Raw genomic sequence first — 72,089 nt, forward strand, 5'->3', positions numbered from 1 at the left:
ATGTAATATTTTCTGTTGAATCTATTTTAACTTTTCTCTTACACATTTTAGCTTCTCAGGTTCTTTGGCAGAAAGACACAGCAAACAGGTTATCTTGCTCATATGTCTGCCTTCCATCCTAAAACACACATATAATTGAGTCTGTGTAGGATGCTCTCCATAGGGTTATCTATCATTTCAACCTAGCTCAGTTGCCAGAGGAACATCTGTCAAGAGTGAAAATGGGCATTTCTTCCTCATCTGCACTGAGCCCCAGAGGTGCAATGTCATTGCAGCACTGAAACCATCCCATCTTCATGGCATCTCTGTTGTGCTATTTGACATTTAGGCAACTTGAGCAGCTTAGGCACACCATGGACAACAATAAAATCAAGAAGGGACCTTGTGTTTCCCTGATGATAAGTTTCCCTAGCAGCATCTCACACTAGCAACACGGAACCGTTGTTCAAATCACATCAAAATTTCTACACACAAGGCACATGTTAACCATCTCTATAGCCATGTGACCTTCACATTTTCTCAGCTGCCCTGAGTGGTGCTTATTCCCCTGCCTCAGATTGTAGAACAAGAGGCCTGAAGAGACTTACACATTGTTTAAGGTGACACAACTTTTGAGTAAATGACCAGACCCATCAGCACATCATTCCACACCCTTAAGTATCATGCCCTCTGTCAGTTATGCTCTGGATCAACCCCTGTAATGTGTAGTCTCTCCCTGGCAAAGATCCACTGCCTATTTCTTGCCGTTTGGTGGTGAGTCTGTTTTTCATATCCTGTGATTCTTTCCTTCTCAGTGTAGACTAACATTTTCTCTCTGTGATCCTTTTCTTTCTGTGTTTCTCTTCTGAAGCTGAACATGTCCACCTCATAGAAATTTTCTGTATAGTTCTGGAACTTTTTATCAAAGCAGTGTTATGCTCATGGGAGCTAGCACATCCTGTTGTAGACTTAGGGGTTATGTTTTGGGTTATGACTATGGGCAGCATGCAAATATTTTTTTAAACACAAGCTATGGCAGTTCTGTCATGATTTTCTATATCCATCTGTTTTGGGGCATGTTTCATCATTTAATAAAGAAAATATTTTCTCTGGTATCCAATTTGGTAAAGACACATTTGGCATGAGAACCTACCAAGAAATTTTTAAGCACCAAGTAAAATTTGGGCCCATGGCCTCCTGGGAAATGCTTGTATCTCATGATCCATCTATTTTTCTCTAGGAATCTCATTATCTGGCATGTTCCATGATGTCCTGAAGAATGGGTGACTGAGGTGAAGGCTTTTCTTGTAGCACTGTTTTAAACCATGTCTGTTCATGACTGGTAGAATGGATGAGTAAGCAATGGCATCTCCATGCATGGGAAATATTATAAAAACTGAAAAATATGTGGATGATTCACATGTACTAATAAGAATTGGTTCATCTTGAACTGTATATGCTAAATTAAAAAATGTAAAAGAAAGTGCTACAAATTCCTATCTTCAAGTAAAGCAAGGAGGAACTTTCTATTTGTGTATTTGCATAGGTGGGTTCAAAACTGATTAGCTTTATTCTTTAGACTTGTGTTGTTATGAAATTATGTCAATTTTATTGATATAATTAAAGTATTATTCAAATATTCAAGGCGCCATTCTCATGGATTTTCTTAATTAAACATGACAATGAAATATTTACTCTCAGGAACCTGAAAAAGTTTTAAATAGGTGCAATGCAGAAGAAACACTGGGTTAAGAAGCCTCTGTTACCTTGTTTAACTTCCTGGATTCTCCATGGCTTCTCAACAAAATGAGGGGTTTTCTGTCATATATACAATTCCTAGGAGTTCCTTGAGGTTGATCACCAGGCACTGTAGTGTGTGTGTGTGTGTGTGTGTGTGTGTGTGTGCATGTGTGTGTGTCTGTGTATGTGTGAGTGTGCATGTGTGTGTGCATGTGTATATGTGTGTGTTTGTGTGTGTGTGTATTGGTGGGAAGAAGAACCTGGGCAGGACAGGAATGGTTTGGGTTTTTGAACCTATGAAACCAACACAAGGTACATAGCTCTTCCTCAAGATGCACTTCCTTATTATTCTTTTTTGTATTTTTATTATTTTAATTAAAAAAATTTATTTTAAATCAGAGATAAATGTACAGATTTTTAAAAGCATTTTGACATAACTAATATGAATACTTTTTTGTCAGTACTTAATTCTTTTAGAAGTTTGATAGTATGCATTCAAATCTTATTAGTTACCATAAGCATTAAACACATGTAGAACAGAACAGAACATGGGAGCAGCAGAGTTTTCTAGCTGTATATAGATTAAACATAATGATTCTTAATACAAAAATTGTTACAAGGCTAAACCTTTAGCTCTTGAATTATTAATGTTTTAAGGTCCTGGTATACTGCATCTTAAAGGGTGCTTTACACCAATTTTTTTTCCTAAGAAGGAATGAGGATTTCAATTATGGCCTATGGTTGTTTTTTTTTTTTTCTTTTTTGTTTGTTTGTTGAGATTCATATGGTCTGTGACTTGTTTCTGGGGTATTCAGAACTTTCTGGGCTAGTATCTAATTATTAGTGACTGCATGTTATGTCTGTTCTTTTTTGAACTGGGTTACCTCAGGATAATATTCTCTAGATGAATCCATTTTCCTAGGAGTTTCGTGAAGACATTGTTTCTAATAGCTGAGTGGTATGCCATTGTGTAAATATACCACAACTTTTTATCCATTCATCTAGTGAAGGACAACTGGGTACTTTCTACTTTCTGGCTATTATAAACAGGCTGCTATGAACATGGTGGAGCATGTGTCCTGACTGTATGTTGGAGTGTCTCTGGGATATATGCCCAGTAGTGGAATAACTGGGTCTTCAGGTAGGACTATGACCAATTTTCTGAGGAACCAACAGACTGATTTCCAGACAGGTTGTTTCAGCTTACAACCCCACCAACAGTGGAAGAGTGTTACTCTTTCACCATCATCCTTTCCATTATCTGCTGTCAGGGGTCTCGCCCTACTGTGGGCTGCAGGGGCAAGTCCTTTGTGAGCTCTGCCCAGCCCTCTCAGCACCAAGGTCACTCACAGTGCAATATCGCCAGGCTTATATCCTCTCACTTCTGAATAGAGGCACAGAATATATAGTTGTCATACCAAATTCATAGGACATAGAAGGCCAATATGGTATGGCCTGTAGAAGTCTCACTTGAAATAGTCTGTGAATTTTTCTCATTCATATTTGGTGAATGATGGAGTTTCTGAATATCTTTTAGCAGGTGCCAACTCTGGGGCAGCTGTAAAAGTCAGTACATGAGGGATTTTAGTTCATAAGAGATGGGACATTGAACTTTGTGGATCCCTGTGAGGATGTTGTCCTGAAGTTCACCTTGTGTGTTCCCTTGGATGTTTCAGTCCTGCATTGAGAGTAATAGGATTATCATAGGAGGTGAAGGGAGAGGAGGACCTTGGAAAGAGAGGAGGCAAAGGAAATGAGGAGTTAGAATGAGGTCCTGGAGGAGATGGGAGAAAGGTGTAGAACATCAGAACATCAAAAAATATGTAGCTAGGGAGGGGGAGTGTTGAGGAATTGGAAATAGCCACTGGAGGGCCTCAGACAACAGGAAAATGAGAGGCTCCTAGGACTCAGTGGGAAGGATTTTAGCCGAAATATGCAGAGATGATGGAGATAGGACCTTTAGAGAACTCCTGCAGTAGATAGACATGGCCCCCAATCAAGGGATGGGCCACCCATCTCAAATATTTTAACCCTGAAATATTCCTATCCAAAGAAAGAGTAAGGACAAAAAATGGAGCAGAAACTATAGGAAGGGCCATCCAGGGTCTTTCATACCTGTGAATCCATCCTGTCTGCAGACATTAACGTGATGCTGTTGCCTTTAACTAGAGGTGTTTTCTGACAGTGACTGGTTGGGCTGTTCCTTGGAAGGTCTGGAAAGCAATTTAGATGTAGATGCTTGAAGCTAACCTTCAGACTGAAATCAGGGACACCGGTGGGGAAGCTATCAGTAGGACTAGAGCAGGAAAGGGGATTGCAATGGAAGGAAGAACAACATCAGCTGACCAGATGACCCAGTGCTCCCAGAGACTAATTATACTTAAAAGTATCATGGGAAATGAAGTCCCAAGCTAGCAGAGAAAATGGCCGACATATATTCAACATCTCTAAGCATCTGGTGGCCTTTTTATTCTCCCTGTTCTGTCCTCCAAGATTAAAAAATTGATTTCCTGGACATAAGCTTCAAGTGTATCCCCTCTTATCTTTCCATGCCTCAGTAAACTAGGAAATCTGCCAGTATAAATCTGGCCTGACTTGACTCTGCCTTATAGGGAAACTTTCACAAAAGCAGACAAAATGGCTCCAGAAAAGGCAGGTGGGTCTAATCTCAGAAAAGGCACAAAGCTGCCTTTTGGTACAGCCTTTTGAAGCCACACAGAAATTGGAACCCAAGCCCGGCATGATTGTGAGAATCATGGGTATGAGTCATCCTCTTACTTCCTGAAAATACATTCCTACCCACTAATCCGTGTTCCATCCATCTAGAGGTTTTATGGCACTCTGGATATTGATATTGATGTACTACTTGGTAGAGCTGTTTGAGCTCCGAGATCCAACCATGCTCAAGATCAGGAGAGTAAGCAATAATTTCCTATTTCTCTCTATACAGAGACATATAAAGAGGGATTTCAAATAATCCACCCAAATCTTACAGGCCCAAAATATTCCATATGGTTACTGACCTTATACCACGCATTAGATGCCAAACCCAGTTTCCCCAGGCCAGCAGACAATAGGATAGAAAACCTATAGTCCAGTTCATCATCAGAGAATGTGATCCTTTCACTCATTTTCTGTTCAAACACAGATTAGAGCCAAGCCCCCTCTCAGATGTTTTTCTGAACAAGTGAAGCATTATTTGGGATAAACAACATAAAGAGCCCTGAGCCAAAACTGTGAGTCATACAACTGTTCACAAACTGACAGACACAGGTAATCTCAGGTTCCAGCCTCACATCCATTTCATACTTGAAATATCTTATCAGTACCTACTCTACGTGACTTCCTGTCTTGGGAGTTAGAATATCTGAGGTAAAAGTCTGGTATCCCACCCAGTAAAAGAATTCTAATAACTAGGTTTTAAACCTCAGATGTTTTTGGCAAAGCCTTAATATTAAGCATTATTTGGGAAGCTATAGAGAATCCCCTGGTCAGTGAGCGACATTTGGTAGATAGAGGACCTGTGAGAATTCTTTCCATGCCAAGTCAACAAGGGGAGGAACCATAGCGAAAGCTACCAGTAGCACTGTCCACGTCAATATTCAGAGGCCCACAGACCTTCTCCTTGACAAACATGTCAGCCTTCCAGTCTTGTGCACATATACCTAGGAGAAGAAGCACTCCATCCTTCCAGGTCTCATGTTGCATGATGTTCAAATAATGGGGCTTGTCTTTTCCACCTGCAGCAGCTAAAGAGATATTCACTAAGAGGTACCATGGCTCCAATACAAGCTGAAAACAAACTGCTATTCCCATCTGGATGAGCTGAGCTACAAGGTCGAGCAGCTAGAACTTAAGTGACATGCCCTGGGGAAGAAGGTAGAATGTATCTTTCCCCCAGAATGCTTCATGGCTAGACAACTTGTCTGCACCCAGTGCAGCATCACAAAGACACTGCCTTATGTCTCCCCATCTAGGTTGAGGGAATTTGATGGCCACAGTTCCTCTGTCCTCTCAAAGAGGCTCTGTCAAGTTAATGTCTGGCAGCAGGCTGGCTAGGCCAAAGTTAACAGTACTAGATATGCTGCTATTCCAAAAAAAGTGCCTGATTATTTGAGCATTGTAAATCCATCGCTGTTGCTACAGAGAAAGGCCCACTCAACAAGCAATTACACCCTCTGTAGTGTCAGTGTCATAGGACCAGTCATCCATCTGTCCTATTTCTTGCCTGGTATCTATGGCTTCTCAATCTGAGGTCTATTTTATTATTTCTTTGCTTTTCTCTTTCACACTCATGGTTGTTTTAAACCTTTTGAACAATCTCCAGTTTTCAGGACCTACTTAGATGCTCAAACTGTTTAAACCTTTGAAGATTCATTCCCAAGAGCTGAGGCCAACCTCACAATAAAAGCAACATTTTGAGCCCCCCAAAAATTCTATTTTGATCTGGACAAACATTTTCTGGGGCCTCATAATCCTGGTAAGTATTGGGCATAAATCCAGGTTAAAAACAAGCCTGGGGAATGGTGAAAATACACTCTTTTTTTGCGGCTTCACTCTCTGGTTTAAAACAAGACAAATACCAAAAAGTCATAGTTGGGAAGCAGAACTCACCATGCAGGAGGGAGGAATGTCAGTGTTACCAAGTGGGGCTAAAACCAGGTACAAGTTTTGTTTTTTCCTGAGCGATATGACTATCCAAAGTTAGTAAGACCCCTGAGAAAAAGGGCAACTTTAAGTTAGCTGTGTTCTGGGCAAGTATGAGTGGTCTTGCACAAGAAAGCTACTCTTCAAAAGAGAAAAACTGGTCAGTATAGCTGGTTTAGCCTAGTCATAAGGTTCAAAATCATCAGTGGGGTATCTGACTGCAAAACAAGGACAATCTGTTTCAAACAAGGTCTGGAGATTTTCCTGCTAAAAAGAATCATCATATGCATGCTGTCCAGGAAAACTCCCCATGGGGTATGTCAGGTACTGCACAAGAGTGCCTTGTGGCATTCTTTATAGCCATCTGCAAGAGCTCCAATGATAAACCATATTCACAGTTGGGGAGAGTGTGTGCCCTCAGTCAGAGAAAGTGTGGGAGAGGTGGCGCTGCCACCTGTTGCCAATCTAGTGCTGTGGAAAAGAAATAGACACCCTGCTCAGTCCTTGTACCTCACCACCTATGGCAAGGACAAGACTTGATTCTGGTGTGACTAGAGCAAGAGAGCTGCCCCTGCCACTCACTTCCTACAACACTGGGGAGTTCAGGCCCCGGATCGTGCTCGGGAAGTTCATCAGAGCTAGCCCTGTACATAAAGATTGTGTATGAGCAGCCCCCAAGGGTCTTGCTTCTTGTATACTATGCAATAGTAAAGATGAGGGAGAGACCCCTCTCTGCTCATTCATCCACTGACATCTATGGCAGGCAGGAGAGATGGCCCTGTGGTCACTGTCAAGGAACATCCATGTCCTCCTTAACTGCAATACTTGAAACACTGGGACTGGCACCTCACATAGGCAGTAGGGTAGAGCTCTCCCTCTTTGCAAGGAATACTGCATAGGCACTGCCATTGAAGGGGGCTAGAGCTCACAACATGACAAACTCAGAAAATTCTCATGCACAGATCCAGGCATTTGAATTGTCCCACACCAATATCTAGATCATTGGTGAACTACTGTAGTACATGAAGTGGCCAGTTCTACACGTCCAGAACTCCAGGATTTATATAATATAGATAATCTCCATGACAATAAGATACCAGAGAAGAGTCCCATTGAAATTCCAGTGTTGGCAGTTTAGCTGAAATAGCATACAATGCCAAACAGGCATCATAATGAAAATGTGCAGGCAAAAATGTGTGGAGCAAATGGTGACATACTACAGCTTCCACAGAAAAATACTGAACCTGAGATTGAAGAACGTGGGTGAGGGTGAAGAATGGACCAGGGAGGAATGGAAGTTAGGAGGATTGTGGCATGTGGAGGGACATTCACTCACTCACTCACTCACACACTCACACACATGCAAACACACACACACACACACACACACACACACACACACACAAAGAGAGAGAGACATACACCAAAATATTATAATGTCAACCAGGATAAAGCTCAGACATCTTTGGGATGAGAGCTAGAAAGACTGTAAATGCCACAGTTGTAGTTAACATCAAGGACACCACCAAGTTGTTAGAAGTAGAAACACACAGTGATGGTTACAGCATGCATGAGAGCTAAGCAAGCTCACCAGGAAGAATCTCATGAATAGGGAACTGAGGACTTGGACAAGAAATCCAATTACAAGGTGAGAAATGGCTGGCACTTGACAGGGGATAGGAAAGGGAAAGTCTTTTCTTTGATGCAATCCCTGAGAGGGCAATGATCCCCAACCCAGACTTCATGACTTAGGTTTATTGGGTAATAAAATATGGACCTGAGAGAAAGACAAGAAGAAACATGATGAGGAGGTAAGGAATGAGGAAAGGAGCAGGAGGAGGAACTAACAGGAAGGTGAGGGAGAGGAAGAATATGAATATGAAGAGGAGAAGTATAGGAAAGGGTGCTGAAGAGGAAGACCACACAACTTGTCAGAGTTGAGTGGTATCAGGTATGTGTCTTCTGTATCCTTTGCCTGAGAGATTGAAATATTCTTTTCTGCAGTGAATTAACCTGGAAGGGAAACAATGCCAAATAGCTCCAGGAAGTTCCTGAAACTGACCAGATTCTTTAGATCTCTTCTTTTCAGGATGTAATCAACCCAAAGCCCTCAGAGTCTCTCTCACACACCAAGGAACAAAGACAACTGAAACCAGACCACCTCTTGCCATGCTGCCTGGAAAAAGTTTAAACAAACTGCTACTTGTAACAGGTACTCATCTACCTATTAAGCTACTCTCAGACTGTGAAGTGTGCTCCAAGTTCCCAGCTTTAGTAAGCTTGTAACCCATTCAGGGACTAGCTTTGATGATGATTCTGTCTTTGATTCTCTCTTCCATTGAGTCACCTTCCACTCCATATTCCTTGGAATAATTGTCATTGCATCACAAAGCTAGACTTTGTGGTATCTATACTATGTTCTTTGTTTCCTATATGCAGTGGGTAGATTTATGTTTTGCATATTCACAGGGAATGTTTTGAAGGGAACAACACACAGGAGGAATAGAGAATGCTCACTACAGGAACAGGATTAAACTGAGACCACAAATGCACACTTAAACACGCATGTTTTTCACTGTTGATTTAAAGTGGCTAATTTCTGACTCACTCAGGCAAAGCAGCAAATAATCAATATCTCAGATTTTCAACAGGAAAAGATTACAATGGGTAGAATACACTGGATTGTTGTTACTGGGCATGGCAAATAGGTGAGTTAAAAGCGGATTCTGATTGCTGAAGTTCAATTCTATGATAACTGGACCTGGGTAGGAGCCTCAGAAAGAAGACAGAGTGAAATAAGCTAATGGAATTGGTTGCTAAACTAAAGAATGGAATGTAAGGATTTAACAAGAGAGGAGAAATTAGTAAAGGCACAGCCCACCAGAAACATATTTGTCATGCTGGGACTGGAATTCAAGAACCCCCTCTGGTTATGTCACAAAACAGAGGATGTTGGGTAGGAATGCCAATGCATTTTTGGTAACACTTGGAAGAAGGGGAGATGAATATGTTTGAGACATGCCCTTTGAACTTTTAAATATTAACCAAATTATTGTTTACTAAGAAAACAGAACAATGAATGCTGGTAATGTGGTAGACAACAGGGCCTTAGACACTGGTAATGCTAATGTGAGCTGGTCTAGTGACTGTGTGAATCAGGATGCAGGTTTCTCAGAACACACAGATTGTCAATATGACCTAGCTGTACTACTCTATGGTATATAATGGATGCCAACATAGCACAGAGGTAGGTATTGCATATCATTGCTCACTACACTACGAAGTATGACACCAAACAATTGAAACCAGACACCCATCTCCAGAGCTGTGGACAAATGAAATATAGTACACATACAAGATGGGATTAGCAGAAGTCATTATCTGGACAATGGAAGCAGTCATGGAAAATCACATTAAGTATATCAAACTAGCCACAGTCCTGAATTCTATATGAACATATTAAGTCATCATACATACATAAAGGTGACGTAATCTTGTGTAATATGGAGACAATGGAACCAATGTGATGGGAAGTGGGTGACAAAGGGAGGTGAGTGAGGTAAAAAAGAAATATACTCCACAATATTCACGTGCAAAACCTTTTCTGAACATTTGTGGGCAAAAGAAATGGTTAAGTTTTTAAGAGCTATCATTGTTCTAATAAAATACCTGAGTTTAGCTCCTAACCAAATGTTGACTAAAGATCCAAGTCATGCATCAGGCCATCCATGAACCCTACATTGTAAGAATTTGAGAGACACCTCAAGAGTGAAAAATACTGTCTGCTCATGCCAACGACCTGGGTTGCAGTATCAGCACACAAGTAGTGACTCGCAATCATCAGTGACTCCCGTGTAAAAGAGGAAACTTCCTCAGAACAAGTAAAATGGGACTGCTGGTTGATCCATCAATATGAAGCAGGGATACTCAGTCATACAGGCTCATTGCTGCACTGTTTACTATAGCTCAGAAAAGAAATAAGCTAGGAAGAGCTCCAACACATGAGTGGGAAGAGGAAATCAGAAACTTGCCCTGTACATTTGTCCCTATTAGTATAAAGTACTTTGTTGTGGCTCTAACAAAGCAAGGAAAGATCTGTATGACAAGAACTTCAAGTGTCTGAAGAAAGAAATTGACGAAGATCTCAGAAGAAGAAAAGATCTTCCATGCTCATGGACTGAAAGGATCCACATAATAAAAAGTGCATGATCTTGATACACAAACAGGCAGGAAGATCCGTGGAATAGTGTTGAAGGTCCAGAAATGAATCCACATACATATATTCAGTGGATTTTAGACAAAGGAGTTAAAATCATCCAAAGGAAAGCATTTTCAATAAATGGTGCTGTTTAACTGAAGGTCAGCATGTAGAAGAATGCAACTATCCTCATCCAAATTTCAAGTTCAAGTGGGTAGAAGACTTCCACATAAAGAAGATACACTAAAACTGATAAAAAGGAATTGGGCAAGACCCTGAAACACATGAACATGGGGGAGGATTCCATTAACTGAATACCAATGGCTTATCCTATAAAATCAAGAATTAAGAAATTGGACCTCATAAAATTGCATCACTTCTGTAAGGCAAAGAATGTCAATAAAACAAAACAGCAATCAACAGATTGGGAAAGGGTCTTCACCAATCCTTCACCCAATCGAGGCTAATATCTAATATATACAAAGAACTCAAGAAATTAGATTTCAGGGAACAAAATAATCCTAGTAGAAATGGGATGCAGAGGTAAACAAAAAATTTTCAACTGAGGAATAAAAAATGGCTGAGAAGCACCTAAGGATGATTCAACATTCCTAGTCATCAGGGAAATGCAAATGAAAACAACACTGAGATTCCACTTCACTCCAGTCAGAATAATTAAGATGAAAAAAAAATCAGGTGACAGCAGATGCTAGCAATGATGTGGAGAAAGATGAATACTCCATAATTGCTGGTTAAATTTGAAGCTGCTACAAGCACTCTGGAAATCCCTCTGGTGGTTCCTCAGAAATTTGGCCATAGTACTACATGAGGATCCAACTATACCACTCCTAGAAATATACCCAAAAGATGCAGAAACGTTTAACAAGATTATGATCTCCACTACAATCACAGAAGCCTTATTTATAATAACCAGAAGGTGGAAAGAACCCAGATGTTATTCAACAGGAATAAAGACAGAAAATATGGTACATTTGCACAATGGAATACTACTCAGCTCTTAAAAACTATGACTACATGAAATTCTTAGGAAAATGGATGGAACTAGAAAACATCATCCTGAGTGAGGTACCCCATTCACAAATGAACATCCATGGTATGTACTCACCAATTAATAAATATTAGTTCAAAAGCTTGGGATACCCAAGAAACAATTCCCATACCATATGAAGCTCAAGAAGAAGAAAGACCAAAATGTGGATCCATCAGTCCCTTTCAGAAGAGAGAAGAAATACTCACAGGACGAATGACATTGACCAAAATGGGAGCAGGGCCTGAAAGAAAGGTCACACTGAGACTGCTACATCTCGAGATCTATCCTATATGCAGCCACCAAAATCAGTCACTATTGTTGAAGTCAAGACATGCTTGATGATAGAAGCCTGATAGGTATGTCTCCAGGGATAAGGATGATTGCAGTTAATCATTGAATTGTACAAGGAGACCTAATGGAGGAATTAGAGAAAGGTTAGAGAAAGGACTGAAGTAGCTGAAGCGATTTACAGCCCCATAAAAAAAAAAAAACAAAAAAAAAAACAGTATCAACTAACTAGACCCACCCCCAGAGCTCCCATGTACCAAACAACAAACCAATGAGTACACATGGAGGGATCCATGGATCAAGTGACATATTTAGCATAAGATGGCATTGACTGGCACCAATAGAAGAAGAAGCCCATGGTCCTGTCTGTGAAGGCACCTTTTTGCCAGTGTGGTTGAGGTGGGATTGTGTGATTGGGATTGGGAGCACTTTTACAGAAGCATGTGAGGGGGTTACAATGAGCCTCCAGGGGACAGGATAAGAGAACAGGGAAAGGGGATAACATTTGTACTGTAAAGACATAAAATATCCAATAAAATTGTCTATGAAGAAAATCGGGACCAATGGTTTGAAAATGTGAAATTCTTATGAAAATGGATGCATCTAGAGAACATCATCCTGAATGAGGTAACCCAGTCACAAAAGAAGTAACATAATATGCAGTCACTGATAATTAGATACTAACCCCAGAAAGCTCTGAACACCCCAGAAATAACCCACAGACTATATGAAATTAAAGGAAAAAAAAGAAGAGGAAAAACCTTTATGCTTAATCTTTACACACCGGGAAAACTTTGACTATTTCCAGGTTACATCTGGTTTTACAGGTACTTTATGCTCATTGTAATTACTAAGATTGTAATGCATCCTATCAAATCTTTAAAAAAAATCAAGTACAGAAAAAAATGTATTCTCATACTTTTATGCATAAATGCTTAAAATCTGTACATTTGTCTTTGATTTGTAAAATAAAGTTGTAAAAGAACAGAAAATATGTTCATAATAAAGAAGAGAGTAAGATACAGAAGGAATAAACTCACCATATATACATGTGCATATATTTTCAAAGAAAAAAAAGAAAGAAAACAGGGTTGGGGAAATGACTATGTGGTTAAGAGCTCTCATTGCTCTTGTGGAAGACCTATGATTGGCTCCTTTGAACATATTGTCTTAGTCAGGGTTTATCACCTGCACAAACATCATGACCAAGAAGCAAGTTGGGGAGGAAGGGGGTTTATTCAGCTTACACTTCCATATCACTGTTCATCACCAAAGGAAGTCAGGACTGGCACTAAAGCAGGTCTTGAGGTCAAGAGTTCTACAAGCACTAATTGATCTTTGTTAGATTTTTCTGTAGGTGAGAGGTAATGTGGACAAGAAGGGGAGTACCTAGGAAAAAGCCATAGGACTGACATGTCCTCCTCTTAACCTGTTTGCTTTCTAGTAGTCAATGTTTCTTTTATTCCTGCCCATTAAGGCAGGAACTTATGTTTTTTCTTTACTTTTTAATTTTTTTTTTAATTTTCACTTGGCATCAATGAGTGTTTTCCTTGCCTACATGATGGCAAGCCATTCCAGCCCTTGGTATGTGAGGACAATAGAGGAATGTCTTCATCCACTGGACCTGGAGATTAAAGATGTTGTTAGCCACAATGTAGGGCCTGGAACCACCATGTGAGTCCTGTGAAAGAGCATCCTGTCTTTCAACTGCATTGTCTTGCTAGCACACCCATATCATCTTATAGGAATAAATTGAAATTCAAGATTAACTTATCGGTTATCTCTGTCCATTTTGATTAAATATATTCTTCCTGCATGGACAAATGCTTGTTCAGTGGATGAAATGTAGCCCCTATGAAAGATCCCCGCTTAGCAACAATAACGCCATTTCTTCAAGGCTGTGCACACAGGGCGGGCCAGGTCATGGACCCAGGTGGCCAAACAAGATACTGATGGGCAGCCAGCTTGCAACAGACAGAGAACAGAAAGCCCCCAAATAAGCCCTATAAGGCAACTGCTCTCAGAGAAGCCCAAAGCAGCTATTCTCAGAAAAACTGCAGCCCCAGCTGACACCAGGAGCAGTGTCTTTGGAACCGTGTCCTTAGACTCACTCCTTGACCACATTTAAACTAACCAATTAGAACCCTGTAACTATGCTTCTGCTTCTGTCCCTCACATCTGCCCCACAAGCACTATGAAAAGAAAACTGTCCCTTTGTCCGGCGTGCCTGTCCTCCAAATAGGCTGTCACCCACGGACACCTGTATGGGAGCAATAAACCCTCTTGTGACTTGCATCCAGTGGTCTCAGCTGGTTCTTGGGTCCTGGGGCCTCCTCAGGTAAAGGTCCTCTAGATGAGGGTCTTTTACCTAGTTTGCTCCATAGAATCTCATGGGACAGTGTGATTTCTCACCATGCCACACAGATTGGCATAAAATTAAAAATATATAAAGTGCTTATTTACAGAACTTTACACTAAATGTCTATTCCTTTGTTTCCAAAACATTATATTTAGTTCTCCCTCTCGTTCACTTTCTGACTCTCTCTGGCTGTGTCTATGACTCTTTTTTAAGCTATTCATGAAAGTGCAGGCAAGAATGACAACCAGTGGAGGGCAGTAGGTCATCCTAAAGCTGGAATGACCAGTGATGATTAATCCTGGGACAGGAGATCTGGAAACCAAAATAAGATCATCTCCACTAACAGAAATGATCTTTCCAGGAGCCCTTTCTCTAGATGGTCCTACCCTGCTTCAAGAGAATCTATTGATGAACAGCACTATACTGTGGAGAGAGTTGTGTCAGGAACTTCTTCACAAAAATAACTATTTAGGCTCTGACTACATACTTCGTACATCTTTAGCATGGGAGGCTGGAGAGAGACATTAACAAAAAAAGAGAAAAAAAGAAAGAAAAAAACACTCCCTGAACATTGATGCCCCAAACCAAAGTATTCCACACTCATAAAAGAAACTTTACTGAAGGTCAAAACACACATTGAATCTCACACAATAATACTGGGAGACTTAAATACCTCACTCTCATTAATGTCCAGGACTTTGATACAGAAATTAAACAGAGATACCATGAAACTAAGAGAGGTCATGAACCGAATAGATTTAACAAGTGTCTACAGAACATTTCAACCTAAAACCAAAAGAAATATCTCCCTCTTATCTGGCCATGGTTTCTGTTTAAAAATTGACCATATGATTGGTCACAAAACAAGCCTCAAACAATACAAGTTTATTGAAACAGTCCAGTGCATCCTATGAGATCACCACTGACAAATACTAGATATCAAGAATAATGAAAATACCAGAAAAACCCACATATCTATGGAAACGGAACAACTCTCTACTCTGTGGTAAATTGGCCAGAGAAAAAATAATGAAAGAAATTATAGACTTACTGAAATTTAATGAAACTGATGACCCAGCATACCTACACTTATGGGACATAATGAAAACAGAGCTAAGAGGAAAATTAATAGAAATATGTACCTTGGTAAAGAAATCAGAGAGATCTTAAGCTAGCAATTTAACAGCACATCTGAAAACTCTTGAACAAAAGGAAGCTAACACACACAAGAGTAGTAGATGCCAGGAAATAGTCAAACACAGGGCCAGAACCAACCAAATAGCAACAAAGAGAATGAAACAAAGAATCAACAAAACCAAAAACTGTTTCTTTGAGAACAACAAGAGAGATAAATCCCTAGCCTAACTTAAGGACCCAAAGAAGGTATCCAAATTAACAAAATCAGAAATGAAAAGAGTAACACAAGAAACCCAGAAAATTCAAATACATCATCAGATCCTAAAACAAAAGTCTGTACTAAACAAAATTGGAAAATCTAGATGAAATATATTATTTTCACGACTGCAAGTTCCAAAGTTAAATCAAGAGCAGATAAGCTATATAAACAGTCCCATATCCCCTAAGGAATAGAAGAAGGTATTAAAAACATCCCAACTCAAAAAGCCCAACAGAGATGGCTTTAGAGCAGAATTCTACCAGTCCTACAAGAAAGACCTAACATCAACACTCCATGTGTTCCATAAAAAAGAATTCCAGAAAATAGAATCATTCCTTAAAGTAGAATTAGAAGGAACAATACCTAATTCATTCTATGAAAGCATGATTACTCTGATACCTAAACCACACAAAGACCCAACAAAGGAAGAAAACTTCAGACCAATTCTGATTATGAATGTTGTTCCAATAATACACATTACTATTCTTACAAACTCAATCCAAGAAAACATCTCAAGCACCATTTACCATAATCGATCAATTAGCCCTAATCCTAGGGATGTAAGAGTCATTCAATATATGAAAATATATTAAATTATCCCACTACATACATGAACCAAAGGAAAAAAATTACATGGTTCTCTCCCTAGATGCTGAAAATGCATTTGACAAAATACTGCAGGCATTCATGTTAAAAGTACTAGAAAGACCGAGAATTGAAAGCACAAACTGAAACATAATAAAAGCAACATAGAGCAAAGCAACAGGCCAGATCAAATAACATGGAGAGATACATGAAGCAATCCCAATAAGATGAATGAGAAGTCAACAAGACCCACTCTCCTGTATCTATCCAAAAAGGCCTCAATCTTCTACCTAGAGCAATAAGACAACAAAATGGAATCAAGGGGATACAACTTGTCAGATAAGTAGTCAGGGTATCACTATTTGCCAATGATATGATAGTATAGATAAGCAACTTAGAAAATTCTACCAGAAAACCTCTATATCCCATAAAGAACTTCAGCAACGTGATAAAATTAACTAAAATAAATATGCATCCTTCCTCTCTACAAATGAGAAATTTGTTCAGAGAGAAACTAGGGAAACAACACATTTCACAATAGTCAGAAATATATAAAATATATTGGGGGTAAAATAACCAAATAAGTAAAAGATCCTTAGGACAAGAACTTCAATTTGCTCAAAAAGAAAATCAAAGAAGACCTCAGAAAAATTAGAACTCTCTCATATTCATGGCTTGATATAGTTAACACATAAATATATATACACAGACACACAGAGACAAAGACAGACACAGACACACACAGACACAGGCACAGACACAGACACAGACCCAGACACAGGAACAGGCACAGGCACAGGCACCAAAACAGACACAGACACAGACACAGACACAGGCACAGACACAGACAGACACAGACACAAGAAGGCAAAGAAGTAGAAAGTGGAGCCTCAAGGCAACTCTGCTTCTAAACGCAAAGTTTTCAGGAAGATAAAAAAGCCCTTGGGAAGAAAGCAGCCACTGCTAAAACCAGAGATACAAACAAAGGAGCTTTCTGATCAAGAGGCAACCATTCCTGAGACCAAAGGAAAGAATAAAGGGAAGGAAGCCAATAGAAATGTGGGATAGAAAATCCTCAGGCTGAGGAATGGACTCTGCCATTCTAAAACAAACTCAAACTCAGTGAAGCTCACAGTGAAGAAAGTAATAGTGAGACAGAAAGGGAAATACCCATGGTCATCTATGGCACACACCCATCTTCTCTGATAAAAAGGAGGAGGTCAAGGAGCTGCTGCCTAACACATTCATAAAGCACGATGTCCAGTCTGTACATGGCTACATTACAAAGAAGCCAAAGGAAATCACACTGAAGGGTGTTTCAATGGCAATTTTCGAGTCTTGGTGGCAACCACTGGTACTGCCTAAGGTAGACATGGTGGTTCAGAGCTGTTCATCAAAGAATGTGGAGTCTTGTCGAGGACCAGCGGAGACCCAGAGATACAAGCCTGAGGAGAAGGGGTTCTGACTAGCCAGGGGGCAGAGAAATCTCTGCAGAGAGCACACAGAAAGTGCGCCCCTGCCCTGCCTGATCCAGGGACCAGGAATCCATCATTGGGAAGGAACTCTGGAAGAATATCTAGATGGCAGAGGTAAGCAGGATGGCAGCCATGGTGCTTTCAGGGGACAGCATTGTGGATGCAGGAACTATCAGAAACACAGGCAGGAACAGTGAAGAGGAGGAGGAACTTCAGACAAAGTTCAGAGGAAGAATGGGAGGTTGCAACAAAAGAAACAGATTCCAGAACAAAGGCAAGAAGAAGAGTTTTAGTAAAGTAGTAGAGGCAAGAAGAAACTGTTCCCACTGGGGAGCCCAGGGCCCTTCCTGCTCTGAGTCCCAGTGCTTCCTTCCTGTTTGATCATTGCACTTTGATTGGGCCTCCTTATTTGCAGAGGGAGGCTTCTGAACTGTCCAAGCACTCATCATAAACTGTCTTTATTTTGGAAAGTGATAGGAATAAATAAATTAATCAATAAATATCCTGAAGAGGACTAAACAAGGGCTCTCTTATTGGACCTTCAGTACACCTCCCAGGTGCTGCTCCTCTAACTGGAGGCTCATGAGCCTAAAGAGCTGGAGGGTGCAGAGCTGACCAAAGCTCTCTCTCTGGCTGCAGCTTTAAAACACTTCCCTGGTGCAGCAGATGCCCTCTGCAGCCTGTAACTTCTAAACAAGTAAATATCTGTCTTTTGATCTGCTGAAGAAGATGATAGAGGATAGTCTCATTTTCATGAAAGTGGAAATAACCCTGTGGCTCAGAGTGGAAACAGCCACACTGCAGGATAACCCTATCTCCATGGTGAAGTTCATGCTCTGACCTCACAAAGAACCACTGTGATAGAAGAATGAATGTCCTCAGTATAAGACTGTGGACTAGCCTGTGAGTTTTGTCCAGATAGAGCAGGAAGCTGATTTGGGTGACCTGTGGGACTCGTTCAGAGTTGACTAGATTGTTCATTTTCAGGTTGTATTATCTCACAACCTCTGTGCACCAGAGCACAGGGAACAGCCTCATGGACAGCAATTTAAAAACAGAGACTTTGAGAAGTCAGTATAATGTGGGTTTCTTACTTGGCCAGGGTTCATTTGGCACTGTGAAATTGGCCTGGCACCTGAAAACCAAGGCTCTGGTTGCCATCAAAACGGTACAGATTAGCGAGAAGAACATCAGGTGGATCCAGACAGAAAGAGCAATATTGGAGACACTACAACATCCTTACATCATTCGCCTTTTCCAAGTCTTAGAAACAGCAAGTAACATACATTTTATATTGGAATATGTCCCAGGAGGAAACTTATTTGAAATAGTAAGAGACCAAGGCCAACTGTCGGAGGAGGAGGCAAAAAAAACATTTGGACAGATAGTTTCGGGAATAAAATTCTGCCACCAACGAGATATTGTACACGGAGATATCAAGCCGGATAACATAGTAAGAGATGCTAAAGGTAATATCAAAATAATAGACTTTGGCCTAGCCAGGAGATGCAGACCTGGGAAATTAATGAAAGTGCCACGTGGAGCCAGAATATATTTTGCCCCAGAGCTTATATTAAGGGAGCCCTACGAGGGAAAGAAGGCGGATGTGTGGAGTTTGGGCGTGCTGCTCTTTTTTATTACAGCAGGGTTCTTCCCGTTTAGAGGAGAGACCATCAAAGAGATCAGTAAAAATATTTTAACAGGGACCTATGCTGTTCCACGTTTACTCTCTAGACAACTGGAGAACCTGATCCACCAAGTCCTCACGGTTCCCCCAGAGATGAGGCCTTCCATCGAAGAAATTGAAAACCATCCATGGGTGAGGAAGTGCGAAATAACCATCTCGACCAAGATAGACCCAGACTTCAAAATCATTGATATGCTGTGTGACATGGGATACAATGCCATCCAGATTTTGAATTCCCTGCACAAAAAGAAATACGATGCACCAATGGGTGCATATCTAACATTAAAAGCACATGTAGACCTAGGGCATAAGCATGGATCTCCCTCTTCAGCCAAGGCTGTGGATCCCTGTCCTACACCATCCACATCCCCAACACATACTCTTCCCCTAAAGAGAAGGGCCAGTGAGCCAAACTTTGGCCTCCTCCACATCAGGCCCTCAGAAGAGCAGGGGCCTGTTCCACTGAAACCATCGGGACACAAGTTGGCCAGGAGTGTGTCCCTGCCTCCCATTGCTCTGCATTACCCCTGTAAGCAGAGCAGAGCTTCTAGCAGTGTCCCACATTCAAGAGCAGTGGCTGGCCCATGTGTGTGTAACAACGTATTAGAAATCGAAACACTCCCGACTACTTCACAAGACTCTGAAATTGAAATAAAATCTCCCTGTCAGAAGATTGGGCGACTGAAGAAATTTCGTAGGTGGATACGGAATTGCTTCTCCAACATCTGCTGCTTTCCCTGTGCACGAAGGAAAAAATGACAACATCCATTCTCCAAAAAAATGGCTCCCCTGGAAGAGATAGTGAGAAAAACCCGATGAGAAGGTAAGCAAGTTTGCCAGGTGGGGATGCATCTCAGCTCTGAATTTTATTGTCTCTGTTTTATTCATGTCTTCTTATTAGAAAAAAATCAAAAAGATGTATTTTTTGGAGTCTGTCGGGATGACAAGATTTCTTTCTTTCTCTTTTTTATTTGCAATTGATTTTCAGGTCTTTTAAAAAATAAACAAACTTATTTTAAAAAAAAACAGATAAATATACAGATTTTCAAAGCATTTGTGCATAAAACTATATGAAAATATTTTTTCAGTACTTAATTGATTTTTATAGGTTTGATAGTACTCTAAATTTACTAGCTATGATAAGCATAAAATACATATAAAATAAATGTAATATGGAAATGTCGAAGTTTTCTTGATATGTAAAGATTAAACATAATGATTTTTAAATAACAAGGATTGCCACAAGGCTGCATTCTTAGCTCTTGAATTATTAATGCTTTAGGGTCTAGAGGTTTACCACACTCTTAGGGGGTGCTATAAGCTTATTTTCAGAAATTATTTCTATCCCAGCTGGATTAAACCCTGATACTTAACATCTGAGGAAAAAACCTTTTTGGAGAATGCCTAGGTGGGATCTAAGGCAACTGAACTAGCAGTAACCATCAAGTGTCTGTGGGTACAGCCAGAGTGAAAGGGGGCATGTATACCTGTCGTCTGTGGGGAAAATATCCAGGTAGAGATTATGCTTGGAGACCTAGTGCTTGAAATAGTGACAATGGTTGAGGTACAAGGTGGCCATATCAATGTCTTTCTATAATTCAATTGGAAGGCACAGTGTACTAAGCCCTGTGAATTCTCACATTGCTGCTATGTTTCTTACATTGGGTATCAGATGTGGATTCCCAGTTTTTAGGTGTCTTACATTGCTCAGAGATGAAATGGTTTCAATGTCACCATATTCTCCACTGTGGCATTCAGAGCCTAGGCAGACAGCAGCATTCTAATCTTTCAAACCATCTTGAAACCAGGGCTGAGGAGCTGCCAGAGGATCTTCACAGTCAACAGACTCAAGGCAACAGAACTTCAAACTGACTCTCCCAGCACACTCACCTCTCACATTCTACACTGTCCTTTCCTCCCATCATTTGCCCTGATACCAACAAGAAGAAATGTGCTCCCCATGAGCACAACAAATGCCTGCTCCAGAACACAGAAATGTGAAGCCTCCTGACACAGCAGCATTGTTGCTGGCTTACCTAAGCATTCAGTAAATGTGCTGTCTCAGGCAGCTACTGTGCAGGCCACAGGACACTCAAAGTGTCTCTATTCAGATTCCTACACATGTGCTCACCTAGGATGCACCTTCATGGTTTCTCACAATAACCAGTTGCCTTAGGTATCACTCTAAACCTGCAGCAACATTTGAACTAGCCATCCTCCTGAGAGTCAGCCCCAGAAGGATTGGGACATTGTATGTAGCTGACAGCAGTGCCATTGGCGGACATAGAAAGTGGGCTTCAGGTGTGAGAGAAAGTCCAGGCTTCTGTCTGCCTGACAGTGTTAGGAAACTCGTTGCTGGGCTCAAGAACCGTGCACTGAGGTTTAGAGAACACAGAAAGACAGAGTGCTTCCATCATGGAGACCACTCAGCCTGTGTGACCTGCTTTCCTGTGGGTTTGATGGGAGTAGTTACACAGCACATCTTTTGCACTTTGCCCAGAAAAGCTGTAAATCTTTTGAATGATCCAAAAAGGCTTTTATTCCTAAGAATCTTGAAGATTTGCATCCTAACCACTGCTATCTTTCTAACACTAAGTCTTCTTCCAGCAGCAGCTGTGCTCCAGGTTCCTCCATCTCTGGCACCCCTGACTGCCCTAGCTGAGGCTTTCTGGGGACATAGGCTCCTTGAGATTGAGATACCTCTGGAGGCCAGTCATACCTACAAAGGGGCATGATTATACTGATCTGGCTATTTTTTTCTCCTTCACCTGCTATCCCATATCTCTGTAGAACAATTCATCTGGGACTTTGTTTTGTTTTGTTTTGTTTTTTGAAGACCATACTTCATTGTCTGCTTTTATTTTTCTGTATAAAAACTATACCAGTATGATTCAGGAAGAGAAGAAAACAAATACACTTGACATTTAGTGTAGAAAAAAGGGAGGTACGGGGGGGTAAACCTATAAGGAGAAGTGAGGGATTGTCATTTAAGGGTGAAAATGATCTCTGTAAAAAGTTGGAGGATTCTGCACGGCCTCAGGAGTAGGCAGAGCCTGCCACTTCATCCAGGTCCTCCCACCAAGTGTCTGGAAACTGAGGCAGGCAGCCCCTCTTCTCACTCCAGTCGCTTTCCTCCTTGTGCAGGTCTTGGTGCTGCAGGGATGCCTCGGAAGGCACAGACTTGCTTCTGTGGGTTAAAGGTAAAATTTTCCAGCAGCAGCTGTCCTCCAGATTCCTCCATGTCTGGCACCCCTGACTGTTCTGGACAAGGCTCTCTCGGGGCAAAGGCTCCTTGAGGAAGAGATACCTCTGGAGGCCAGTCTTCTTCTTGAGGATATCAAATAAGTTCAAAGACTTTGCCCAACTGGTCAGCTTCAATTTCCACAGAAGAGAGGCTTCTGTTGAAACATCTCTCTGATGATACAGCCAATGATCCACATGCCTACAGGTGTTGCATAAGTAGACGGCAGAACTTCATGAGCACAGCACCAGAGGGTAACATCCACAGACACGAGGGCCAGCTGGAAGCTGAACATTCTGGCTAGGCCAAAGTCAGCCATCTTGACTGTCCCATTACTTATCACTAGAATGTTCTCTGGCTTCGGTTCCCAGTGAACAATGCAGTTTGCATGAATATAATGGAGGCTACTTAGAAACTGGTGCATCAGATCTAAAGGTCTCAAATGGCAAGCATAGTGGCGTTGCTTTGTGCAGGTATGTCCTCATGTCCTGATATATATGTTCAAATGCGAGGATTAACTTGATGTCCCCATCAGTTCAGGAAGTAGCACAGATATCAATCAGCCATGCAACACTGGGATGTTCAAAGATCTTCATCATCTTTAACAAGGCTGCCTCATGAACGGTGCTGAGAGAAAGGACTTTCCCAGCTGCTGTTTCATTAGGAACTCTCAAATACTTGAAGGCCACACAGTGGCCACTGTGGGGATCTCAGGCTTAGTGTACCATCCCATAAGCACCAACACCAGACATGGGTACATATCAAATGGTCACCATTCATGTAGAAGGGGATCTTAAGCTTGGCCAAGAGCAATGAAGGTGTGCTTTTATCTGGGCCTGGGAGCCAGTACCTGAGGCTTTGTACCCAGCTGAGATTTTTTTTTTAATAATGTAGGAAGCTCCCATGAGACTTCTGTGATAAGACTGCCCTCATATGGAGCTACAATTCAAAAGGTGTTTATCAAAGCCTTTCCCTCTACATTGCTGAAAGAAACAGAGAGAACAGTGGGGTGTGTTTGGCTGTGGGGAAAGGTTTTTAACTTAAAACTCATGCATACAACCATCCTGAGCGAAGTCAAGTATAGTAACTGAAGGTAGAAATTTAGTAACAGAAACAACAATAGAGGCCGTGAAGGGTGCTCTCTATTGGCTTCTTTATGATTTCTGTGTCCTGTTTCCTACTCCCAGCTAAGCTCCAATCCATACTTTCCTAAACACTTACATTCAGTAAATAATGAGGACAATGTACATCAGGTGGAGTCGAGAAAATGAATAGGGCATAATTTAAAATAAACAATGTATGACTTAAATTTGACCAAATTGTCAGAAAAGTATCCAACCCAGAGGGACAGAGGCAGTCCCTTACTGGCATGCATGCAAGACACTTCAGGGTGTAAGCTCCTCCTCACTCTTGGAACAATGAAGAACTTGAACTTGTCTCCTTTCACCTTTTAACTCATGCATCTATTAGGAGGCTCAGCCACTTTCCCTCCCCCAGTCAATTCTATTCTCCATTTGTTTCAGTTCTAGGACTTGTTGCTGCTGTCTTTATCTGCACATGGTGGTCATTAGAGTCATCCTGAACCAAATTCAGACAGGGAATAGAGGGTCTGGACTCTCTATATCCCAGAGTCAGCATGAGACAAAGACCATTGGCACAACTGAACTCTCCTCTCTCCATCCTAAAGTCCCGGGTGTTCCTTTAAGTTTCAGACACACAACATGCTGACATCCAGTAGTCAATGGACTTGACAATTTTTAGTAGTCCCTGGCCGTCTCATGTGCAGTTTTTAGTCATTCTGGAAAAGGTAAAGGGTCCATTGCTTCTCTCATCTCTGAACTTGTCCCAGTTCCCTGTTCTCCTGAGCCCTTTGGCAGTTATCCTAGTTGTAATCTTCCAAGGAAAGTCACATTCAGTAGTATATTCTCAACAGGGATGATCCTGCCACTGTCCAATGTGTCCTGTGTTTAAGTCACCTCACATCCAATGCCTCTCTCTCCTTCAGTGTCTCCTCTGCAGATGATGGTGCTGTGCTACAGAAGCTTGTTCATGTGAGTCCAGGATGGTCATGGATTCCTGACTATGAGGGCTGTGGTTCATTGTTGCTAAGGATCACATCTCAAAATAACAACACTGAACTGGAAATACAAACTGAAATTCTGCTACCTGAGCAAGTTATGCAGAAAATAACGAAGGATGTTTTACACAGGGACAAGTGTCCAAATGGAATCTATAGTGTTGATCTGGTGCCTGGAAGAGGAACAATGATCAAGTCTCTAATGGGCCACCTCAAAGTCTCCCTGCAGTTCAGAGGAACACCAAGGGCCCGAACTCTGTGGTTGTGATACCAGTGTGGAACATCTCCCAAGCCTTGACACCAGCATCTATAGATAAACAAAGGACTGGATTTCTACACTTTTGTTCTGCATGCTAAAACAGTAAAACAACAGGTATGTAAGAAATGACATACAAGAACAGGGCCTCTTTGATAGCTGCCCAAACCATCTGATACACAGTCCTTCAATTCCTGTACCCCAAGAACAAGCAACTCTCATTCTCATAGAACACATAAGCTGGCCCTTGTTTCTCTTCCTTCCCCCATTTGTTCTTTCCATCAAGAGGAAGACATTTCCTTCCTGTGCTGACATGGTATTAGGATATGGTTCCCACAGACAACAGAAGCTCCTGAGAAATCTAATGCTTGTATGAGTGAACCTAGAGATGAAAGTGTGGATGGACATGTTCCCCTTCACTTCAAGCTGCAGTGATGTCACCATCTCACGCAGAAGTCCATGTCTTAGTGGAGTACCCGCTGACAAGGTTTTTCTGCCATTGAAACTCAGGTAATGATTGCTTTGTATCCATAGAGGAGACTTGGCCCTACAATTAGCTCCTGGCACTGAGGAGGCAGAAAGGAGGATATACCTGTGACAGTGGAAGGCTGTATGCAAAAATTAATGTGAGGCCAATCTGGAAGCTACATGGTGCATCCCCTGATCTTTTCTTCAGTTTTTCATTGCAAGCTGGTGTTTTCCTAGTGACAGGACTGTTATCTCCCTGACACTCACCCAGCCCTCCTTCTCAGTCTTTAAAATTTGGACAATAGAGAAGGACCTCTACAGATGAGTCAGTGGGTGAAACCCTGACATCTGTCACTGCATTTCCTAGCAATTCTTTCCTAAGTGTGGGATGTCTGCCAGAGCTAGGCTCTCAGTTCTTGCCTTGCAACCTGTTGAGTCACTTCCTGGACTGTGCCTACTCCAATCTTCCTCTAGCACCATGGAAGCCATTTTCATTTCACAGGTCTGACTTCATTCTTACCCACAAGGAGCAAGGGTGAAGACTGGCTCTGAGATGTGTTCCCAGCTTCTAGACTATTTGAAGTGGTGTTATCTCTTCTTTTGTCAGTTGCCATTCAATAACCAGAGTGAGGTGCAAGGATTTCACTACGTGCTAGATCCCAGGATCATCAGTGTGATACACATGCCTTGTCCGAGGGGCTGACAGACTGACAGAGCCCATTGCATTCAGGAAGATGAAGGTGGTGAGGTAAGTCCATATCAAAAGAGGTAAGAACAGTAATGAAAATGGAGTTAGCATCCCAGTCCTGGTGGTTGGGAAACAGTGTCCCTGAGAAGACAGCTCTGATTGGCTGAGCCTGCAGAGAAAGAAGGCATGAAACTGAGGACATTGAGAGCAACCATGTGGCACTCAGCCATCATGAACATGTGGAACTGAGGAGTGTTTGTGATACTGTGCACACCCTAAAGGGATTTACTGTATTTCATCTCTTGGTGAAATTGTGTTCTCTACACAGATCACGGGCCCTGGGAGAGTTGACTGTCACAACAAGCCAAAAGCATGAACTGTGCACTCCTCTTGTGCTGGTGATGGGAAAGTCAGAAGACGAGGAGGCCATCCTGACAGAGGGAAAATGTAAGGATGCTGTGTTCCTGCATGTGGTTCCGCCTTTTTCACATATTCATGTTGAGCTTCTAAGCAGGTAAGGGTGTAGATAAAAACTGTCACCAGAGGTAAACCTAGACCTTGGCTGTTCATCAGCCTTTGGTTTATTTATTTCCCATGCAGACTCTCAGTCCCCTTGAGCACAACAACTTACTCTCCCTGACTTTATTAACTATGGAAATAAGCGACTGTGTGGTACAGGTAGGTTGAGCTGCCTAAATCACGTATGCTTAGACCTTCTATCAATGCTGTCTTTTCAGACATCTCCAGATAAGATCCTGACATTCAGTACAGCATTCAAAGGTCAAGAGGATCCATGACCAAAGCAACACAGGCTGGAGCCAAATTGCTGATACTCTGCACCAATGTCCTTCCCTGTTTGTTACTGCCAAAGACAGTCTGAACTGAAAGTCTGTACCTGCTCTCTCAGTGAAGTCACAACCACTTGAAATCTGAATTTGAACTGGCTTTATAGCTAATACTGTTGACCCCAAAATCTAGTTCAATGTCTGAAAATATGAGTTTTCCATTTTCCAACCTGGAACATTCTGTCTCAGGGAAGACAGTGTTTACACGTGAAAGGAGAGACCTGGTGAGGAAGGACAGGTGCCATGTGGCTTTCTCACCATGGCTTCATCTTAGCCTACGTCCCAACATTTCTTCATTCCCGGCCCAAGTAAGTAGTATTTCTAGGATGACTAGAGCTCTGAAGTGCTGATAGGTCCTGAGGGATCACTGGGTGTCATGCCCCATGAGGAGACTCTTCAGGATCTTCTGTGAAGGCCTACTTCTCTTCATTCTTCAAACAGCATGTGGGATGAATGCTTCTCTTGAACACTTGATGCTCACTTGTCAGTTTGCAGATCACTTACAAAAAGTTTTCTCACTATGATTGTCTTCTAGATTCCAGCTTACTTTTCCATAGATGATGTTTAGTGTGGTCACACATGAAACTGACTAATGCAGTGCATTGACCAGCAAGACTTCTCTAATGCCTAGAGGCAGTGCATGATGGAGCCACAGGATAGAGTCATTTCTATTTCTCTCAGATTTTATTATCACTCATCTGCACAGAAAGAATATTCTGGGCTTCCATCCACAGTTTTCTAAATCTTTTCTGAATGGCATTAACCTAGAATTGACCTACATGTCTAGAAACATGGGAACATCCTATAATGTTCTTCCATATTCACAAACTCACTGCTGTCCTCTCCTTCTGAGAACTGAACCTCTGTGGTTATTGCTAGAGAACTTCCTTTGGTCTGCATATACTTCTTCTCTCCAGAGACTCAGTACAGTGTCAGGATGTCAGGAAGCAATGGGCAGAATCATGACTAAGGTACTGGGAACTCTGTCCTTCTCATCCCATTGTATTCCATCCTCTCGCTTCTCTTTTGCAGATCATGGGGCTTTCCCACAAGAAGTTGCCGAATGTGGCTACCTGGCAGGCCAACCAATAGCCCCTATCTGCCAGACCGGAAGCCACCATCAATGAGTCAAGAAACCTCATCTGCAACATCCCAAACATCTGTAGCATGAAAGTCTGGTAAATGCAGTATGGCCCTCTCCCTTATCTGGTTGCCACCATCAAGTATCAAGTAGCCATTTATTTCAATGTGTAAACCTTGAACTCCTCTACAGATTGGGGTTTGGAAAAGGGTTCTGTGCAGATGTTATGGTGGTTCATGTCATTGGTTATTTCTTAAATGTGACAAATCTGGGTATCCACCAGTTACTGAGTGCTTTCTTTCCTTGTTCTTCACCCGTGTTTCACAAAATATGTTGCTCACTAATTTTATGTCAGTGAAATGGTGGCACAATGTTTGCCTCTCAATATGATTGGTATTTCCTGGCAGGACATTAGTGGATGGGTTTTAAGCGTCTCTGAAATCTACTCTTTGCTGTAATTCGACATAGAGCACACACAGAAAGACGTTTTTCTGATGCTTGACAGAACTCTTTAAGGGAGAGTCTTAGATTATGAGTGGTAATCAAAAATTGGAGTGAGGCAATATGCACCTGGTCCCACTCCTCATGACTAGGGAGCCACATTTTAATAACTTTGACTGAAATGTGAACCACCAGATGCCTTACACTGTTGTCTGTGGATTGCTTTAGAATCATGGAGACTATCTGAAACAAAACCTTTTAGTGCAATTTCCAGGTGACTTTACATGTCCAGATTTTACTGCATTAACTCAGTGAAACCGAGGCATACATACAAAGGGGCTACCTATGTCATATCCACTGTAAACCGTGGAGAGAGATAAATGCATGCATGTAAACTTGCAGGCTTGTGCTCATCTAAAGCTCTCTGCATTTATGTGTTCTGTACACAAGCCTATGGAAGGCAATGGCAAAGTTGTTTTCTTCCCATATCAATTAAGATAATCAAACAGATCCTCTATAGATATGCTCACAAGAGAACTTCATCTACAGGATTTCTCTGTGAAGATCCCCCCTCCAGGTCACTTCTCCTGCTCTATTGAGAGTTATATGAGCAAAATGTGATCCCAGTGGCAAGTACAGCTCCCAACACTGAGAACTATCAGACTCAACACTAAAGGCATCAGCTTCTGATTTTATCTAGACACAAAGACAACATCTTAAACTGTGAACTCCTTGGCCTGCTCAGTTTCTCCCCACATTACACATATCTCTGTTTTCATTCAGCCAAAAGCTCATCACTGGGATGTCTCTACAATGACCTTGACTAATTCTTTCTATACATAGATTAAGATTTCATATCAAGCTTCTTTGCCTCAAGGTTGATCCGTTTGCTATTTTTTTTTTTCTGCTAGGTCCTTTTCCAATTATGGAGTCCCTCCTTCCACAAAAGGTAACAAAGTGGTCAGCCTTTCATGCCATTTCCTATTAGTCTGTGCCTCTTTGAGTAGAACCAGTTCAGTATTGCTAGGTATGTATGATGCTTACAGAACTTACCCTAATCTGAACAGATTATATGGGCACTGAGAACATCTAACCTTGCTAAGAATTTTAATTGTTTACTTATTTTTCTCACTTAGTTTTCATTGTCTATTCTTTATACTGTGTCTATCTGTCTGTCTGTTTCACTGTTTCTATATCTATCTGTTTTTCAGTTTGGTTTCTATCTCTACATTTGTTTCTAACTCTCTCTTTTTCTCTTCTGTCTCTTAGCTTTTTTTATTCCTTTTGTCTGTGTTTGTCTTTCTTTCTGTATCACTAACAATCTCCATTTAATGTTTCTATTTCTTTCTGAATCTTTTCCTCTCTGTGTGTTTGTGTTTGGTGTGTGACTCTGTGTGTCTCTATGTCTGTGTGAATTGGGGGATAGCTTATTTATTTCCAGGGTGGCCTGTGAAGACAGACAATAACTCTACTGCGGTATTTCTCAAACCCTTTATAGGTCACAGGGATTGAACCTTATTGTGAATTCTTGGAAAAGTTTTTCTAAGGGAAGAAAATGAAGAATCTGTGACTGTGCCATTACATGCTGGGGGAAATAATTGTGGGAGTCTCGGCCTTCACCCACACCTGTGCTGTTCTTCCTTGGAATCCAGTCAGGACAATGGGGTCTATTATTTCCCACATAATTGTCTTGGTTGTTTATTTCGGAATCCTCACACTCTCAGCTTAGTTCTCTAACATTAAGTCTTACTGGATCTTAGCATTCTACTTTATTTTCCCTGTCCTTTCTGCCTATATTTATTTTATCAGAATTTTCTATGGGTAAAACAGTTCATCTGTAACACTTAAAAATGGGAAATCCAACATCAGGGACACAGAGCCCATACACAAGGTGCTCATATTTAACTACTAGAAATCCAAGCCAGTAAACTTAATCTTGACTCAGTGGTGAAAATGAACTTAAAACTTGAACAGCCCTAAAATATTGTAGTTCCTGATGTCAGAGTTCCTAGCTTCACAGTTGAAACTTTTCTATTCCTTTCTAGTTAGTGTCAACAACAACTTCTGCAGAAGCTGGGGATCCAGAAAGCTAGGGGAGGGGGTTTGTGCAGGATGTTGACCCATCATGGGTCATGGTTATGCCTTCCATCTCCACCTTCAACATTAAATATACCTTATCTCCCCAAAGGCCACGCCTGCCTAAGTATCCTGAACTAAGTGAGGAATATGGAGTGAACGTCAAATGAGTGAAGGTCAAGGTCTGGCTGTTATCACAGAATCTAAACTATACTGTGGATGCTCTGAAAAACAGCCCTGTTCTCGATGGGATCTTCATTGGCTGTTAATAAAGAACAACCTCTTAATGGAATAATGTGCCTCTGCCATGATGAAAACCATGTAGACAGTGAGTCTACAGAAGAAAATAGGACTGAAGTCTACCAATTAATAGTTCCAAATCTATCTTCTATGGATCACTAAAAAATAAGCACCATGCTACCTCCCTGAAGATGAGTCAAGATGTTGCAGTTAGCGTGGCTTATGACATGAGGTACTCAGAAGCTCACCACAGATCTCAAATACAAATTTAGATTACCCTTCATATGTGATACCCATAAAAACAGAAGGGAAACTTATTACAGCCTTCATCTGGTAGCTGCAGGTAAGAGGATTACCATAGATAACCTAGATTTCCACGCTCAGACATTGAGACTGCAAACAACTATGAGAGGTAACGGCACAAAGTAGAGCTGAGTCCTGCATCTCATACCACACATAGCTGAAGTTCCGGGGTTCTGTTCTCAGAGGGCATCTTTGGAAAATGTCTATTTCTTGTAAAACTCTCAGGTCTCTGAACCTAGAGCAGAAGCTTTGTTCATACCATATCTTAAAGCAAGTGAGGTTGGAAACATAGATGCACATGACAAGTCCTACCACTCTCACCGAAGCTGCTGTAAGGGATGTTTCTCATACATCTCTATCAAATGCCATCCAGGTATGATTTCTTGCTGGAATAACATCCCAATGATACAAAATTGGCAATATATGGAAAGACAGGATATTTATTGTTTCTTTGTATATGTACCCATCTCTGTACATGACTGAGATCATAAAACTATGTCATTGTGAGAAAAAAGAAAGCCAGGTAGAGTAAGGTCTCTCCTGAGGATAACTGCCTTGACAACACAGAATCTCATCAAGGCTCACAGGAAAGACACACATATGAAGACCTGTTTGTCATGAGACAGACTCAAGATCTATCCCCCCCTTGCTTTCTTTGTTAAACAACTCTCACACTCCAACAAACCTGGCTCAGTATTTCTCACAGACATCACCTTGGCACACCATCTGAATGTCATTCAATTGAAATCTCTCCCTTTGTGTGACATGGAAAGGCCTTAGTCATGTCCAGTGTCATAACAATTCTTGAGTAATCCTGTTTTAATGCACATTTAGACCTGTCAGAGCAGGCTTTGCTCTTGTGTAACCTGGGCAGATGTTGGCCATGTCCACTGTTTCTGCAGCTCTATAATGAGGCAACATCACAATGAGGCCTGTCACAGCAGGCTTTAATGTGAGCCATGTGGGCATCTTTATCACCTCATGTCTCACCCCCAAACTACACAGAGAACTTAATCCATCTCTCAATTCTCTATGGTCTATGTGAAGAGCTGACATTTTCAAGAATTTCAGAGGTGAAGATCTTGCCTTGGTCATCTTCATAGAATTTTAGCTATTCAGACCCACATACAGGGAAACCACGACTGGAAGACTTGTGAGCACCATATCCTCTAGAAACATGAAGCAATGGCATTGGGATTCCTCTAAAGTTTCAGTGACCCACACTCTCATAGCAGAGTGTTGTGTTTTTTAAATCTTAGGGAAGAGATGGTCTCTTTTTCCCACAGATATGAGTTGGTTCACTACTGCTCATACTGGGAGATGAGCATGATCAATCATAAGATATTCTACTTCTTCTTTCCCAACATGGAGCCGTAGATCACCTCTCTGATTCTTTCTGCTCTCTTGAAATCCTAGAATACTCTGAATTTAAGATAGAGAGATCATTGGTTTAGAGGCAGATGCTGTTTATGATGCAGAACTGCATCCACTTAGTGCATATTCTTGCCAGACACCAAAAATGCTCTCTAGATTCACAAAATGCTATAGTGTTTCTAAGATTTCACAGTCTCTAGGGGGAAGTAAATCTGGCTTGTTATTAACAGTTCTTGTGGAGGATGTCACCTGAAGAGCCATGTGCTTTTATTATTGTCATTGTATGCTTTTAGTATTTGTTTGATACATGTGAACAGCCATGAAGATCAACTTAAAACCCTACCGAAAACATGAATTTAGGAAAGTGTCATTGCTGTTTCCCCAAGGTATTATGACCCCAAGCCCTGCTCTATGCTGAGAAATTACCTTATCCCTAAAACTTGCTCTGATTTTTTTGTACTTGCTCACTTGCATCTTGTTCATCTTTCCTGGAGATGTTTCCTTTTGGTTTCTAACAATTTAACTGGTGCATTTATGTGACAGGCTGTCTAATTTTTCTCAGTTGCTTGTTGTGTAGACCGTTTCCCTTGTCTTGTCTGATATAAAGTTAACATCATGAGACAGCTTCAAATGTGTGATGCTGAAGATTTTTCTTGAAGTTTGAAGAACTCACTTGGTACTGGGAAGCCTAGACTTTTCTTAGCAAAAGACTATACTTGTGGCTAGACTTCCAGAGTCCAAAGAATTTCACTTCAGGATTTCAGTTTACAAATGACTAAAAGAAAATTCTAATAGCATCTACAATTCCCACAAATATGATAAAGCAGATGCTACTACAATATGTTATGAATAACAATTTTCTTCTAGCTAACTTATCATCCTTTAGGCATTTAGCTTCCTTTTCTGTCATGCATGTTTGCTGCCTCTTACTCTATACCTTGATCTGTTCTTTGCAGAATCAGCCTTCCGCAACAATCTGGGACATTTCGATTGTATGATGTTGCGATGAGTGGTCTGCTGACATATCCCCAAAATAGAAGCTGAGTAAGTTGTGGGGTTTTCCTTAGTTTAAGGTACCTAAGAAGAGTAAGGCAGAACATGTACACACGATCTGTAAAAAGCGGTCATCATTTATCCATACACTGCTCTAATATGGAAGACAGCACAGAATAAGAACTTGACACTTAGCTTGCTTGCTCCTCATTGAACACTCACATCTTTTCAACTAGCACCATATTGTTTTTTGCTGGTCAAAGGCACAATCTAGTGAATAAGTTTCTCTCTACTTCTTGGTAGATAAGTTAGGAAGCTCAATATATACTGTTTTATCGACCCTGCTGTGTCTCCATTTTAAGCCCTGCTTTTGGTATAACCAGGTCATGTGATCTCTCCAGAGTTCATGCCAATATTTATCATCATAAATGAACATTCCATCAAGCCCTGACCATTCTGGGATTGCAGTGACAACGGTAGGCCCACGTAAGCCAGTTATGGTGGAGGGTAGAGGTCTGTAAGTCTCTGGAGCAATCAGTATCTGCATGTCCATGATGAGTAGATTCCAGAAAACTTTCATCAAGTTGTAGTGAAATGTTCTCCACACTTGCACTATTAAGTAAGTGTTCTGAATGGTTCTTAGACATCCCATTTGCATAAAGGAGGTAAGAAATCTACTTGAAATCTTTTGGGGCATTTAGACCCTCCTTGTGTCTTTAACAACATAGCTGTCTGGAGGACATGTCTGGAGGATGGCATATCTGCAATGTCTCACCATTTCTACATGATGCTTCCCTGACACTAGGAAATGGAAAAAAACACAGTCACATTAAAAGTAAGTATCTGTTGTATCAAGTTTTGTTTGTGCTCAGTACAATGGGAACTCATCAGAAGTAAAATTTGTATGTTTTTGCAGCAATGCAGGAAGAATCTTTGGACATCAACTACACCCCAGGATGTGTTATATTTGGATTCCAGCCTGTTACCTTTTGATTCTCAAAAAAAAAAAAAAAAAAAAAAAACAGTCTTTTGCTGGGTTTTCTGAAGGATCTACATGTAAGTCTCTTTGCTTGTGTTCGGTACACAGGTGATGTTTTATGTAACTGGGCATATTATCCCTAAAGCTATACTTGTGTTTGTCTCTCTCCCTTGAAATAGTCAGGATGTTCACATTCTCTATGGTCCCTTACCCCATTCTTGAAGCTCTCCCACACCTGCTTCCCTGTCATTGTCTGACCACATTAGACTTTTGGTGTGTTCATGACAACACACTCCTGTCTGGATGTTTCCAATCTTAGACCCATGGTAGGGAGGAAAACAAAGGCCTGGAGATTTCATGCTCTTTCCCATTACAGGCTGTGAAGAACAAGAGCATGTAGACAACACCAGAACTTCTGTCACTTTCCGCAGGTCATCTGGGTTGCCTCCTGAGTGGCTTTATGGAAGAAGTCAACTTTTCCCAAAAAAATCCTGACTGACATAGGGGAGACATGACCCACAAGCTCCCATCTCAGTCTCCTTCAGTACTTGTGCATCTCCTTGTCTAACACTTCAGAGATATTCTAATTATTCTGAAATTACAACTAGCTCAGACATTAGCTTAGAGGGAGAAGTATAGATGTGAGTGAGGATTTTCTTATGCACTGGTACAATTCTAGAAAGTCTAGTGGTGCACAAACTTGTGGGAAAGAGCTAGAACATATCTTCTGCAAGAAAATCATTTTTTCCTCAATTTACAGGAGCTTCTTCATTTTGTTCAGCATATCCAGCCTCTTCATACTGAACCCAAAGTAATAGCTGATTTGGCCAAGCTTAGAAGATGAACTACAGCCAAGAAACCTGGTGACCATAAGAACAAAGCATATCTTTGGGAAATATTTTAAAAGCATTTATGCACAGGATAAAATTGCAGGGACAAAAATCTCATCAGGCATGTAGTATAAAAAGGCTGACAGTCTCAGGTCTGAGGACACCTTCAATTCCTATAAGAGGGACAATTCTCCTCTCCACAGAAGAAGCCTCTTGAGGATTCTGTATAAACCAGGCCTCCAACTGTGAAACTTGTGTTTTTTGGATACCACGTTCAGGACTCTTTGTGTGCAGGTATCCACACTCCTGCTCTTATACCTCATTTGATAGTACTTTTCCTGTTCTGACATTGGAAGTGTCTTGTGCTGATGGTATCAAACTTGACACATGAGACAGAAATTCTTTTACCCCTTTAAGGGGCTGGAAATGGGCTGTACACACAGTTGATATTAAAAATGCATTTTGTTCTTTGAGCTTGTTGACACTTTTCACACTTGTTTGACTGGGAACAAGGCTCAGAGTATGATATTTTCAAGATTCACCACAATGAATTTCATAATCTCACACCTAAAATAGGGTAGATACCACATTGGAGTGAATCCAAGGACAAGTTGTCTGACAAGGGAATTTTACAGAATTAATTATAGGCCCTGGATTTAGAAATACTAAACTTACAGAGAATTGTTGGGAGATTCCAAATTTATAAATTAGAGGATACCATTAAAAATGAACCATGTCAGACTTATATAGGCAAATTAATGCCTCTTTAACCTATAGTGCTGTGATTGTCATACTCTCTGTCAACCAAATAAAGTCTCCATCTAGAGAATGACAGTGCATGACAGCAGAGCAGTACATTGAGGGTGCTGCAGTAGGTCCAGGAGATACTGCATCACTCCATCCACCACATCTAGGATGAAATCAATAGGAAAATGGGAAGGATTGTGTGAGGGTGAGATCTGTGTGCCAAATGCAGCCTAGGTGTCATATCCCAAGTTTGGAAGAGCACTTCTGCCCCTGTATAGAGGTTCAGGTCCACAGTGTTACCAAGGACAGTATAGTCAATGGCTGCCCCATGAAGGACCTTTACCTGTCTTCTTGAACTATAACAGAACAAAGAATAGATAGCTTGCCAGCACAGGAAGTGGCACAGGGCTGCCAAAGGGGGATCTCTGGAAGGGGCAGGACTGGTTAAGTGTACAGGAGAGCTGACAGGACAGGAGAAGTGTAGGGCACACATTGAGATCATGTGCCAGGGAGCATGAGCTATGTAGCCACACAGCTGAATAGATGGGCTTTTGCTCAGACTAAACAGAAATGTGGCATGGCAGACTGAGCCTCCATTGGTACCTATGGTTCCAGCTGCATCTCTCACTTGCAATTCACAAGCATTAGGCAGCACTGTGATTGGCTGCCAGCATCACGTTCTTCCCTTTGCAGCCAGGGCATGCAAGAATCTATTCTCCTACCTATGAGCTGGACATAGTGTGTCAGGGGAATATCTTAACCTTGGAGTTTCTGCTCTTGGAAGACAAACCTGTCAGTGCAGCAGTCCTATTAAGGATGATACTCTGGGAGTCAACAGCGCCATGCCTCTTACTCAACCATTCCTCCTGGCTATTACATGATTAGTCACATTTCCTCTGGTGTTGGAGAAGAGCAGGTAGCTAAGCAAGGACCTCAAAGTCATACTAAGTCTACATCCTGATTTCATACCCTGAGAGGTACTCAGATTGACCTGAGACCACCTTGAGAACACACACTTTGGAGTGAGCATGGGGACACACATATAGGAATTACAGAAAAGAGTAAAGCAGTCAAAAAGTTTTGCAACCACATAGAAGAACAAAATCAACCACAGACCCCCTCATAAGCTTTTAGAAACTCAAATACCAAACAATGAGCACATATGCAGGGACTTAAAACTTCAGCCACTTATGCAGCAGACGATGCCCTGTCTGGCAGCCATAGTAGTAGAAGCCTTTGGTCCTGTGTATGCTGATACCCCAGTGTAGGGGAATATTAGGGTGATGAGGTGTGAGTTTGTGGGTGGGAATGGGAACATCTTATAGTGGCAGGAGGACTGGAGAAAAAGAAAGGAGGAATGAGGATGACATATGAAATGTAAATATATAAAATATCCAATAAAAAAAACGTGGGCCCAAATGAGAAGAATTGGACAGACAGCAAATTCCTCTTGTGAAGCCCTGCTGTGGGCTTATGGTTGATGTGGGAATGTGGCATCCTAGAGACTCTTCTCTGGGGACTTGGCAGCCCTATTGCAGTTCAGGAAAGCTGCAGTAATATCTGCTTTTATCTCATAAAATAGAGGAACAGTTAGCACAAGTGGAGCAGAAAGCTAGAATTAAATTTGGACACATAGGTGTTCCTTCCACAACAGAAATCATAAATGTCTCTAGCAAAAATGCCATCAAGCTTTTGGATTCTGTGCCTATCACGGCCACTAGCCATTTCAAGTAGTCAGATTAGAAGCTCATTGAGGAGAAGGGAGCTGTGAGGCCCGGGAGCTGCTCAGGTCCACATATCAGGGACCATATCTGTCAACCTTGCTCCCTGATAAACTCATAAGCATGCTATGTAACCCTGTTCCTGCAGTGCTCCATTGAGATACCCCTGTTAGTGATGCTTGGAAAGAAATTAAGGAGAAGCTACGGAGAGCATTGATGATAAGGGTGATGCGTCTGAAAATAAACTGAGTACCATTGGATGTCTGCACTGAAGCAAGTGCAGAAATACTGGAGACCTGGCATGATCCTAGATATTGTCAGCTCACTGTTATGACTCAGCAGTCAGAGCTGGAAGGACACTCTGAAAGAGATCAAGGTGGCAGTGGTCAGGATGGCACCCATGGTGCTTTCATGGGAGAGCAGGGTAGAAGCAGGAACTTCCAGGAACAGGGTCAGGGACAGTGAGGTAGAGGTAAGAACTTTAGGGGACAGTCACCAGGAGGTTGCATGAAAAGAAGAAATCCCCAAACAATGGCCAGAAGCTGAGTTTTAGTAAACCCTTTGGTCAGTGGGTAGAGGAAAAGGGAAATCTTCCCACAGTGGACTCCATGGCACTTCCTGATGTCAATTCCCACAAGACTTCCCTTCTTTTTGCTAGTTTCCCTTCCCTGCTTCCTCACAGAGAGAGCCTTCTGAACTGTCCAACTCACAATCATAAACCGTCTTCATTTTGGAAAGGAATAAAAAATCATTGTACCATTTTCCAGCATACTTCTATATTTACGAGGAAAACCAACCATAAATCGGCCAAAACAAACAAACAAACAAACAAGCAAACACCAAGTAGAAGGCTATTGTTGCCCATCCACTGTTTTAAAGAACAAGGGCTCTTCTCAGTCTGCTTAGTGAAAAAGAAAATGACTCACATTGAGAGAAATCAAGACTAGTAGATGGTTTTTGTCAACTTGTCACAAAAGAAGAAAGGACAGAAAAAAACTCAACAAATAAATTACCTCTACTCTTTGTCCTTTGGTCATGTCAATGGGCTCTTTTCCTGACTGTTGATGAGGTAGGTCCTTATAGAACATTGTTGGTAGCAGCAACGTTAAGCAGTGGCTCTTGGTCATATAAGAAGGCAAGCTGAATGAAACCACAGAGAAAATGCAGATGAGAAAATTTCTTACATGTTTCTTGCCTTCCTTTCTGCTTGACTTTTTACTCAGTGTAGGGTTTTGTGATGCTTTTAAAACTCAACCAACCATTTCTCCCCTAACATGGTTTTGGCCATGTCATTGATCACAGGCATAGTGTACAAACAAGGAAAACAAACAGCTGAATGGCAGTTTCTCTGTCCATGAATTCTTGCAGGATATTTGATTAGACACTGAAATCAGAGGTTGTAATATTTCCTGGTAAAACATGTTCCTAGTACTGATATGATTCACCTCTAATACATATCTTTAATCCCAAAAGACAAAGGTAATGCTGTAGAAGGTAGCACTAAGCTTGAAAGTTATATATAGCTGAGTAGCAGAAAAAGTGATGATTCAGAGAAGCATTTGACAGAATAGGATATGACACACTCTCATAAGAATAAAGGGAGGACTACTTAATAGAGAGCAGTGAATAGCTAGAAAAGAAATGGAAGGGGTTTTACTGAGAGATTTAGAGAGATCAGAGAGAACGATGAAGGGGTGAGTTTATGACAAAGTAAGTCTCAGAGGTGAAAAATATTCTAGCCCTTGATAAGACCATATGAAGGGTACAACCTTCTCATACAAGGTGTATGTTACCACAAGGAGGCAGTAAGCCTGAGAGACTACATTTACACTAAGAGAATAAGCAAGAGATTTGCAAGAGAGAAACAACTAAACACCCTAGTCCATTGATTGATAAGTCCTGTCTCTGAAGAAGAATATGACCAGAACCAGGGTTGGGGAACAAGATAGAGTGTTTGTTCTATTTTGGTCCCTCAGTCTCCCCCAGGGCTTATGAGCTGGTTTATGTTTGTCTCAAAGACAGAATGATACTGGTTCAGAATGAGATCTGTCCCACAAATGGAGGAGTGTCTCAGAAAGTAAGAGACAGAAATAACTGGAGAACCCCCAATGCAGGACAGAGGCTCAAGCAGTTCTCTAGGAGGTATCCTCATATTCCCTGAAAAACCTACTTAATGGCAATCATCTCACAAGTTTACACGGGAGTTCTAAAACTCCATTCTCCTATCTGAAAGGGGTCAACTCAGTGGTTTTGCAAAACGCCCTGTGGTGAAGATGCAGGACAGGATACTGGAGGGGAGTCCAAGGACACCTCAGTGCTTCTCAGAAGATAAGTATGTTCATCCCAAAGATAATCTAGAAGTCTCATTTCCTTTCTGGCTTTCAAATCTAATGAGGTCCTTTAATGCAAACTAGAAGCAAGACTCTGGACCAGAACAAAGAGTTACTGTAGAGAGGGCCAAGGTCTCCACATTCCAAGGGTTTTCTTACTCCAGATCACAGATTCAGAAGCCTGTGAATGTAGCTTTGACAAAGCTTATTTGTAGACAGACCCTCCGCATACTCTGTACACACATTACCTGACAAGATACAGCTTATGTTCTATTGACTGAGGCAGGAAATAGAAGAAAGAACCACTAGCAAGAGGCAAGAGCACTATGTTGACCCTGAATTCTGAGCAAGTCAGTTTCATCAGACTGAGGACAGGTAACCAAAACTGTGTCAGATATTGACTAGAATAAAGAAGTTATATGAGTTATTAAGTAGTCTGTGAATAAGCAAGTGCTTATAGGATGAACATTTAAGTTATTAAGTCTAAGAGTTGTTATTCTGGAACAATGAGACTGGGTAAAAGCAGTAATCACCAATAGCACTGAATGTGAAACGAGAATCCAGCCATAGGGCTTGAGAACTCTTGGTTAGGAGTCAGTTTCCTAGAAAAGATGCAGGGAACCAGAGACAGGCAGTGGAAAAGGCTGCTCTAAAACAAACAAACAAACATACTAATAAACTGAAGAGGACAAAATAAGGGTTCTTCTACTGGACCCTCAGTGTACCTCCCAAGAGCTGCTCCTCTAACTGGAGGCTCATGAGCCAAAAGAGCTGGAGGGTGCAGAGCTGACCAAAGCTCGCTCTCTGGCTACAGCTTTAATGCAATTCCCTGGTGCAGCAGAGGAGCTGAGCTGCCCATGCCTGACAGAAACCAGCACTTGCCAGTGACAAGAGCCTGCCATGGCCCCTAGAAAAAACAACGCAGTGGCATTCTGAGAGCCTGGTCTACCTTCCCAGACTGGGCAGCAGATGCGGGGCAAAGAGAAGCTCTAGCCCAGAAACCTGCAAGGACAGCCTGCTGGACGAAGCACAAAGATGGAAGATAACTGCCATAGACATGTGCTGGCCCTAGAAGCCTGCAAAGACAGAAAGGAAAATTGAACACTGTCACTGAGATGTGGTGGCACTGATAAGCCCCAACCTGAAAACAATAAAATAGACGAACCTGCTTATAAAAAAATCTTAAAAATAAATAATATAATCATGTCTCCAAGGGAAAGAGAGTATAATGAAATTATTTTTGCATTAAGAAATGGAGAGATCGAGAAGTGCACAGATTACTATCACTGATGGAAGCAGCCTCACTACAGAAGTGGCCCAGCCACCTTTCTTAGCCTAGAGGCATCAGGGACACCCCTGCCCCAGGAGTCACCTCCTTCTGCTCCATTTAGCCTCCCTGCCCTTACCACTGCCTTGTCAGGTTTTCCTGCCTCCTCTTTCCCATTGACCCGGCCCCTTCCGGAAGGCAACCGCCCCCTTCTTCTACAGCTCAGCGCCCCAAAAAATCCTCCTGAAGCAAAGGTGGTTGTGGTGCCTTCTACCTGGTGCCACCCACAGCCTCGGCCTCAGTGCTGGCCCTTCCCAGTGTCTGATGCCATCCAGTATCCAAGGCTGCAGCCCCCAGACCCTGTGCTGCCAGGAGCCTGCGCCGCCCTATGAACGCTGGGATTGGGCCCTGCTGCGCCTGCGCTGTAGGCAGTGGCTGTAGGCAGTGTTCTGGAACCCTGTGGCCAGGCCGCCCCAAGACCCTGCACACACCCACGGGGTCCAGCCTGTGAGAAGTGCATTTGTGGTTGTGTGCTACTGTGCACCTGGTGTGGAGGCTACATATCCTGGGGCAGTCCATGTGCCAGGCTGAGGCCAATGGAGATACCTGGGCCTCCCTGCATGCTCAGGTATCACCACTTTGAGTGAAGGAGCTACAGGAGCAGCTGCAGTCACTGGCCCAGGCCGCCCATGTATGCGAGGTCAGATGGAGGCTGGAGAGGGTCGGTCACCACATTCTGCGACTTCATGAGAGGCCCAGGAACAAGCAACTGATCCAGTGTTACTGCTTATAAATGCTTGACCCTACTGAACATTCTTTCTTTCCTTCACACCACTCAGCACTCTGCGTGCTCACCCTGCTGGCTTTCCAGATGCTCAACCACAGCTGGAGAAGGAACTAAAGGCACACTAGCCTGGCCACATTTCTAGAGGGCCCAGTGGTAGGAAGTGGTCATGTTTCACTTGGGATTGCAGGGATGTACTCTGTGAAGGTCAGATGCATTGGAGGGTAGATGAGGCACAGGTTGACAGTGGCTCCAGAGAGTCCAGTCTGTCTTTGATTTCAAGGGGAACAAAGCAAAGAGTGGCTTTATTTCCTTCTCAAAACCTTGGCAATGCTGGTGGACCTTGAAAATGAAAAAATAAAAAGAACGGTCATTTTTCTTCTCAAGCATATATGAATGAGATGTTTCTATCATCCTTTCTGATACATCTCTTCTTGTCTCCAGCCAGCTCCTTACACAGTGCCTTCACCCCAGAATCTCTTGACACTTGACTCCAGAATCACACCCCAGCTATGGCTTTTGCTGTCTCTCTCTCTAACTTTCCGGGGTCCCTAGTGTCCATCCTTGCCTTTTTCAGTTAATAATAATAATATATTTAATATAATATTTAATATTTTTATAGTTCATTCGTTATCCCCCTTGTTCTGCGCTCTGTCAGTTCCTCATCCTAATTTTCCTCTCCCATCTCCAAAGTGATGTTCTCACCCCTTCCCACACATACAAATCACCAAACCTCTCCACTCCCTGGGGCCTAAAGTCTCTCACTGAGATCAGACGAGACAGTCCTCTGCTGTGTATATGTTACAGGCCTAGAGTATGCTGCCTGGTTGGTGGCTCAGTGTCTGAGAGATCTCAGTGATCAGGGTTTGTTGAGAATCCTGGTATTCCTGTGACGTTGCCCCCTCCTCAACTTCTTCCATCCTTTCCCTAATTCAACCACAGGGGTCCCAACTTCAGGCTACTGGTTGTGTGTAAGTATCAGCTTCTGTACTAGTCAGCTGTTAGTTGTGCCTCTCAGAGGGCAGCCATGCTAAGCTCCTGTCTGTAAGCACACCATAGCGTCAGCACAGTGTCAGGCCTTGAAACTTCCCCTTGAGATGGATCTTAATTTGGGTCAGTGTTGGGCCACCTTTCCCTCAGTCTCTTCTCCATTTTTGTCACTGCAGTTTTTTGTTTGTTTGTTTCTTACCTGTGAGCTACTGTGTATTAATAGTGAGTAATGGAATATACTTTCCTGTCCTAGTCTGTAAACATCCAGAACATTGCTCAGCAGGAGAGCATCATGGAGACAAGTGGAGCCCTGCTTGGCCCTGGAAAATGTATGTCAAGGAGTCATTAACAGGCAATGAGGTGGGGTAGCTGGTAGGGAATGGGAGAATCTTCATGGAAGCAAGGAGAGGGGGGAGGGGAATAGGAGAGAGGAAGGAGATAACATTGGAAATGTAAATACATAGAATATCTAAGTAATTGATTTTAAAAAGAAAGAAAAAGAATAATCTCTACCTGATCAAACCCTGATTATGTCTTCTATCCAGAAATTTCTTTTTTTCTTTAAGCAGCAAGACAACCTTGGGGTCTGAACCTCTTTCAGTTTACAACTTTCCTTCACATATCTAGCTAGTGACCAGCTCTCCTATTTTGCAACTTCCTTTGATCGTCTTTCTCCACTACACATGCACTAGCTTTTTAAAATTCTTTGTGATGTTGTCAGTTAAGTATTCTGACCAATATGGAGCTGAATTTGGAAGACATCAGTCATAATAACTATATTTTTACCACAATTTACCAGTGTGAGCTCATTAGCAACACTTTTTCTTTTCAACTTTTCTCAACATAATGAGGTTATTAATTAAAAAAAGAGGTATAAGTGTTCTTGCTTTCCCTTATTACCATCTGGAGAGAGGGTCGGTCCCTTTGTCACAGTTCCTGATAAATTGCTCTAGGGTGATACATTTAGATCTTTACAAAATGATATTTTCCTTCACTAAAAACTTGTTCTCTTTTAAATATTTTTAGGACCCAATATTGATAACTTTTATGCTGCTGTGCAAAAGCACCACAACCAAAAGTGGCTCATAGAAGAAAAAGTTCATTCTGACTCATCGTTACAGAGGAATAAAAGTCTGTTATGCAAGAAGTCCATGCAAGGGAGACTTGGCAGTAGGCAGGCCTGATGGTCAGAGAAAGAAGCTAAAAGCTCAATGTTCCATTGAAAGCACGAATTAGAGAGAGAAAACTGGAGATCATGTGAGGCCTTGAACTCACAAAGACCACATGTGGTGACAGACTATGGTTAGCAAGGCCACACCTCCTAAGCCTCCCCAAACATTGCTAACAACTGGCAAACAACTGTTTAAGTATTGAGCCGGTGAGCCTCAATCTCATAAAAAGCACTTCAGTTCCCACAATATTAAAGCATTAATGTGGCCACACACAGCCTCAGGAGAAGCAGTAGAGGGTAAATGGTCAGATGCATAGTCCCTTAGAGCACACTTTCGAGGGCTTAATCCTGAGCTTTGCTACCTGTGTATCAGCCTGCATAGGTTTAACCTCTCTCTCTCTCTCTCTCTCTCTCTCTCTCTCTCTCTCTCTCTCTCTCTCTCTCTCTCCCTCCCCCCCTCTCTCTCTGTGTGTGTGTGTGTGTGTGCGTGTGTCTTTCTCTTCCTTACCTGGACAAGTTTATTTATGCATATGAAATACTTATACCAAAATCTTGCACATATTGATCACTTACTATATGTGAACATTTATGTTGATTTACTTTATCCAAATAAAATCTTTTGACTGTACCTGTGAATAAGGCATTTAATGATTCAATTTAAAGTAAATGGAGCAGAATCTATCTATTGACAAAGAGAATAATTTCAAGTGAGGATACCTTCTGTTTATCAGGGGTATCAAGTAGATCCCCATAAACAAAACAGACAATTCAGGTACCATTACTCTTGGTCACCCACAGGAACTTGGTGGTAAGAACTCATTGCTGGAAAGACTATATGCTTTAATCACAGAACAGGAGACATCAAGCTGATAGTAACCTAGAAGCTTCCTCCCTACTGAATAGCTTGCACCATGCCCGAAGTACTATACAGGCTGTTGAAGGAAAGAGAAATGTCATCAAAAGCCCTACCTAGCTGTGAACTCCATGAGATTTAATAACTAGCCTAATAAGATACGCTCATTGATGGCATGAAAGCTATGTGGGTAACCTTCAGTTTGTATTTAAGGCCACTATAGAGAAAGGAACTTATACCTGCTATGGAAATTTTGCCAAGAACCCATGGCTGGGAAGCTCATATACCCTAAAGGAAACCTTACTTCTGTTCTTCAGGTCAATGCAAATTACATCAAACTGCCTTCTAAATACTTAGCCTTGTTTCTATAGGTTAGTGCAGCTTTCACTCCTCAGTAGACATGATCCTTATAACAGAGTACATAGGTTAACACAAAGACTCACAGACAATTCCAGAGAATAAGTGACTGTTGAGTTTCCGGTTCCAAATTGGACATTTATATCACAGTTCCCTAAGGTGAGCATCATGGAAGTGTGGGTGTAAAGATTTTAAGACCAGTTCTGCTATGCAGATATTTCTGGATGTGAACACACAGGAGTTGTGACTGCCTGCTCCAGACATACACAACATCAAGCCAATACCATTACATAATGGGTGGGGGAAGGGAACCATAAGGACCACACCTGGAAGAGAACTGTTGGCACTTGATGATTGCTAAGGGAGTGTGGCCCATGGTTGGTTGTCCATGCTCCAGTGACTGCCCCTATATCCACGTGTGTATGGAGAGCTTTAATTAGACACAATGGTTTATAAGTGGGGTTTTTTTGTATGAAGAGAATATGAGGTTGAATGGGCCATGTGATGTGTATTGAGGGTCTAATAGAAGTTAAAGGAGGTCAATATGATCAAAACACGTTGTGTACGTGTGGCTTTCTATTTTAAATTTTATTTTCTCATTTTTAATTATTAGCATTTGAGTAACCTATGACACAGATTGCCCTGGAGCTGTAGTTGCAGGTGACTGTAACTCGACTGAAAAGGACATCTATTCACCTCCATGTATGACATTTTTTTGTGTGTGTGGGGTACAGCAGAACATTATTGATGTTATTGAAGAGAGTAGGGAGGGTTCTCTAGGCCCGTCCTATTATTATGAAGGTCTGAAATAGAAGTTGTGAGGGAGATGCTCAGTATTGACACAGAGTCAGAATAGGACTACTCAGGAACTGAGGGCCTCTCTCTTGCTCTCAGTGTCCTTGCTGGGGGAAGGGTGGTACAGAATTTATTACTCTTTAGAGGCCATGTAGGCCATGAGGTCCACAACCCTATTGCTGTAGTCATACCAGGAAATGATCTTCACAAAGAAGTCATTGAGAGCAATGCCAACTCCAGCATCAAAGGCAGAAGAGTGGGATTTGCTGTTGAAGTCACAGGAAACAGCCTGGTCTTCAGTGTAGCTCAGGATGCACTTTAGTGGACCCTCAGCTGCCTGCTTCACCATCTTCTTGATGTCATCATACTTGGCAGGCTTCTCCAGGCAGCAACAGATACCTTAGGTCAGGAACACGGAAGGCCATGACAGTGAGCTCTCCATTCAGCTCTGAAATGACCTTGCCCACAGATTTGCAGTCCCAGTGAGTGCAGGGGCATGATGGTGTGGGCTGCCCCATGGCCATCACACCACAGCTTTCCAGAGGGGCCATCTACAGTTTTCTTTGTGGCAGTTATGTCATAAACTGTTGTCATGAACACTTCCACGATGCCAAAATGGTTATGAATGATCTTAGCCTGTAGGGACTAAGCAGATGGTGGTACAAGATGCATTGCTGAGCTGAAAATCTTGATGGAGCTGTCATATTTCTCATAGTTCACACCCATCACAAACAAGAGGGCATTGGCTGAAGTGTCAGAGATGATGAACCTTTTGGCCCGACCCTATGTTGGTGAAGACGCCAGTATACTCCACAACATACTCAGCATCAGCATCAGCCAATTTGATGTAAGCAGGATGTAGCTCCTGGAAGATGGTGAAGGGCTTCCCATTGATGACAAGCTTCCCATTCTCAGCCTTGACTGTGCCATTGAATTTGCCATGGTATAGTTATACTCGAACATGTAGACCATGTAGATGAGGTCAATAAAACAGTCGTTGGTGGCAACAATCTCCACTTTGCCACATCCTGAGCAGAAGGCAACACTGGTAACCAGGTGCCCAACACGGCCAAATCCATTCACAACAAAATTCACCATCTTGTCTAAGGGACACCAGACTAGGGTGGATCGGAGAGAGCAGACTCTGCCACTTAGTCCAGAAGCCACCCCCTTCAAGCAGTTCCCTTTCCAGAGAGTTCACTCCACCCACCCTGTTGCTTCTGTCCCAGGTGGATCAAACCAGCCCTGTGTGTTTCATTCCTCCACCACCCAGCACAGACATGACTGCAAAGCCTGGTAGCTTGTCAAGCAGGTTTATATATTAAATTCTCAATCCACAAACCCTCTACACAATAAATTTACATCCAGTGGACAAGATACAAACTGCCCTTCTATATAAGATTAAAAGGCTTATAAAATTATTTAATAATATTTAAAACTACTTGTTGCCAATTAAGACCTTCTGAATCTAGATTATTCTTCTTTATCCATCTTGATTCCTCCTCAAATCCCTGTTCTTCCCTCCTCTTTTATTTTCCTAGCTTATTATCCTAGCAAATTTACTGCCTATCTCTCCAATATCTAATTATGTATCACCCACATGAGACACATAGGTTTCAATAAAATGTGCTCATCGTATGATTCTGAGAATGTCACCCACCTCTCTGTACCTCAGCTTCATTTTGAAAACAGTGATAAATATTCCATTTCTAAGTTTGATATGAGGACTGATTATGCACTGGATAATACAGAAGCATACAGTAAACACAAATGTACTACACTGCTGGTGTCTGATACCTTCTGTTTGGTTTTGCTTTCTTCTCCAGGCTGAGTTCTCTGAGCTGAACCTGCCTGCATATATTACTGGAGGCTACATGGTGGACATGCAGGTTGTGAAGAATGGCACCAAAACTGTGAGGTAAGAAGACATAAGTTACAAAAGCCATCTTAAAATTGTATGTGAGAAGCCTCAAAGAGATACCTACACATCAGCCAGCTTGGTGCCTGTGGACACTTTCAGGGGGCATGTGTGTATCGCTGTGCCAAATGATTTCCACAGAGCCCTAGGTGCTCCTGTAATAGAAATAATTAATGACATGAGTACACAGGAAGCAAATGTGATGTCCAGAAATAAGGTTTGGGATGAAATTCGTGGGTTCTCATTAGTGTTCGAAATGCATTAGGAGTGGGTATGTATCAGGACGCACTAGCGTGTTCACTTAATCACAGGTTCTGAAGAAAGCTGGAAGAATAAAAGAATGACCCACAGGCAGGTGTTCAAAGAATGATTCCTCCAGCACAGTATATCAACCAGGAGCTCAATATGGTTTAAACAAGATTAGAAAAAAATAATTCTACACCCAGAGGTGACCATGTAACTATAGAAAGAGAAAGAAAATATGGAGAATAGCCAGTTACAAAGGTAATTTCAATAATGGCTTTCATAGAACCATGGTGAGTACACATTAAGAGAAGTGAAGAACTTAGTTCCCAATTCTTCTGTGTTTGGGGAAATAACTTACATGAATGATGGATAAATAAGAACACTGAGAAGATCCTTGCTAAGGGAAAGTCTCGGATATTCAGGATAAAAATAATAATCCCAGAAAAAGCAAAGCTGCATGGAGGAGTGTAAAGTAAAAAGGAGGTGTATGTGGATAAATGTTGCTCTCTTGCTTGCTTGCTTGCCGGCTGGCTTGATTGCTTGTTTGACCTCAGCTAGATTTGCCAACTCATATAGTTATTTAAGGATCCCCTACCAAAAATGATGCTACTCATGAGATCTATGTTTTCCCACATGAATTAACTTAATTAAGACAGTCCATTATAAGCATAACTGCAGACTAACCGACTCTACCTAATCCATTCTTGAAACTCTCTTTCTAGAAAATGTTAGGGTGTGTCAAGGTGACAAACCTAAAACCACAACAAGCAGCCAGAAGCACTTTTTTTCCTGTTGTACTGAGTGATTTGAAAAGTGGAGGAGTCTACCAAGTGGGCTACGTGAAGGCAGAAAACAATTTGTGAAAATAAACATCATCAAGTCTCCATCTAGGTCTGCAGTCTTCCTTCAGAATTTACAAAATTGTTTAAAACAGAGAATGTGTGGAAATGTCCTAGGTGTTTATTAATTCTCTTGTCTCTTGGCGTTTATGAATGGCAGGCTTTTAATGCATTTTTACTGAATTGGGTTTCCTCAAAAACTCTGTATTAAAGTCCTTACCACTCATACCAGAAAATATGTATTTATTTGGAAGCAAAATACTTCCAGACATGATTACTTATACTGGGTTACACTTTAAATGTGTGGATTCACACTCCAATATTACTGGTATTTTTTAAAAATAATAAAAGAAGTTTTGGGAAAACATGCTATGCCTAGCCTCTAATCCCAGTAACTAGAGGCTGAAGCAGGGGGATCCAGTGTTCAATATGCCACTGGGGTGCATAGCAATTTCTAGGTCAACCTTAATTACATTAGACTCTGTATCCAAAGTGGGGACATAGAGATACAAGGAAAATGTATAATTATAAAGGCCAAAGCTGGAGTGATACATCAACAAGTCAAAAAATGCCAAGATTCTCCTGAAATGATGGGGAGCTAAGAGATAGATATTCTTCCCCAGAATGAACCAGAGATGCTGACATTTTTATTTTGTGCATTTGGCCCTTACAACCATGACAGGATGAATTTCTGTCTTGTAAAGCTACCACATTATGTTAACTTTCCTATAGATTTATCAATCATAGAGTCTCTCAAATTGTAGTCCATGTACCAATCATCCTACTATCTTGTTAACACAAATTCCCAACAACTAGGTCTTGAGGAAGGGCCAAGTTATCTAATCCCCTATGTGTTGCTGGTTCTATAAGCTAAAACCGGACACCAATGATTTGGGTAATCTCGGAGATGATGAGGATGGTGATGGTGAAATAAAAAGAAGAAGAATGGGAGGATGGGAGAGGAGACTGAGCAGAAAGAAAAGGGGGATGAGGAAGACTATCCATAACTTGAAGAACCAAAGCTTTGAAGACATTGTCAATAAAACCAAAGACCTGGGTCCAGGGAACCCAAAAGGCTCTCACTTTGTTTCTATTACTTGATTTTCTTGTTGCTATGACAAAATACCTGATAAAAGTAGCTTGTGAAAGGACAGATTTGTTTTATTTCAAGGTTATCAGGTACAGGAGCAAGTGTGTGAGGAGCTTAGTGGCATCATATCCACATTTGTAAATAGAAAATGTAGGAAGTAAAGCTAAAAAATCTCAAGGCTGATACCTAGTGACCCACTTTCTTTATTGAGGTCCCACCTCCTAGTAGGCATGGCAAACCTTTTGATATCAGGATACAACTTTGCCATTTACAAAATTCACAGGAAAGAGCCATATCACTGAGCTACAAACAATGAGCAAACAAACCACACATACAAATATTTCATAATGTTTGTTTTATTTGGGGTTTCTAATGATATAATAAAATACCATGAACAGAAGCAACCTTGGGATGAAAGGATTTTTTTTCACCTTATAGCTTGTAGTCAGTCTCTTATCCAGGGAACTCAAGGCAAGAATCTAGAAGTAGAATCTTAGCAGCAGCCATGCAACAATGATGCTTACTGGCTTGCTCCTTATGCCTTCCTCTGTTTCGTTATACTAATTAGGTGTCCGTGTTTGTGAATGGCTGTGTGTTTTATGAAATACAATAGTACACTAGGGCGCGTGGGAACATCTGAGTGGGCCCATGGCAAGACATGTTCTCCTGAACAGACAAGCCATGTGACAGACCTAATATAAAGAAGATTTATTGGCAGGAAGGGAAGGGGACATGAAGATTGAGGTAGAGAGGCAGAGAAGGACAGAATGAGAGAGGGGAATGGAGGAGAGAAAGAGGGAACAAGGCTGGCTGAGGACACATGGGAAGAGAGGATGTGGGGAGAGAGTAGATGCTGTGTTATGTGTGTAGAGGTAAGGAGAGGTTCCAGTGTCCTCCGTATATACCTGGCTCCTGGCTCATACGTGGTAAGGGTTGTGGGAGATGCAAGCTGCTTCTAAGTAACTGTGGGCAGAGCCTAGAGAAATTGATAACATATGGCACAACCCACAATGATATGGGTCCTCCCACATCAATTAGCTATTAGAAAAATGCCTATCAGGCTTGATATGGGGCAATCTTATGTGGGCATCTCCTCAGTAATGGTTCCTAAATGAAAAAAAGGAGAATAAGAAAAGAAAGGACATTTTTGAACCTATGTATGTTGGGGAAGATTTATTATAAATATGTGGGAGGGCACAGCCAGATACAGGGACACCTGGGAGAGTCCAGAGTGGCCGTGACACTGAGACATATGAGGGGGTGAGGGGAGATTGAGAGGAGAGAAGAGAACAGGGTGCATGAGCAAGAAGGCTAAAAGGTACAAAAAGAATGGCTGACCACAATGGTTAGATTATATAGCAAAAATCTTGGCTGTAGTTTAGGGTAAAAGACAAGTATACCAGACAGGAGGGCCCTGGAAGAGGTCGGGACTAAGGAATTTTGGGAAACCTGGCAGACAGGTTTGATATGATAGGTAGGTACATCAGACTTTTGTTCCAGTTTGAAACCTAATAGTTTCAAATTTGCAGATAGGTCTCTAGCTTATATCAAGTTCACAAAATAAAAAAACCCAACAATAACACCCAGCCAGGCCAGTACTATAAGTAGGTTTATAATTTTATATTGGACCACAACTATAGTTATCCTTAGCCACATATGGCCCTCCAGTTGGACAGGATTGTAAGATTTAAAGTTTTCACAACCTTCCAAAAGAGCATTATTATCTGGGAATAGAGCATTCAAACACACAAACCTGTGCAACAAGAAAGGTCTCAGAGTCTCCTGGAGGCAGCATACTCTAGTAAGCTTGATAAAGTCTTCATATTCAGACTGTCTAGAAAGTATGCAGTCACCAGGAAGCCACAGCTTGATTTACAAAGTGACCTGCAGGTAGAAGGCACTGGTATCTTTATCCATGTGAGACCATGGCAAGCCCTCACTATGCTCTCCCAAATTGGAAGGTTGAGCTGTTCTCTTGACCTGTGGTATCTCATACTTAGGTGTCATAATGGAAAATGCCAACAGGCATTTTGCACCGGAGCCATAGTTCATTGCACATGTGAGCAGAACCTATAGCCAGATGGGTTAAGCATCATCTCTGGGTGTGTCAGCAGGGATCTTGCCGGTAGACAGAGTATAGAAGATGGGATCTCACAAATATGGGCAGGCACTCTATCATCACAGAGTTCAATCTAAGAGCACATGAGGCATAGGTAAGGGTGTCTTCTGGACCGGAGGCATCCATGTTCTCCTGTATTCTTTCATTAAAGCCTCTCGTTGTCAAGGTTTCACATTCTAGGATTTATACCAATGGTTTCTCAATTCTTAGACTGACATTAAGAACACCATAGGCTCACCTGTTTCTCAGGACTCTACACTCACACTGAATCCCAATACTGGTTCTCCAGCTCAAACTTGGCATATTGTGGGAGTGCTCTGTGGTCATATGCATTAGTCTTTGAAAGACATTTCTGTTGCTTCTGTTTCCATGGAGATCTCATATTCCAAAAGTGCAGGATGGTAGCGAGTAAGCCACTGATGGTCATCATCATTCATCTGTTCTGAGGAACAGTACCTAAATGATTTCCCACCACAGTGACCCCCTCTCAACCTCACTGTCTGGGCAGTGTGTGCAGTTGACAATACATGACCAACCTTAGTCTATTGGACTATAAGCTTGAGATTAAAGGTCAGACAACAGGACTTTCTCCAGAGATTTTGGATAACAGACACAGTAACATGATTTCTGCAGGACTCACTGAACTGCAGAAATGTCCAGAGCTGCTGAGCTGGTAGGGTCAATGCCGATGGCTCTCTGTCTCCCTGAATGAATGACCTGCCAAAAATGGAGCCAAAGCACAGAAAATAACAGCCAATAGTGAATGACCTGGCGATGTTACTCAATACTGGGTCCACACTTTTCCCCAGACTTGGGCCAAGAAAATCCCTTATACTTTAAGCCAGCTTGAAAGGCACAAAAAAAATTCATGAATTTTTATTTATTTAAAAAACACTTTTAGAGCATTTCCTATGGGCTAGGTGAGGTTCCAAGCATTTAACATATATTACCACATTTTTTCCCTTCAACAACCACAGAAGGTGTGTGCTATTTAATCCCAGTTTTATAGATTAGAAGGTTGAAAAAAACCATTGAGTTGTGTAATGGAATCAAGGTGTCCATCAGCTAGAGATGAAGCTTGGCCAGTCTGACTCCAGAGACTGTGTGGAGCATCTCTGCCCTTATTGCCCCCCTTTAACAAAAAAGAGAGTGCTCCATTATTAAAGAGGTGTTAAGTTCCCCAGTTTAAGTGGAATGTAAGAAGATAGTTCAACAACAATTTGAAACAAAACATAGGAAGAATCCAAGAATCTGACAGGGTACAGGGAAAAGGTCATTGCCACTGACTGCTGGATACCTGGGCCAAGCTCTTTCTATAAAATGTGATCTTATCTATTCCTACAACCCCATAAGATGGTCCAAAGAAATCAAGGGGGCAGTGGAGGTTTGCAGTTAGAACCCAGACTCTAAAACCGCCTGCCTGGGTAGATAGATCTCCCTCTTCAGCCAAAACAAAGGCAAGTGTGACCATGGGCAGCACATTCTCTGGAACACTCTATTCTAACAAATTATCACAGAGTCCAATGAGAAACACATGAGATGGCATGTGCTAATGCCTCAGCCATGTCTAGACCAAAGTAATCTTTAAATTAAATGCTGGTGATTATTGTCATAACCCATTTTACAGAGGGAGAAACTAAGTTGTGGAAACACAGACTCACTTGGTGGCATGGGATTGCCTGCCTCAACATCGGATTTCTAGAGTCTGGCAGTGCTTAAATCTGGCCCTGGGTTCTGAAGCAATGCCAGATGAAGCCCTGGGAATCTTTAACTCCTTACTAAAGGAACTAGGAATCCAAGATCTGGGTTAGTTGTTTCTGTCACTGTGACAAGATGACTGCGTTTAGTCCATTTAAAAAGAGGCAAGACTCATTTTTGGCTGGAAATTCCAGATGTTTCAGTCTGTGATTGTTTGACCCAGAAGTGTTGGGCATGGTGGTATTAAGCATATCTTTGTGGACGGGTGACACAGAAGATACTGTCACCTCAGGGTTCTTGAGAAACCAAAGAGAGCAAGAGATGAGAAGGAACCAAAATCTTAATGCCCTTTTATGGCATGCCCCAGTGCCCTAAACTCTTTCCACTAGGTCACAACTTTTATGATTCCATCAGCTTCCAATATCATGAAGCACCCTGAGCAAGCTACCAGTGTATGTGACCTTTAGGGTCAACTCAGAGCAAACTCATGCATCTTTTCTGCAGAGGCTGAACAAGGACAGAGCTCATGTGAGTAGAGAGCTGTTGTCACCCAGAAGTCAGAGCTAACCATCTACCTCTGAGCCTCTGCTTCTTCCCTCACAAGGTACTAATGCAGCTTGTGTGGCTTCTGTAAGTGCCACATGAAATAGGATATGAGCAAAGTTTCTTTATTCCACCAATATTTGTGAAGGACTCAATGCCCTGGGCACCGTTTCTGAAACTAGACATTACATCAGGAATTGTATGAGGCAAGGGACAGAATTCACCCCTTCTTGGCTTATTTAAAATACAAGGGCTGTAATAAAAGCTTCGTTTGCAGAGGAATGTGTGGGACTGAAGGGACAAAGTAGGGAAGTACCATTCCAGCTATAGCTTCCCAATCTGAAAGCCCTAACCCTAAAGTTCAAAACTTTTAGAGTACTTTGATGATGCTACAGTTGAAAAATTCCACACGGTGAATATGTGTTTAATGTACAAAATTATGAAAAATATAGTACAGTAACCCAAGGCTATATCATGAGTATATAGAATGCAAATGGATTTTGTGTTTAAATTTGAGTCTCATTTCTGAGATCTGTAAATGTGCAATACACATAAATATACTAAAATCCAAGAACATCTGAACTGTGAAATGGTCCAGAGCACTTGGCATGAAAGACACAAAGGTCTAGTCTAGTAGATGAGTTAAGCAGGAGATGCTGTGCTGAGCTCATGGGTGTAGAGCCTCTTCTAAAGTGCACCCTAGTAATGGAGGGCACTATTGTGATTATACAATGCCAGATATAAATAGACATGTTCATCTCTCAATATTATAATTTATTAACTTTCAACAAATGCTCAGTAAGCAGTAGATTTATTGGCCACAGTTAGCAAACTAGGGTTGATTATGTTGATAGTCAGCTAAGTTAAACATGGGTCCTTACACTCCAATTTCTGTCTAATTTTTTTTTGTTAATCCTCTATCAAACTACTTTGCTGAAAGTGTTTATCAGTTGTAGTAGCAACCTGGTGAATCATTTGGGTTCACTAATATATACTACCTTATCATTCACAAATAATGATACTTTGACTTTTTACTTCCCAATTTGTACCCCCTTGATCTCCCTCAGTCTTCTTGCTCTGACTAAACACTGTCCCCAGTGAACCAAGGAAGATTACTGGAGCTTCAAGTAACCTATTTCAGGTAACAGGAATATCCCTGTCATTTTAATTGGTACATGGACCATTTAAATAATACTTCTAGCTATAATTTATCTTTCTCAGATCTCTGACAATAGACTGACTATAGCTTTAACAAAAGTCATGTTTTATTTCTTCTTTTTTCTTTTATTCATTCATTTGACAGGACTGAGTAGTATTGTCATAGTAACAAGCTCAAGATTTTAAATTTCCTAAGGTTGTCTTCTAAGTACAAACTTAAACATTTTTTCTCCCTGTGCTGAGAAACATTCATTTAATTGAACATTCACTCCCCTGTAAAGAGAGTTAATGCTTTTAACTCTAAATCAGTTTTGGTTTCCCAAGCTCTTTTCTGTGACTTTAAGTCATAACACCTCATCTACAATATAGATTTCAGTACAGATTACAAATGGTGGTAATACTAAAATATCTAAAACTTTTATCTCTCCCTTAAAGCTTAAAAAAGTAAAATCTGGTAAGCTTCAGGGAACTGACCTGGACCCACTGCTCACAGGACAAACTCCAGCCAATTATTTCTTGGCCCCAGTGCCTATTTAACATGTCAAAGCAAACACTAGTCACCAGGTTCTCCTTACACTCCGCCCTGTTCCTGTTCTTTCACTCCCAATTCTGAACTCTCAGCCCCCGTTGACTGTGATACTATTCCTTATATAATCCAACCATTTTGGTTACTCCTCTTTGTTTCTTTGGGCTCCTGACTGCTGCCACTGGCTTTTCTGCTGTCCCCTCCACTCTTCTCTCTCCTCACAGGACACAGCTCAGTTTGGTTATGTCCACTCTGGGCTCTCCCAGATGGCCATGCCCCTGTCTATGCTGTCTCACATGCCTATAATAATAATATAGTCTCACATGTGACTATAGTGGTTCTGCACTCCCTTGAGAGTATTGTGTGGCAGCCCCTTGATTGATGGATGACAAACACCCACATGACTCTTTACCAGAACCTGGTATGAATTGACAGGAAAGCTTTTGCCCCTCCAGCCATCCAATTCCCTGCCACTCTGCTACTGGAGACTGAAGATTCAGACCAGACACATCGATGTGAAGAGATCCTATCAGAAGAAATGGGTAAAAGAAGGGACCTGAAAGACCAGCCATGGCCAGAATGTCCAAATTGGTACACAGATTCCAGCAGCTTCGTGGTTGAAGGTAAGGGGGTGGCAGGGGCAGTGGTAGTGGAGAGAACTAACATCATATGGGCCAGTCATCTGCCGGAAGGACTTCAGCACAAAAAGCTGAACTGATAGCTCTCATCCAAGCACTACAGATGGCCAAGGGCAAAGCTGTAAACATCTATGTGGACAGCAGGTATGCATTTGCCACAGCACATTTCATGGGGTTATATACAGGCCTGGAAAGGACATTAAAAATGAAGAGGAGATACTCAGTTTGCTAGAAGCTGTCTACCTGCCCAAGAACATGGCTATTGTCCACTGCCCAGGTCACCAAAGAGACAAGACAGAATTGGAAAAGGCAATAGGATGGCAGATTCTGTAGCCAAGGAGGCAGCCCAAGGGGCTATGATTATGGCAGGAATCTCCCTGGACCACTTGGCAGCCCTGAAAGGAGACACTGAATATATGGAAGAAGATCATCAACACATGGACATACTAGAAATCCCTCCCTTCCCCCGTCAAAGGACATGAGGAGATACAAGCCAGAAGGCAAACTGGCCCTTCCCCAGGAAAACGGGGGTGACCGTGAGGACCACCTACACTGTCTGACTCTTTTAGGAACTAAGCATCTTGGGAGTCTAATCAAAGCCTCAAATTATTATGTCCCCAAAATTTCAGAGACTGTTGATAGGGTTGTAAAAGCCTGTGTGCCCTGTGCTATGATTAATACTGGACATTCAAAATTCCCCTCTGCAAAAAGGCTCAGAGAGTGCCGGCCAGGTGACCATTGGGAAGGAGATTTCACTGAAGTCAAGCCTGCAAGATAAGGTTACAAATATCTCTTAGTTTTTGTACAAACCTTTTCAGGATTAGTAGAAGCCTATCCCAGCAAAGCAGAGACTGCCACTCTGGTAGCTAAGAAGATTCTCAAAGAAACTTTTCCAAGATTTGGGAAACCCAAGGTAATTGGGTCTGACATTGGACCCTCATTTATTTCCCAGGTATGTCAGGGACTGGCCACACTGCTGGAGATTGATTGGAAATTACATTGTGCATATAGACCCCAGTGTTCAGGACAGGTAGAGAGGATGAATAGAACTCTAAAAGAGACCTTGTGAAAATTGGGCTCAGAGACCCGTGGGAGAGACTGGACTATCCTCCTTCTCTCTGCCCTGTTCCATGTATGGAAAACCCCTGGCACATTTGTCTTAACAGCTTATGCGATTATGTATGGGAGTTCTCCGCCCCTCTTCAAATTATGAGGGGCCCCAAATTTTGTGGTTCTTTTTAAAACCCTATTTGCTCTTTTAATGGCACTAGAAACAACCCAATGTGAGGTCTGGATCCGATTGAAGGGTGCCTATTAAACGGGAAGCTCAAAAACACCTCACCAGTCCCAGGTGGGAGATGTAGTCCTGATTCATTGGTACCTGACTGGGAATTTAGAACCTTGCTGGAATGGGCCTATCTGGTACTGTTGACCACCCCTACCCCTGTCAAGGTAGACAGGATTGCTGCTTGGGCCCATGCCTACCATATAAAGAAAGCTGCAGACATTATTAAAAATGAATGGAAGCTGGAAAAGACTGCTAATCCTCGTAAACTTCACCTTTGTTGCAATTACTCTTAATCCCCATGCACACAAGGAGCTGACGTGGCAGGTGATATTATAAACTGGAGATAACCTGTGGTAAGAAAAAAATGGCCCAACCTTGAACTTGGTGGCCTTACCTCACCCCAGATGTATACCACCTATTGGCAGGGTTAGATACTTGGGACATTCCTGAATATAGTGCAAAAAATGTACCGGTAATTGGAAAAATTGGGGGGGCCTCTAGGGTGTGCTAAGCCCCTCACCTGTTGTGCAATCAGGTCAGCAGACATATATGTATGCCCGAGAGATGGTAGGACATGCCCTGAAGAAGTTAAGTGTGGAGGGCCAAAATTCTATTTTTGTAAATCATGGGGATGTGAAACTACAAGAGAAGCTCATGGTGTCCCACCTCCTCCTGGGATCTCATCATAGTGAAGAAAAACCATACTGATAGACCTACCTGTGCCTCCCTAAATTCTAGAGTATAGCAGGTTAGAAGTGGCCCCTGCAGCAAAACCCCCTTTTGCAATCCTTTAAACATTACCTTTACTGAAAAGCACAAACAGGCCAGAAATAAGGTTAAGTGGTTGAGTTAGGGACTTATAGTTTATGTGTCAGGAACAGACCCAGGCCTAATCCTGAAGTTGAAACTCAAAATAGAGAACACTGGCAGTTTCTAGGTGGGGCCCAATAAACTTTTACCAGAAACAAACCCTAAACCTATCCCAGCACCACCCCAGCCTCAAGTCCCATCTAAAAATCCAAGTGCACCACTATAACGGCCCTGAGTGTCAAGACTGCCACCATAGTACTTCAACCAGAGACAACCAACAGAGACATCTCCATCTTGTACAGGGAGCTTTTCAGGTGTTGAATCAGACAAACCCCAATATTACTAAATCATGTTGATCTGTCTGGGGTCCAGGCCCCCCTATTATGAAAGGATAGCATCCAATAGAACTGTCACCTATAAAGAGTCACACCAGTTTTGTTCATTGGGATCAAGCCACAAGTTAAAACTCACAGAGCTGTCTGGGGCTGGCCTATGTATAGGGAACATTCCTAGCACCTATACTTCCTTTGTAGCTCCACATTGATTGTCAATTCATATGTCAGCACTTATCTGGCCCCTCAAACTGATGCTCACTGGGCCTGTAGTACTGTACTAACTACTTGTGTCTCCACCTCAGTATTTGACCCCACCCAAGATTTTTGCTTTCAACTGGTACCCCCAGTTTATTATCACCCAGAGGGGGATGTAACCAATGCAGAAGACCTAAGACCGACTACAGTTAAAAGAGATCCAGTTACTCTGACTTGAGCAGTACTGCTGCGTGTCAGGCTGGCATGAATTGGGACAGGCACTGCAGCAATGGTCACCTCTCAGCGCTACTTTTCAGACTTGAGAAATGCAATGACTAAGGACTTAGCAGGCTTAGAGCAATCTTTTAACAAGCAGGAAGAGTCACTTCTTTATCTGAAGTAATCTTACAAAATCACAGGGGACTGAAATATGTATGTCTTAAAGAGGGAGGGTTGTGTGCTGTTCTAAGAGAAGAGTGTTGTTTTTATTTTGATCACTCTGGTGTCATCAAGGACTCCATGTCTAAGCTGCGTGAGAGACTGGGTACCAGGAAGAGAGTTGGGGAAGCTAACCAAGGGTGGGTTGAAAGCTGGTTCTCTCACATATCTTGGCTCACCACTTTGATTTCTATGCTACCAGGGCCTATAATTTTTCTATTGCTACTCTTGACATTTGGACCCTGCATCATAAATAAGTTAGTAGCCTTTGTCAGAAAAAGCATTGGTGAGGTACAGGTCTGAATACTTCGATTGAAATATGGTGCATTGAAGGATCTCGAGGGAGCCTAGGAGCAGGGTACCAAGTTCTAAGATTAGAACCAGCCACTAGAAGAAGTGGGGAATAAAAGAGTTAAAATTTTAAGCTAAGCCCCACTGACCCTACCCTTAGAGGAGCCTAAGAGTAACATAAGATGTTTCAAGAAGGGGCCAGATGACAGATACCACTAAACATCTCGTGTTGAAAAGTCTGGCTTTGTAGTCTGGAGAAAAACTAGTAAGAAGGTAAGTGTGCCTGAAAACAGGGTGGTCTAGAGTTGAATCATATCCAAAAGCAGACATAGAATGCCAATTTGAATAAAACAATGAAATTGCTATGTGCTTGTTGTTATCTAACTATGTAATCCTATGTAATTTACCTATAAATATTGCCCCCTAATTTAATTTGGGGTTGACTTCTCTATCTCCTGTGTGAGATAGGAGTCATCCTCAGATCTCTGATTTCCTAAATACACCTCTTGCCTGATTGCAGGAAGACTGGCTCTCTGTGGTTACTTGGGTTTGAGTTCTCTCGGTACTTGAGTGAGGGGCTTCCCCAATTCGGAGTTCTCTCAGATATTGGACAGGAAGGGACTACATATTACAGGGGTTGATCCAGAGCATAACTGACAGAGGGCATGATACTTAGGGGTGTAGATAATGTGCTGATGGGTCTGGTCATTTACTCACAAGTTGTGTCACCTTATACAATGTGTAAGTGTCTTCAGGCGTCTTGTTCTACAATCTGAGGCAGGGGAATAAGCACCACTCAGGGCAGCTGAGAAAATGTGAAGGTCACATGGCTATAGATATGGTTAACATGTGCCTGGTGTGTAGAAATTTTCCATGTGATTTGAACAATGATTCTGTGTTCCTAGTGTGAGATGCTGCTAGGGAAACTTGATCATCAGGGAAACACAAGGTCCCTTCTTGATTTTATTGGGGTCCATGGTGTGCCTAAGATGCTCAAGGTGCCTAAATGTCAAATAGCAGAACAGAGATGCCATGAGGAAGTGATGGTTCCAGTGCTGCATTGACATTGCACCTCTGGTTCTCTCTGCAGATGAGGAGGAAATGCCCATTTTCACTCATGACAGATGTTCCTCTGGCAACTGAGCTAGGTTGAAATAATAGATAACCCTATGGAGAGCATCCTACACAGACTCAAGTATATGTGTGTTTTAGGATGGAAGGCAAAGACATATGGGCAAAATAGCCTGTTTGTTGGGTCCCTCTGCCAAAGAATCAGGGAATTTAAAAAGTGTAAAGGAAAAATTTGAATAGTTTCAACACAAAAAAGTACATCTAGGGATCAAACTCCAGATTAATTCTAATTAAAGCACACCTAATACAAAGAACCTGGATCTGCCCAGCACTTCATTTTTAAGAGAACAGTGAATTGGATGTCTGTCCTAGTGCCTTCTTTGTTGCTGTGCTAAGATACCTGGAGAATAGTCACATAAGAGATGAGGGGTTTGTTTCAACTAACAATTCTAGCTTGAAGTCTATCATTGTGGCAAAGTCTCAGTAGCAAGGCATTGACACATTTGGTGAGGCCTCATCCACAACCATGAACAGATAAATGAATGTGTGTAGGCTCAGTGGCTTCTGTGATTGTTTGTGCTCAGTTCAACTTCTCCACTTACATAGTTCATTACCCTGAGTGTAGAGAATAATTGGCCCTCAGTGGGATGAATCTTCCTACACAATTGATTTAATTAAAACAATTCCCATGAGTCTGTCTTACAGGCAAAACCAATGTAGTCAGTCCCTTACTAATATGCTGCTCTTTTCTGGTGATTCTGGGTTGTGCCCAGGTGACAAGACTAATTACTCACCATGATGACATTATTTCGTAGGTGAATTTGCAAAGCATAGAGAAGTGATGAATTTTAGGCCAAGACTGCAAGGGAGTCTGCATGCTATGAATCTAAACCCTCCTGATCAGGGATTATCAACATTGTTTCCATAATTCTGGTTGTGGTAGATGGAATGAAACTTGCTTCTGTAACCTCTCATGTTTGAATTCTCAATTAACTATCAGTGGGACTATATGGGAAAAATTAGGAAGTGTGGCCTAGATTGAGGCAGGATTACACCTGGACATGTTCTTTTTTGATTCTGAAAGAACATGCCATTCCTAGTTACCTCTGGCTGCCTCCAAATAGTGAATAAGATTTAACCCCTCAGCTACTGCTCCAGCACCATCTCTGCCTGATTTCCTGTTCCATGCTCCCCACCATGAGGGCCATGGACTCTAATCCTCTGGCACTCTATCACCAATAACTCTCCTTCCATATGTTTCCTTAGTTGTTATGTCTCCACAGCATCAGAAAACTGACTAAGATGCAATATCTACCTGCTGATATCCCGGCCTCACACCTATCAGTTTATTTAATTGGATGGAAGAAATTGAGGAATCCATGAATCCTGATTAGAATGTTCAGCCAACAGTAGGATTCTGTCCCTGTTAAAGTGTTTTAATCTTCTGCCCCACAGGCTGGGGTCCTCCCCCATTTGCCTTGCTGGAGCTGCTTCTGGCTGAGACCTGGAGGAAAATTTATTAGACCTTGAGTGTGACATGATCTTCTGAAGCTTCCATACTCCATAGTGACAGAGCATGAACCACTGTCATCTACCTCCTCTGAGGGAGACTGCAAGAACTAAGAAACTTATTTTCCTGGTTGACATGGAAATTTTTTTTGCAGGGTCAGCAGAAATGCTCCACAAAACACATAGGCTAGCAAAAAGGTCCCCCAAGAATCTCCCTCAAACCCTAGACTGAAGCAAGGTATTGTAGTGCCTTGACTCTGTTACTTAACAAATGAAACATACACTCTGAGATTCTTTGCTATCATTCATCTTACGAGGGATCAGAGGGAAAACAGATTGTAACCACCTGTCCAAGTGAAACAGGCATGGGGGTAGATGGAATTGAAAAGTATTTCCTCACTGTCCATATTTAATAGTCTTCAAAGCTCCGTGTTTCTTTATCTCTACAACTGCTAAAGAAGCACAAATTCCTCAGAATCCAGACTATGTGTGTTCTCAATGACATTGTTTTCCACGCTTAGCAATTTGACTCTTTTTAATTATGTGTGACTGTGTGAGCACACATTACTATGTGCATGTTATCGACGACACATGGAGTTCACAGGATAACTCAGATGCTGGTTCATCTTCTCCTTCTACTTTGTTTGACCCAGGTCTCTTTGTTTTCTTCTGGTGTGCAAAGGCTAGTTTCTTTATCTTTTCCTGTCTCTACCGCTCATCCTGCCTTTCCAGAGCGAGAATTACTAGTGTGATGCCAAACTTGATTTTTTACATTAATTCTGAGAATGCAGATCTAAGATCTCACCCTGGTACCATTAATCTATCTCCCTATATTATAATTCATCTTTAATCATTTAGTTCTTTTAAAGAAATATCGAAAAATAAAATCTTCCAATCATCTAAAAATCTTGCTATATATAGAAAACAGAACAGTTCTACCCTTGGTGACGAGCAAAGCCAAGAAAATTCTGAGCTGTTGGGAGAAAGAAACCTGGCTCCATCCACAGCTTGGTAAGTTGCAAGCTATACATATTAAATGTGAAATACTTGTAAGCTCTAAAACTTACAGTAAAAAAGCTTTTTTCTAGAATAATTTGTTATACAAAGAGATAGCTCACTTTTTTTACTCCTGCTAAGAACAGTATATCTGGGCCCTTCTCAATATAAATACAATTTTTAAATGCTAATACTACCACCATCTTTGGGTGTGATATTTTTGGAGTGATGAAGGAATGTACCATGCTTAAAAGATCCGTGTTCTGCACTGTTCACTTGCTGTTGTATGAGGCAATCTTTCCTCCTGAATCCATCAAGGTCTTGGTACAAAGCAACAGAAATGGTTGGGTGACTAATACAAGACAGTGGATGCAGCAGAGATGGGGATTCACAACAGAAAATGGTAGGGTGAGGTACAGGGGTCGCCCAAAGGATGAGCCTTCACATATTGGCAAAAACCATGGGAGCCATGGGTCTGACCACCATGAGTCAGAACTACACAGTCCAGTCTCTATAATGCAACAGCTGTCACTGTCACACAGAGCAACCTCCTGGTCTCATTATCTTTCTTGTGTTACTTTTGCTAGCATTTTGTCCTGAGGACTAGATGTAAATGGTAGATGGGAATACTATGGAGAGTTCTGACCTGGGGAACTGCCAAGACTTTACTCATTGATATTTTACCATGAAGATGCTAAGGTACAGGGACTGGAGATATGGTCCAGTGGTTAAGAGTGTGTCCTGCTCTTGCAGAGGCCTGAGCTCAGTTCCAACACCCAAGTGTGCGGCCTCACAACAGCTTGTAACCCAAGATTTAGGGAACTCCATTCCTCTGGTCTTTGCAGGAACTCAAGTTCATAAGCCTACACACACATAACTAAAAGAAAAATCTCTTTTTAAATATATGTGTAAGTAAAAATAATTGATATTTCAAGAAAGCTATCTTTTAGCTGGTCCTAACTTGGCTGCCATCAAAGGTACAGAATCAAAACATTGGCATCTTTCACCTCACAAGATCTTGTACAACTTACAGGACCAAAGCCAGTGATTTATGAAGTCTACCACATTTTCTCCACATTTAAACACCCTGTCAGATGAGAACAGGAGGAGAAAAGGGATTGCTTGTTCTTGGGGTGACGACTCTTGCAGACCCTTTCATTATGCAGATATGGTAGATGAAGATTAAAATGCTAGGTGGCACTGAGCTCAGTGCATTGCAAAAGAATATCATAAATACCAACTCCTTGATGATATATACTGAACACTGACCACCATACACTGATGTTTCAGTGAAAACCACCAAATCTCCTGCATCTAACCTCTTCCTTTTCTTATTTATCGTGCAATTAAACATGAATACTTGGGCAGTAATTTTCTTGGCTTATCATCTAAAGCTCTGTCCCACTCCTTCGTTCCTTAGAAATGTAAGGTTCATAAAGTCATTGCCTTAATAGCTGAGTAGTAATCCATTGTGTAAAGGTACCACAATTTCTGTATCCATTCCTCTGTTGAAGGACATCTGAGTTCTTTCCAGCCTCAGGCTTTTATAAGTATAACTGCAATAAACATGGTGGTGCAGGTGTCCTTTTTAAATATCAGAGCTATTTTTAGGTATGTTCCAAAGAGTGTCATAACTCGGTACTCAAATAGAAATATGTCCAATTTTCTGAGGAACCACAAAACTAATTTCCAGAGTGGCTTTCCCATCTTCATTCTTCTTCCTCATCCTCCACATTGTTGCCATCCTCTGCCACCAGCCATCTGAGTTTTTGATGCTAGCCATTCTGACAGGTGTGAGGGATAATCTCAGGGTTGTTGTGATTTGCATCTCCCTGATGTCTAAGGATGTTGAGCATTTCTTTGGATGCTTCTAGGACACTTGGTATTCCCTCACAAAATTTTTTGGCAAATTAATGGAACTAGAGAATATTATTTGAGTGAGGTAACACAGTCACAAAAGAACACACATGACATGCAGTCACTGATAATTGAATACTAGACCCAGAAAGCTCTGAGTACCCAAGAAACTATTCACAGACCTTATGAAGCTCAAAAAGAAGAAAGGCCAAAATGTGGAAACTTCATTCCTTCATAGAAGGGAGAACAAAACACTCACAGAAGGAGGTAGAGGATCAAATGGACGACAAAAAAATGATTTTTCAGGGGCTGCCTCACTTGGGGATTCACCCCATGTGCCAACCAAATTCTTCACAGCTCCCATGAACTAGAGCACTAAACACTGACCATGCATTGAGAAGGCCCACAGCTCCAGTTGCAAATTTAGTGGAAAATATCAGTATCAGGCATCAATGTGAGAGGAGGCCATTGGTCCATGAAGAGCACATTTTCCAAATGTAGAAGAAAGCCAAGGCACTGCGTGGAGAGGATGATTAGTAGCTAGTGCACCTTTGTGAAGACAGGTAGGGGGGAAGAGGAACAGGCTGGGCAATTGGGGATAACATATCAGAAGTAAATACAGAGAGTATCTAAGAAAAAGTTAATATAAGTTTATTTAGAATTACGTGTACTGGCAAGAATTCTGCTTCCTTTTATCCCAAACATTTTTTTATTTATTTTGAATACCAGTAGTGTTTTAAATAACTATATTTATAGGTCTAGATAATGAAATTAGTTGTGGATATGGTGGCACATGCCTTTTACATCAGCACTAAACAGACACAAGCAATTGGATCCTTATGAAATTTACTACAGTCTGGTCTACATAAATAATTTAGGCCAGGCAGATCTACATATAGAAACCCTCTCTCTTAAAAAACAAACAAACAACACTAGAAGAAAGAGGAGCTTTGAGGGAGATCTGCCTTGAACTTCTGAGAATTCTATGGCCTAAGGCATAGAAACTAACAAGAGACAGGGACCTGCCAAGTGTCCTCCCTGTCTGTGCTGGTTAAGCTTCTCCATTGCCTTGTTCTTTAATCTGGTTGTCCTTTAACCTTGCTGTCTTAATTTACATCTCAAAAATCTCCTCTGTAGAGAGTCCTGGCATAGTTGTGGCATCCCTTTTGTGGTCTTACTACAACCCCTCTCAGCTTGCAGCAGGCTGATATTATCTTTTGTATGTGTACTTGAATGTAATGAAGTCCTGCACCATCCCCATGCCAGGGTAAGAGCTTAGCTCCTTGTTTCTTCTTGTGCTTGTAGTCCTGTGACATTTGCTGACAGCAGGCTCACTGGTTTCTCAGAAGCTCCTACTAAGGACCAGGGAAGTCAGGTGACTTTCTCTAAGCTGGCTTTCTAGGATACTGAACTGGATTATTGACACACCCAGAGGTACATCTCACACCTCCTGGGATGGAAAAAGATCACCCTTTTGGCAACTTGAGGCCAGTAAGAGCAGAGCATGCTTGTTATAGCAACTTTCCCAGGCTAGAAATGGAAAGCCTACCCATTGAGGAAGGAGGGGCTGGAGGAGCCGGTCTAGGTGTGGGCCCTTTTTGTCCCAGCTTAAGGAACCAGGTTGTCCAGAGGAGACGCTCTCTCATTGGGCAGAGCAGCAACAGTGCTCTGAGGCTGCAGAGCTTCAGCAGATCCTGTAATTGGTGGAGCCAGTCTGAGGTTCATTCAGGACACCAGAGATGGCATGGTCAGTAAGCAACAGCAAAGACAACTAGGTGGGTTTTCATCCATACGCAGCAATCACCATGAATCTGATCAGTTGGTGAGTACTCCCAAGGTGCCAATTCTTCATAAGCTCCCTCTCTTTTATTAGCAGAATGTTGATGCTGCATGGTTGTCGGATGCTGGTGCTCTGTGGGCCTGTTCCCAGGCTGTTCCTTGTCCCTGCAGAGCTCCGGAGTGTCGAGGCTTTCAAAGCTTTGACTTCTAAGTTGTTTAATTCAACATCCAGACCTATCCAGGGAAGTGCTTCCTCTGGGAAGATGAGACCACAGCAGGTGCTGGTGCTCTGCACTGGATCACAGCACCTGCTTCATGCAGGACCCTTGGGACCTATTGTTGCCTTGGCTCTGGGGCTCAGATCTATTGTGTTGCCTTCTACTTCCAGCTATCCAGTGGTGAAGGAAGAAACCTTGAAGGGTTTGTATTCCTGGCCAAACTAGAAACAGAGCCTAACACTGATGAAGCGTCCTGGTTATTTATTCATGACTTAAGGGATGATCTTAGTGGCTTAAATTGAAGCTCCAGAGTACCTGGGGCCTAACAGGGATGATAGGATAGGAGGGATTGCAGTGTGGTGTAGAGCAAACTGAAGAACTGGGTGGGTCATGATGCAGCCTGGAGGCTTGGGAGGTCTCTATTCAATGCAGACAGCAGAAACTGGAGAGTTTGCCAGCCTGAAAACTGGAGGCAGGGGCATCAGCAACAGATGAATTTCAGGTACATTTTCTTAAGTGCAGATAAAAGAAGTAAAGAAGCCAGAATCTCAGCTGATAAATAAACAGCAGATTATGCAGTAGGACCAGGATTTTCAGTGGGACATAAACTGCAACGTGGAAAGGCTAGCGAAAATATGCACACGTCTAGAGATCCATGCAGCCTTACAGGTTTATCCTAGGATGAAGGAGGCTGGGAAAGAATTCTAGTTGGTCCCATGGCCACCCTACTAGATGGGAACTATATGTTGGTAAGCTGTGAAAAGCTGGTTTTCAGACAACATGGCTGCAATGACTCTGGCCACTTAAGGCTTTCTGGTGAGGGCCCTGTAACTCTGGCTTCTGGACATGGATTCATGAAGGGAGATGCTACCATGTGATGCTTGCCTCTAAACATTGTGTCATTGTATTGGTAGCTGTGACCTCTATCTTGTCATCAGGAATAGCCTGAGGGGAGTGGCATAGAGCACCTGTTCTTGCTTTCTGATGCCTGATTCCCATGTGAGACCTTCCTCCTTATCTGGTCTTATCATTCTGTACCAGTGGGTATGGTGGGGTTTGCCATATAGAGCCTGGTATAGCAGCAAAAACAAAGACTCGTGGGAAGTGAGACCAGAAAGTCATTTCATCTGTTTGCCTTATAGACTTTATCAGCCTTGTGATTTCTCTCTATCTCTCTCTCTCTCTCTCTCTCTCTCTCTCTCTCTCTCTCTCTCTCTGTGTGTGTGTGTGTGTGTGTGTGTGTGTGTGTGTGTGTGTATTATGAGATTATTCTGCCTTGTCACAAGCAAGATTCCTCAGTTAAAAGGTCAGATATGCAGTTACTTTAAAATTGTTAATTTTCATCTACCTAGATTTACCTAGGAGTAACATCTCAGTGAGGAATCGATTGGAAGTATATCTGACAGACACTGCATTTATTTACAAGTAGATGAGTGTGAAGACCTAGCTCACAGTGACATTGAGTCCTGGATGGTGTATATGTATGAAGAAGTGAGCTGAAAAGTAGGAATTTTTCTTTCTCTGTCTTACTTGTGACTGTGACTAGTTCCCAGAAGTACATGACATCTGGATGCACCCCAAACTAAGGGCTGTAGCCTGAACCTGTGAACTGAAAGAAACACTTCCTTACCTAAGTTGCTTTGTGATCGTTTATCAGGGCGCTGGGATGAACACAGAAGTGTTGCACTCATTTCTGTGTAGAAGTATCCTTGAGATGTTGCTTTACTGTTGAAGTTAGTACACAGTGGATTGGTAGGACCAGGTGTAGGTTGACACTGGTCCATGATGGATGGTAAACAGGATTCAAGCATTCACTGAGGCTTTAGAAGGCCAGGCTGACAAGCCAATAAGTACAGAATGTTCCCAACAAGAGGTGCAATGAAAGGTGACCCTTCAACGAGTTTTAAAATGTGAACCTAGGCAGTCAATAATCCTGGCTGCTGGACATTAGAATATAATATGTTTCTGGGTCTTGTGGGTTGGACATAGATAGATGTGTTTCCAGAGAGCTTTGATTCTCTGTATCACTGGATGGCTTTGGGAAGAAAATGAGGATGGTTGGACCTCTCTCTTAGAAAGTATCTCTGGCATTTCAATTCCTTCACTGCGTCTGTAAGTAAAGGTTGGGCTTGAGTATTTATTAATGTGAGACACCTTAACTAATAACCCAGACGACAGGAGATTCTACCTAACTGCTTGCAGGGTATGTGTACGTCTCCTAGATGCCCTACAATGTACAAAGTTATTCTCAATTTTAATTAAATAAAACCATTTTATTGTCAATTTGTACTGAACTCAGTGTTTCTCAAACATAACTGAGACTCTATTAAAATAAGATTGACCTCGTATGTCACACCATGACCCTTGGTACACTTCAGGAAATGCTTTTATTGATGAGTCACTCATTAGTTCAACCAATTATGAGAACAGTCAGTTGTTTGGAAGGCTGTTCCAGGGAGGACGATACAGGTCTGTCTGCTAAGGGTGGGAAATGAGTGAGCATTGAGTTCTGTAAAAGAATATACAGAAGGATAGACTGCTGCTTTCTATGGCACATAGAGAGGAAAAGGGTTATTCCTGAGTGATTCTTTGTGTCTTGCAATTCAGTGCAGCCTCCTTGGAAAGACTATCCTGCAGGAAGTGGACACCTTCCTTCCCTTTGCTACTCCATTTACAACATTTTTAAATTTCATTCTCTGCCCCTTGTTTAAAGTCCTCACTACACCACATATGCTAGACCATCAAAGGCAGCTTTGTCCTTGGAGCTTAGCAGTGTTAAGCACATCCTCCTCATCTCATGCATATATGTGTAGATGGTTGGTATGGAGACTGATCTCAGAGATCCATCCATGCTACCACAGAGCCTGCCGCAAGCTATGCCCCTGTCTTAGCACATATATTTTAAGGAATGAAATAAATGTTGGACTTATTTCACAGGATTCTATTTATGATCACAAATTCATAGAGATCCACATGCTTATGTCTCTTGAGGGCTGATTAAAAAGCATGTGTCACCATATCCACCTCTAATGTTATTATCTAAACCTATGAATATAGTTACGTTAAAAACTCTACTGCAGAAGATGTAGATGGAATGGATTGCAAGAGACAAAGATTTCTAAATTGGCTGAATGCCACTGAATATAACTGTATGGGGATTCACTTTCCTGTCCTCTGTTCTCCTCAGGCTCTGGCATTTCTACCTCATTGATATTTTCTGTAATATTTCACATCATGCAAGACAAAGGCAAAATGCAAATCAAATGGCCTGGCTTAACTTTACCTTCATGCTGGACATAGAATTTAGGGCCTTTAGTCTGTGAGGTCACAGGTAGGTGGATGTGAATTCCCAGCCAGCCTGATCTTCATGGCAGGTTCTAGGACATCCAAGGCTGTAGAGTGATCCCTTAGTATTTTAAAAAGTGGGATCTGCACAGGGTATTAAGATAGGGTACAAGAGCCTGGCCCTCAGAGTGAGTCCTAGTTCTTGAGCAAATTCCTTATGTTTCCTTTCTTTCCAGTGAAACTGACTAATCCCAGAACCTCGCTCAGGGTAGGCTGGTACTCTACCATGAAGCCCATCTGTAGCACTCTGTTTACTTCTTTTTTTGAGCCATGATCTCACTCTGTTCTTAAGGTCAGTCTTGAAATTAAGCTGCAGTTTAAGGCAGCCTTGAACATTCCATCCTCTGCCTCTTCCTTCTGAGTAGCTGGAAAGACAGAACTATGCAGAAGACCTGGCTAAACTTTATTTGTGAAAGAGGAGCCATAATGTCCACTGCTCAGAGTAGGACATGAATCAGAAGAGACACGAAGTTCTGAGTGTATTATATAAGCTCATAAAAGACAAGTCACTGTCGTCGTTAAGGAAAGATTCTGAATGAACTTGGGTGTTTGTTTTTTATACTATTAAAATAGATATCTACATACCCTCCAAAGATTGTAGGATGGAAAATATTAAGTGTATCACTATAAAGTACATGTTTTGGATGCTCTTTGGAGGAATTGGATAAAAATAAATAAAACGTTGAAGAAACACTGGTATAAACCAAATCCTGTTTAATTTGATACATATGAAAGGGTTAAGCATCTAGAAATAGAATTTTGTCTTTTAGGAATTATTAGCCAATGAGGGACTTCACTGGTGATGTAATGCGTGGGGCAGGCACTCCATTGGTAAAATGTGTTGTTTCCCAGGATTCCCTGAGACGCATT

At 41.9% G+C, this 72,089-nt stretch overlaps 1 protein-coding gene and 1 pseudogene across 2 annotated transcripts; one reads left to right on the forward strand and one right to left on the reverse strand.

Annotated features, from left to right (window-relative positions):
- Window positions 1-4,576: 4,576 nt before the first annotated feature.
- On the forward strand, window positions 4,577-20,164 carry LOC308435389 (putative sperm motility kinase W; the record flags this gene model as incomplete). Its single annotated transcript, XM_080942642.1, has 2 exons — window positions 4,577-4,636; window positions 18,821-20,164. 2 exons carry the CDS (start codon window positions 4,577-4,579, stop codon window positions 20,162-20,164), a joined length of 1,404 nt encoding a protein of 467 aa, XP_080798768.1.
- Window positions 20,165-22,441: 2,277 nt separating this feature from the next.
- Window positions 22,442-46,830, reverse strand: LOC308435390 (cyclin-dependent kinase 4-like; annotated as a pseudogene). The gene is made up of 3 exons: window positions 46,712-46,830; window positions 33,433-33,572; window positions 22,442-23,355 (listed from the first exon to the last, which is right to left on the reverse strand). The product of its transcript is annotated as a cyclin-dependent kinase 4-like (transcript).
- Between the last annotated feature and the right edge of the window lie 25,259 nt (window positions 46,831-72,089).

The sequence above is a fragment of the Micromys minutus genome (assembly GCF_963924665.1).
Source record: "Micromys minutus genome assembly, contig: SUPER_22_unloc_1, whole genome shotgun sequence".
In the NCBI taxonomy this organism is placed as follows: domain Eukaryota; kingdom Metazoa; phylum Chordata; class Mammalia; order Rodentia; family Muridae; genus Micromys; species Micromys minutus.